This window comes from Paramacrobiotus metropolitanus, unplaced genomic scaffold (genome assembly GCF_019649055.1).
Source record: "Paramacrobiotus metropolitanus isolate TYO unplaced genomic scaffold, Prichtersi_v1.0 Parri_scaffold0000009, whole genome shotgun sequence".
Taxonomy (NCBI): Eukaryota; Metazoa; Tardigrada; class Eutardigrada; order Parachela; family Macrobiotidae; genus Paramacrobiotus; species Paramacrobiotus metropolitanus.
Genome location: NW_026570229.1, coordinates 1,284,394 through 1,354,351, shown reverse-complemented (window position 1 = coordinate 1,354,351; position 69,958 = coordinate 1,284,394). Strand labels below are relative to the sequence as shown.

Sequence of the window (69,958 nt, the reverse complement as noted above, 5' to 3'; positions counted from 1 at the left end):
TTGACGGTGAAATCACACTGCGGATGCGCCAGTATAGAGCTTATCATGGCGACGCGCTGTGCTTCATCGCCGCATCCGTTATTATACGCCGCCAGCATCAAGGCGGTGGTGCTTTTGAATCCCGTTGCGGACATGTTGATGTCGATGTCTGGGACGTTGACCAGCAGCTGGACAATTTCAAGGTGGCGTCCGTGCACGGCCAACATCATCGGCGTTAAACCAGCAACTTTTTCGTTAGCTGACGAAGGTTCCTGCTGGAGAAGCTGCTGCACTTCTGCGGCGTCCTCCATTAAAATGGCGCGGTGCAGCGGCGTTAACTCCTTTCGGATTTCTCCCAGTCTGCTGTCATCGTCGTCCTCCTTTTCAGCATCGTCATCACCGTCATCTAAGCAGTTTCAAGCTTTCAAGTAAATACCTTTAAGACCTTAAAAAGCGAAAGCATAAAACACTTAAGCAATCAAAACACAATTATGCAATCATCCAAACTAAGTTATATAAGCATCTGACATCATCGGAATGATGTCATAACATAGCGTGATAAACTGCGTTTGCAGCATGCAAGCATGGAGCAATACTCGTACGCAACTGACCTGCTAAAAGTTTAATCAAATTTTGGATGTTCCTCGCGAATCCGCTAGCCGGTTCGCTGTTCCTGCTTGGACGGCGCCCAGTTTCCGCCCCCTCAGCCAAAGCTCTAGCCAGCAACTGTAATTCCCGCGGGATATTATCCGTCAGCGCGGCAACCAGCTCGTCATTCCCACTGTTGTACGCGGTGACCAACGCATGAACCAGATCGGCCGGTTGATACTGCTTAATCCGTCCGCCGCGCAGCAAGTATCCAATGACGGACGTGGTCTCCTGTTTAACCGCGATCTCCAGGGCCGTCAGTTTTTTATTATTTTCCAAACCCAACTGACACCGCGAGTCCGACGCCAGCATCTCGATTTTTCGCAGAACGACGGTTTTGGCGGTGGGCAGCTCGGCGATACGTACGGCCAGCATTAGGGGCGTATTCTTCGACCCATTGGCTTTGTTGATATCCAGTCGCGGGCACTGGAGCAGTTCGCCGAAGATGGCCAGATCGACCTGCCCATCCAGTGCCAGCATCAAGGGGGTGCGACCATCGAAGGTCGCCGATTCGCGATTGACGTCCGTACTGGTGTCCCGACATAAGCGCTTGACATCGTCGAGTTTACCTTCGGTGACTGCCACATGTAAAGCTCCTGTAAATTCTTCCAGTTAGTGACATACAACAGGATTTTATTTCTAGGGGAATATCCACTTACGGCTTGCGTTCCCTCCCATGATTTGTAGCGTCCTTAAACCGTATTACAACCGTATATGATAGATCTTTAATGTTATCACAACCAAACCTGCAATTTGATTTGGCAGTGTGCATACTGATCTGGTACAGCATACAAGTGAATATCGGACTAACATTAGGCACTCATATCAACTGCTTCTATCTTATCAGTTAGTGGAAATGGGACGGATTCAGCGGGACCAAGGAATCCGGGTATTACGACACACGATACGCCCCTTTTGGTTGTGTTCTGTCTCCAGCTGTGTTTGGTTGTGTTCGGTCTGTCTTGGTTAGATCTTCATGTGAAGGGTATAAATTAGAGAATGTTACAACGCTAACTCGTGTCACTTGTCGCAGTAAAAAATTTCCGTCCATATTACTGATCGTTAAACATTTTTCGTTCCTTTTACGTTAAATTATCTGTCATGTCTGTGACTCTCGAACAAGCTCGCACGTTCAGTCTGAAGCAACTGGGCCGCTTGAACCTTCCAGAGATCAAGCAGCTCATTGTCGAAGTTGAAGGCGAGCAAGTTTTTGACGAGCTGAAACCAGCTCTTGTTCAGCGGCTTTATGATTTACTCCACCCAGATGAACCTTTGGAATCGGAAACCGAAGCTGCAGCAGGTAAAGGTGACTCACCCTCAGACCTGGCTACAGCTATCGGAATTTCCGCGGCGTCGGTTTCACAGCTTTTCGACAACGGATACAACTCCACCGACGATGTTATTTTGCTGGGGAAAGTCAAGAAATTCCCCGAGAACCTGACCTTTATCACCAGCATCCGCGACCGCAACCAGCTCGAGATCTTTGTACTGGAGCACGTGGTCAACTCTTCTCCTGTTACCGCCTCCACTGTTAATGGTCCTCTCCGTCGGAGCCGTTTACCAACGCGCACCGACAAAGCCCGCCAGTCAGCCTCGGATGACGAAAGTTCAGGCAGCCCGTCGAGCACGCACCGCAGTTCCACCAACGGCACCCGCACGTCCCTTTTAGCCCGTAACCTTCCCCGACCGCATACGCTGCCTTTCGTGAAGGCAGCTCACAAGGCTGCTAAAGACGTTAAGCCGCATGAAATTTCGTGCGATGAACTATTTGCCGGCAACATTATGGCCGCCTTAGACCTCGCACGGAAGACCAACGCCTTACCAGTACTCATCGAGTTCCTGGAATACCAGGTTTACTTGTCTCGCAAACGCTATATGTATGACGACGAAGCTGTTGTTGCGTTTGATTGTGAATTCCGTGAAGAAGCCGAGATTGAGAAGTTTGACCTTTCTGACACCTCGCGTCGCGACTGCACGGCTGATGGGTATTTTTCGGCGGATTCCCGCCGTACCTCGGGTTCTCAAGTTTTGCAGCCTAAGGTAAATTTGGTTCGGGCCAAGCATTTAAGCACCCGGGAACCTCCCTTTCCGAACTACTGCTGCTTTAATTTCAACGAACACAGACCTTGCCGGGACGTCCCTTGTCGGTATCCACACATCTGCGTTCTGCCGGAAAGACCATCGCGCCACCGCCTGCACCGAACAACCGGCTTCCAGCGCAAAGTGAGCTCGATTCCGTATGACCTCTGTATTCTACGTAGTTCCTGGATGGGTTATTCTGTCTACTTTTTGCCGCATACTGCCTTTGAGTTTTCCTTTGACCCGGATTCATCGCGTCCGTTCAATTGTTTTAGGCAAAGGTTCATCATTTGTCCGTCAACGCGCACACCATCATGACCGACTTGCATGCATTACTTTTTCCCGGATCTGCTGCCTGAGTGTGTCTCCTTTCCTTATTGTGCACGTCTTCTACATGCATCGTGTATACTCCATTGCCGACTGCCGTTACCGTCTTGTGTATCCGCTTATGTGCCTTTAGCCTTCCGTACATGGTACGGAATTTGAGTTGCGTTGATTTGGCCAATCTGCGGAATTCCCAGATTGTCCACAAAAGTTCCTTGCCATTAGTTGCCTTGCATTGTCCCGCGGGATGGGTCAGGATTTTCTGGCAGCCCGCTTCACCTATACGACTGCGTCGTATACGCCTCCCTTTGCCGTACTGTTCGGCGTGAATTCCGCCGAAACAGTTTCCATTGTCGTGTTTAACTAGTTTACCAAATTTTCAAAGAATTTATCCTCCCGCACATTACGTCAAACGCAGCATTAACGATGGCCCTCCACCACGCTGCACTGGTTCATCACGTCCTTCTTTTTGTGTTTTGTCTTGGGTTTGGGCTTGGGGCCGTTTCCGGCCATGTTCGGCATATTTGCCCAAAGGAAGTAAAATTCCGAGCCCACTATCGTCGTTGTCGCGTGGCGTGTAGGAGTAATTGACGTCATTTGACGTTCAGGTGGGAGAAATTGTCGGCAGTGTTAACTGATCATGCGATAACTGCTGCAGTTTATACATAGGTTTAGACGGTAAGATGCACGTTATTATCAGGATATCGTGGTAATATTTTTCTTTAGCAGGATGTCGTTATTTTTATTCTGACATAATCGCGTTATCTGCCAATTGTCCAAAGGAGCTTCACCTTCCGCCATGACTAATGATGCCGAAGGTCGCCTTTATTATTGCTTGACAAGCGTTAGCATCATGCATGCTACCACAGTGTGTAATAATCTGCCAGTGTGTAGTTATAAGTTGCCACTGTGTAACAATTTTATAGTTTAGCGAATTCTTTTTAGAGAGACTCATGCTTTCAACACGTTAGGAATGGCAACAACCAATACGTGGAACTGTGAAAACCAAACCTGTCAAATGTGACAAGGCGTTGACAAGTTGACACAGGAAAAAAACTCATGTGTTCGTTGTACAGGTCCGGCGTAACGTCGTTATTTATGACAGAGTGCGCCAAGCAATTTCTCTGTACCACTTTTCTATCTAACTATAAGCAGATCATTTTCTAGCAGCGTTTATTTGTTGAATGTGCTTAATGTGTGCGACGATCGAGTGTAATCTGAACAAGATCGAAGGCTACTTGCAACAGAAAAGGCATTCGAAGTAGCGAAAGCCGAACGCAAAGATGAAGCCGCAGACATCAGCAATAGTTCAGAATGATTAAGGAACGGGACACATTTCGCAAAGGGCGGGTTTTTGATTTGAATCGGAAGCGATTAAATAAATTTAAAAAATTTTACGGTACGTCATTTAACGGCGTACCGTAAAATCTGCCAACCGGCCACCGGAAGCATTCTGGGAGCCGAGTCACTACCGTCGTGTAGGTGAAATTCATTAATCAGCGTGCTGTGTTTTGCCGCAATCGTAATTGCTTCGGCTGCTTATATATAGCGTTGACCGTGACGATGGTGCGCTTAATTCCTCTATGCCCAATACAACACCGGAAACGCGCCGATAACCAGCAGCGCCGGTACATACGAAACACGGTCAACAACCTGGATATTACGTTGCATAGAAAGAATCCGCCGCGTAGTGAGAAAATGGTGTGTTGTTCCGCATGCGTTTAACGTACAACATTAAAACGCCAAGGTTTAGGAAAAAGGCCAGTATGTATTGTTGTGATAGTGTTAGCGAGAACCAGCCGGTCTGAGTCGGTCCCGGCCGCGGTGGTGTTACTTGATAAATTCGTGACAGTGTACGAATTTAGCAACCATCGGTGCCGGGAGAACTCCGAACCGTATAGTGTAAACGACTTTATTTCAACCAATAATCTCCCAAATCAAGTGGTGCGTTTATAAATATACTCGTAGAACCAAAAATAAGGAATTCGGTCAGTTGGTTCGCTGCCAGAAGGTTGGTAATCAAATCAGCAAACAGCGTGTGAATCACACCCTCGCACACAGAGAAGTGCTAGTTTGCGTACTTTGCGTTATCGCGGCGTCACCTTTCTATGGTCCCACATTGTACATTTAAAGAAGCTGTTAGGGACGCGGAATCGCAGGAGCTTTAGCTAATCTAAGTGCGAGATTCAGTTACTGGCGGCACAATTGTGCCCTACTGTACATTCGGTACCGGAAAAGCTGTGCTCGGTTCAAAACTTCAATGTGCTCTGTTATTGCTCATTTTACAGCAGCTCCCGGATAACACTAGTTGCATTTCTGGTAAAACATATGTCCTTATAGGTTTCTGCAGAACTGTACATACCGGTTCGGTCCGTAACGGGTAACCTAAGGAGTCACACACCTATGTACAGGACTTTAATTAACAGATTTTTTAGCAATTCACTGTGCAACTTGCGCACTGAGAACCAACGGCAATCAGTGGTTGACCTTTGTCCTTACTTAGTCTTGCCATCATACAAACAATGCGTCATACTGCCCGCTGACCTTTTCCATTTTCATACAAAAACGTTTATTGCTACAAAATGCATGCCGAGTGAGCATACTGTTTGATAAAAAAGTTGGCCAATTGAGCAAGATATACTGGACCTAATTTTGTCGAATGTATGAGTTGAATGTAGGTAATTAAGTAATTAAGTAGTTAAATTAGGTAGTGTCTGTAATTAAGTAGTTAAATGAAAATTAAAACTAAGGCGTACTATGGTACCAACTACCAACGTTTGCCAATGCGGACTGCGCCGGTGAAGGAAGCACTATGTGGCCGAATTCGGCTTCCGGTGCGACTACACGAAAAAATTCGTGGTGTTACAGTGGACGTCAGTTCAAGGTTAACACCCACAGCCGATACCGACCTGCATAAATGTGGTGTTCTCGTGAATCTACGTTTACGTATTATTCCTGTTGTACTTAGCAACTCCGTTACTGCGTGTTTGTCACTTGTCGTACTTCATATTTAGTTATCGTGCGAGCTCGTTGCTGTCAACCTGTATTATTAAAGTCATACTTATTTACGTACTTCTTTACATACATGCATACATCACAATAAAGTTCGGGATTGCGTCAACTCCAGATTGACCGTTGCCAAAAGTCACAGACGACCACCAAAACCTTTGGCCAACACCGTGTAGTGCATCGAAGTGCTATACAGAAACCGCTAATACCAAAACTGTCCAGCTTTTGTAAACCAACCGGTCCTTTTTCTATTTTCTTAATTTTTTAGAGTTTTCTTGTGTATTAGCGAGTATTTCGATGTTTTTCGCTATCCAAACATTTTCACAAATTATGCATTCCCCTCCCGGACACCACAAATTAATATGGTATTCTCCGCGTTGTTCTCCATGACAAAAACTTTTTGAGAATTAATTGGTGATAATTTTGTTTGTATTATTGTTTGTTTAACTGATTAGGAGATAATATTTTATTAATTCACATGTCAGTAATATTACTGTCACAATAACTTCGGAAGCGATCACATTAAGCATCAATCGACAGAGGCGGCCTAATCCCGAAGAAAATCTGATCTAAATTTGCCCCTATCGGTGATGTCCCCAAAATCGATGCTGCATTTCCTCGTTGGATTTCGATGCTAATCCGCTGGCGAAGAAATTCCGTGGCTCGTTTTTCGCCGGTTTCCTGTCGTATCATCTGTCCAAATTCCGTTATCGTGCGGGCAGCATCCGGTCCGGGCGGTTTGAGCGTCTCAAAGCCAAGAGGACGAATTACGTAGTCCTGGCCGATATCATGATATTTCTCGACCTTGTTCTTTGTTCTGCTCGGTCTGTGCTGCTGCTGCTCCCACTCTTGCGGATGTCGCTATGATGTGTGATATGGCCATTGTGTTGACGCATGTAGCGTCCCAAGCCAGCATCCGTCCTCTCTCCCATGGTGTCAAGGTAACGCCGTCCGGGCGCTTGCTGTCTGTTGGGTGATAATTATTGTTTGTATATTCTGTACGAGCTTGTATACAAGAATAAATAAAAAAATATTAAGTTTTCGAGTGCGGAACAACGCGGAGAATATCGTGTCTCGCTGGCGTCCGGTACGCCCATCCACACTGGGAAAGTGTCCGGAATGTCATAAACGTCGAAGTAGTCCCGTTCCACGCAAATCCACTCCGGGCATAATTCTGTGGATTGGCAGCTTCATGTCATATTCCGTAAAGTATTACGCCATGCACCGCCATTATCGATACAGCCGGCAAACACAGCCTGTGGACACTTGCGCCGATTATGGGACGGAAGTGGCTCGTGAATGGCGGTAGCGTGCTACCTGCCGGCCATACGTGGCCTAGGCCGCTTACATGGCCAAACGTAATTCATAGCCAGTTGAAAATGGTGTTGCCAATTCTGCCAGATACAATGCCATTATGGCTACAACACTGATACATACACACATCTATCACGATGCGATCGTGTGCGGTTAATTCCTCGGTCTGCCGCAATGCCGCTTTGATCAGTACAGCTGTCAGACCGGACAAAATTTACTGCGCGTTATTATGCGCAGTAAAAATACAAAAACACCTCGGACATTGGCACCGTCTAATGCCATAAGCCGATACCGGTAAATTGGTAACTGCTGAAAAGCAGCTGGCGTCCGCTGACCAGTGAGCAATTCAACATGGCCAGAGCACAGTATCGGATAATGCCTTCGAATTAATACCGGTCAAATACAACGTTGAATAGAGCAATTGCAAGCGATATCTATTAAATCGTGATAATTATATGCGAATACTGCGAACGTTATCAAAAGTCCGCCAGCTGCGTAGTTTCCACAAAATGATGTTCCCCTGACAGCACGCGAACATTTTCTGAAATTCCTTGCAGTAGGTTAAAATAAGCAAAAACTCACCTACGTTTCGTGTGTTTCCTTAATTAAGCAACTGTTTCTTTAATTTATTGCATAAAACCATTTTGCAGTTTTTTATACTTCTACATTATTTGCTATCTCTGCTAACGTTTTAACCTGCTGGTTAAGTGTACTTACTCTCTATAATATTTGTTGATTATTTAATAATGGACCATAGTGTCCATAATTGATCAAAAGTTATTATAAGAGAATGCTCGAATAAGCAGCCGGCTTAAAGCGATAATAGCGCTTTATGTTGCTCGGAGTTTTATTATACGAGTAATACAAACTGCAGCGTGTGTCTGTTGATCCGCAAAATATGGGAGCAGCTGCCACTGCGGCCCATTAGTACCAATGCTTCCTTCATTAATACCGGATAACTGTGGTCACCAATCCGCGCATGTTCGTTGTCGCGTGCATTTGGGACGCTCCTTAAAATTTTAAAGCAATTAATCTTCCTGTGTGAGCACTGTCAACGCAATATTATTACCTGATCCCCGCGTTCGATGCCTGTTATAAAACTACGGATTGAGAAATTAAAAATATCAGTGCTGAGAATAATTATGTAATTAAAAAAAAAATATTTACCAATGTAATAAAGAACTAATCTTTGAAAATATCAGTGCTTTGAATAATTACGTAGTTAAAAACATTTATTTAATAATGAAATAAAGTACTAATCTTGATTGCACCAATGTCGCGTAATGGAGCAGTAGAGTACCGATGTTGTGGATAGTGTTTTGCTTTCGTGTTGATGTGATTGGATTTTCTCAATGAACACGTTTCCGGCAAATGGCCATTATGAATAACAAACCAGTACTTCCTTACCGGCGTCTCGCTTACACATTACATAACCATCTTCGGCGAATTATTTGCCGGCTGGCTGTCCGCTTACCGATTCCTTACGCTTAATTGTCAGTATTTTTTACAATGTTTGTAATTAATCATGGAAAATAATCCGCTTAAAACGATGACTGGATACATAACAAACAGACTGCCAAACATCACTGTGCCACGTAAATGCTTTCCTAACAGAAAAACTTTACCAGAAAAACACCGCAGCGTCCATCCAATCGGCACCAACTTGACCCGGGGCCGCAAACGAGTTCAGCCGTTTATAAAGCAGAGCGACCGCGGCAGACCGCATTCTCACTTGAACTCTGCACCGTTCTCTCGCTCTCTCATAAAATATTTTCAATAAAAAGTTTTTATATATCGCCGAGTTAAGATGTCACGCAACTGTCTGATTCTGATGGGCCTGTTGTTGGCCGTGGCGGTGTACTGCGCCCAGGCCAAACCGGCGCCCTCGAAAGCCGGTGCGGCAGCCGCCAAGAACGACACCGCCGCGGCGGGAGCGAAGAAGGACGATAAGGGAGCGGCCGCCAAGAAGGACGACAAGAAGCCGGCCGCTGCTGCGGCAAAGAAGGACGATAAGGCCGCCGATAAGAAGGACGATAAGGCGGCCGCCGCGGGAGGCGACGATGCGGCTGCGGCAGGAGGCAATGCGGCTGCCGCGGGAGGTGATGATGCGGCGGCCGGTGGAGCGGATAAGAAGGACGACAAGGCAGACAAGAAGGACGATAAGGCGGGTGCGAAGAAAGACGATAAGGCAGCTGCCAAGAAGGACGATAAGAAGCCGGCTGCTGCTACTAAGAAGGACGACAAGAAGCCAGCCGCTGATGCTAAGAAGGATGCTAAGCCCGCTGCCGATAAGAAAGACGACAAGGCGGCCGCCGCGGGAGGCGACGATGCCGCGGCTGCGGGTGGCGATATGGCGGCTGCCGCCGGAGGTGACGCGGCCGCTGGAGGTGATAAGAAGGATGACAAGGCGGCCGCCGGAGCGAAGAAGGATGACAAGGCTGCGGCTGGAGCTAAGAAGGATGACAAGAAGCCGGCCGCTGCTGCCAAGAAGGACGACAAGAAGCCTGCTGCCGCCGCGAAGAAGGACGACAAGGCGGCCGGTGCCAAGAAGGACGATAAGGCCGCTGCGGCCGATAAGAAGGACGATAAGGCGGCCGCCGCGAGTGGCGATGATGCTGCTGCGGCTGGCGGAGACCAGGCTGCTGCGGGTGGCGACAAGGCTGCCGCCGGTGGAGATGACACGGCCGCTGCCGGTGCCGATGCCGCGAAAAAGGACGACAAGGCGGCTGCCGCGGCCCCGAAGAAGGACGAGAAGAAGCCGGCCGCTGCTGCCAAGAAGGATGATAAGAAACCGGCTGCCGCCGCGAAGAAAGATGATAAGGCGAAGGCCGGCGCGAAGAAGGACGATAAAGCCGCTGCGGCATAAGCTGACAGGGATGTGGCAATACGCGTCAGATTGGCGCAGTGTTCTTCTGTGGTTGAATGCGAAGTTTGACATGCTCACCCGGCATTGCGGTGATAGTATTGTGTTTAACGCCGTTCTGCTCTTGTCTGCGATGTTTTGTATGCGCTCGTGCTCTCTGTCCTTTCCCGTTGATGGAAAAGTGCTGCTCGACCGGAAACCGGTATTGCTAACAAACTGATCAATAAAAGGTCAGATCTTTTATGTACAGTATATCAAGCTTTGCAAACAATAATCATGAGGATGTATACAAATAATTTACAAGAGTAGCAAGCTTAAAACTGCTCGGTTTATACGTATAATGGCAAACACATTAATATTAATTGTGTGATATGGAAAACGTAATTCTGTTAATTAACTGTCCAGTGCATTTAAATTCAGTTTCGGGTATCTAAATTAAAATACATGTACGTTGCCCAAACCTTTACATGTTGTGTAATATGTATGCTACTGTGCTTTCGGGAAAAAGAATATTTGTACGTACGAGGTACTACAAGTCAAGCATCTAGAATACTTAACGCTGTAAACTGTGCCCGTGCACGAAACACAGCAGTAATGCCGAATTATCGCTGTTTTACTTTCTCGCTACTCATACGGTAGTATTGGCAGTATGTAGTGATCGTAAGTAGGTACATTGAAAGTATACCTGGATGGTCCGTAATATCGGTGGTAGATAGTAAAATATGTACAAGCATGTAATAGCATGTTTCGTCTTCGGTTCCATTTGAAGCAATAGACATTGCACCTTACCGGGAAAAACTAGATATTATAAAGGTAGATTTTGAGTAGGGTGACTTAAGTCCTATACATGATGACTATGGCATCTGATGATTATGAGTAACAAGGGTTAGCACACTTGCAGGCGGATGTTTCTGTCATTCTGCCAGTGTTTTTCTTTCAACTCACGCTGATTTGTTGTGCACAACGCGCAATATGTATAGATAGTGACCAGATACCAGTATTTCTGGCTTGTACTATCCAAAGGTCAATCATCGATCTTTTCCCCTTTCCCATGGCGGCCTTGCTTCTAGCCGTGGTAAGTTGGCAGTGAGCGGTTGTCTGATAGGTTGCTTGGTGCAACCGATTGCATGATGCCCTGTTACAACTTATTTCCGGCAGAACCCGTTATAATATGAACCTGCATTTATCTGGTATTTGCTTGTTAGTCTTATCTGAGCATTACTGAAGTCGCAGAGACACAAAATTGCTAGTACCGTTTGCCGCTTGTGCGCCTTATGTGGACGTATCACTGGTAGCAAAACCGCGGGAAAACACCTCTGGCCGCTGGCGACTGCTGGGTCATATGTCATTGTTGGACATCACCGAGCAATCTCCGGCAGCCAGGGATTTTGCTTTGATGAATTCGTTGAGTCTGTCCACCCGAGAAACGTATCCTCCATATGCTGCGGTTCTTTTCAAGCACAGCAGCTGAATTCCTCTGGCATGTTCCGGGACTTATTCTCCGTGTAAGGTCACAGCCAGTGTGAGGACTGTAAAGTTTACCCGGTGAAGGACAAACTTGACGGTCGTGATGTTGGCTCGGCATTACTCATAACACTCGAGACTGACCAATCCCACATGTCGCGGGAACGCACAGACTTGTCCCGTAATTTCTGTCGCATCAACACAGCGACAAACACAAATTCACGCGTTACGCTGAACTCCAGAGTAGGACGCGCCACGCCACACTAGCTACGCTCTACATGCATCTGACAAGGCTGATGTATACAAACATCGATCTAAAATATAAACTATCGATGTAAATATAACATTCTAGTTTTTTCCTCTTTTAATTACCTGAAATCTTGAGAGGGATGAATTTGTCATTGTGGTAGACGTAGTGTAGTGGCAAGCGTTCATGGTGCAGCTTTCGCACTAAATACCTGTACGACACAAATTTCGCTGTACCTTTACGATTGAAATTTCAGGACAGGCTTGCACAATGCACAATCGCAAACCGGCACATCCCCACGGTTCTATTCATTCATAATTCCGTCTGCTGAACCACAGCCTGGTTATTACACAATAACTGGCAGGCTGCTTTACAGTAACAATCCACATACTCTGTACTGCCAGCCCGGTCGTTGCCTCCACCCTGCCGGGCATCCTTCACTTTATACTGAGCTCGATCAGGGTGTGTATGTTTCCCGTAATGCAGAACATCCGAGCACCGACAATCTCCCAGCGTTTGTGTGCGCTGAAAAACTATGAATGGCAAAAACTGGTAACCATGTTCTGTGCCGCAATAGCACACGGCCGTGACCTTTCGTTGGCTGGACAACGAAAGCTGAGGAGGTTGGGAGACAGGGGTCACCGAGGCTGGGTTAGCGTCTGTCCAAAGGCGATACTGTTATGATCCCTTTTCCGAACCCCATGGAAAAGCCGTTATGTTGGACCGGCAGCTACACAGGAAATCGGGCAAGCGCGAGAAAGTCTGGTAGCATAATTGGCCGCAAGCAGCCGAAAGTAGCAAACCTCGAACTTATGCAGGGTGAATGGGTGGCTACTTCAATGCACGAAATCGTGTCGTATAGCGCTACTAGTGGGTAGTTTTAGAACAGTCGCTATGAAGAGGATCTGCCCTGTTGGCAAAAAAATGAACGAGGTACTCTACTGCTACCAAACTATGAACGATATACATCATCATATACTACCGGGAAACGACTCTATAACTGCTCCAATCTCCACACCTTTTTGTTAGGCAAAGTTTAAGGGAAGTGACCCGGTACATGGCGCCGAATGCGGGTACATAAACGACTTTCGCTTACGCGCACACCCATACGCTTTTTTGCATCGTTGGATTGCATTGTGCAATGTGCAACCAAATGATCTGTATACGTTGACGTGAAAGCCGTTTGTGCGCGCAATGTCCGGTTGGGAAGCTATATGTGAAAATTGAAATAACATTCCGAAAAGTTTAAATGCAAGAATTGGTGCATCAAATGTTTCATTACGGACCGATAGACCTTTCAAATTTTGCCAAAAAAGGCACATAAGCATAAGAATCGTTCTGGCACGGAACCAGAATTCGGGCATTTTTCCCCATTTTAAAATAAATATTACAGTTGTTGAAATTTATTTTAAAATTGGGAAAGCATGATGGAAACCTGGTTTCCAGTCAAAACAATCTCTGTGCTTTTTGTCTGTGCAAAATTTGAAGGTGATCGGTTCATAATGAGACTCTTGGTACACGTGAATGGATTAGCACGTTCTCATACTCATAATAGCCGACTTACTGCAATAGTGCAATTACTGCAATAGCCGACTCTTATTGCAGCAAAGACGATTACATAAAAAAGATGATAAAATCGTATACATACAGGTATTATCCCATGCAATTTTTGTCTATAGACAATTAGGCCGAAAACTGGCCTGGATTTTTATTATTCTCTGTATTTCACATATTTCGAACTACCTACTCGTATATTAGGTTTCGGGGAAGTATCGCCGGTTACAGAATCTTCTGCTCCCTTGAGCTACGGTTTTGTGTAAGATTCCGTTCACAATGGAAAGCCCCCATAAAGACTGCCCGGTCACTCTCTCAGTCTCCAGGCCGACAATACACGCACAGACTGCACAGCAAAACACACTGCACTAATGCCGGTTAAATCGCCTTCAGCGGAACATCAGATACCGTGCAGTTAGTTTCTTTGGCCGACTCCATCATATAGAACTGGTATTTAAAAGCTCTCAACTTCAGAACATTTTTCGACGAGTTTTGATTACTATACACTTGGATATACGGTTAAAACGTTTTACTGCCGACACCGAACATGGTGTCTACAACCAGCAAATTTGTTATAATTGGTTTTTTGGCGGTGGCGATTATTGCTGTCACACAAGGTAAGCCTCTCCCCAAGGATGACGGTAAGGATAAGCCGGCAGCCGGTGTGAAACCACCGCCACCGAAGAAAGACGAACCACCTCCACCGCCCCCGGATGACCAGATGGACCCCAACGCACCACCGCCACCGCCGGATATGGACGATCCCGGCAATGACGATGATACCCCGCCCCCACCGCCCCCTCCCAAAAAGCCGCTGCCGAAGAAGGACGTTAAAGCTGCAGGCCGGGATGACGCCAACCCTCCGCCGCCGAAAGACGGCGAGGCCCCGCCACCGAAAAAGGACGCAAAGGGGGGAGCAAAGAAGGACGATAAGCCGCCCCCGCCACCTCCTGGGGATGATGTGCCACCACCACCACCTCCCAAGGACGGTGAACCGGACGCGCCCCCTCCTCCTCCTCCAAAGAAGGGTGACAAGCCCCCTCCGCCGCCCAAAAAAGGCGATAAGCCACCTCCGCCACCCAAAAAGGGAGATAAACCACCTCCGCCACCTCCTGGTGACGACCATCCTCCCCCGCCGCCCCCCGATGGCGATGCTCCTCCACCGCCACCGCCCAAAGATGGGGAAGCACCGCCTCCGCCACCTCCAGGGAGGAAACATCCGCCGCCGCCGCCGAAAAAGGGCGACAAACCACCTCCGCCTCCTAAAAAGGGAGATAAACCACCTCCGCCACCACCTGGAGATGATGACCACCCACCACCACCACCCCCAGACGGTGACGCTCCTCCGCCACCTCCCCCAAAAGACGGAGAAGCACCACCTCCGCCTCCTCCCGGAAAGAAACCGCCTCCACCACCTCCAGGAAAGAAGCATCCGCCGCCACCACCCAAGAAGGGCGATAAACCACCTCCACCACCACCTGGAGATGATGACCACCCACCACCACCACCTCCAGACGGTGACGCCCCTCCGCCACCTCCCCCGAAAGACGGAGAAGCACCCCCTCCGCCCCCTCCCGGAAAGAAGCCGCCTCCACCACCTCCCGGACATAAACCACCTCCACCTCCCAAAAAGGACGATAAGGCTGGCGGTAAAAGGACGATAAGCCACCTCCCCCACCGCCGAAAAAAGACGACGATGCCGGGGATGCACCGCCGCCACCTGGGGATGACAATCCCCCGCCCCCTCCGCCAGCCGACAAGAAACCGCCGCCCCCGGGAAAGAAGCAACCGCCACCAAAACCCGGCGCAAAAACGACTCCCGCAGCGCCGGTTATGCACCAGGAAGCGCCTAAGCCCATTAAGGAGAAAGACTCCAAGGGCACCATGGTGGGGGGTTCGGATATGCTGGATTAGCTTGTAATGGTATCGACTATGATCTCGAATACGTATCGCTACAATATTGGCAGTCAGCTCGTTTTCAGCAGGCTGCCAGACACAAAATTAGAAATGTCGGTCTTATTATTATGAATTCATGACAGCGCATATTGTTGTTGTTGATAAACTTGGTGCCTGGAACAGTAACCAATTGTTTTCCGCTGGAGGCTGTACGGTTTTGCCGACCGGAAATTGTTAGGCCGCGTAATACGCAGCCGTCATTCTACTGCACAAAGTACTTTTGCCTCATAATGAATGTCAGTAAATGGATGTTTGCGAATAGAAGTATTTGTTGGATAACAGCAACTGTCAAATTTACCACGTATTGGGATTCGGATGCGAATTGTATCTAGGTCAAAACGTTGATATTGGTAATTCGTTCTGTCAAATCACAAGTGGGATTACTTCACCAATTTAATTACCGCACTTCACGTGATTTTTAAATTTTTAGTATCTAGTTCTAGATCTTTATTACCACGAACAAAAAAAAAATTGCATGCACCAATGCCGGTATCCCAGACAGAATCAACAAAAACCAAAGCTATCGCCGGAAAGCCCATGTTCTAGAACGCGGCCAGACAGTGTTAGTTTTTTTGAAATGCATTACAGCGACCAGACAAATCATTTCCTGTAGCCGGGTCTTCCATGTCAATTTAAAGTACATCCACACTTAAGAACAGCACATCTATATTTAGGAAATTACTGTTCCTACGTAAAAGATATGAAAATTGAAAATAAAAAAATAATGACCATTAAGAAGTCAGATATTCAGTTAATCCCATTATCCCGTAAAGTCTTAGCCTAGAAAATTGGAAACTGGACCGTTCCCGGTTTCGAACATAAGAAAAACAAAATTAAATGTCATTTCTTGCAAGCAGTATATTTATATACAGGTAAAATGTAAAATTTTTCTATGTACTTAGGTAAAATTTAAGATTTTCCTTTGTTTCTGGGTCGCCTTGAAACTAATTTGGATCGTTTGCGGCATCGTGTCGGCACGATTCTGATCGAACGTACTGTAATAATTTAATACGTACTAATTTATCGTTAATACAACGACTACAGATACTGTAGATACTGTACCGTGATGATAATATAAAGTACGTACTTCACAAGATAGCAGTTATTATGGGATGTGCATTATAATGTACAGAGAATAAAATTAATGTGCACTTGCGTACAGCTGTACCTAACGCACGTAAGCATTTATTTCATACAGATACACGGTCACACAGCACTTCTCTCATGTTCAAGTGCAACAAAGCATTTAACTGCAAAAACGCGCAGGATTACCGTCAAATTAACAAAGTTTGTGCAGTAACAGTAGTGCCAAATCAGACCACTGTTATCCAAAAATAATAACAAAAAAGACAAGAATTTCACGTCAGTAATACGAACTTCCCAAATTATCATTTGTTGCCGCATGCAGTCCTTAACGTTGCTATCTACATTACATATTTTTGATTGAACGAATCCTTTGGAATTGGCTTATCGGTATAGCGAAAGCTATGCCACTCATTATCCTTAGCCGACTCGCGCGGGTTAGTCGAATAGTTGCCGATAGATTCTAATTCAGTGTAGCTTCTTCCCGTTTTATACTGAAATATGTAGCCCTCTGGAACCCGTGGGGCTTCAGCATAGCTGTTGGCGTAAAAAGCCTTCTTCCCGTTAACAGAGTACACCGGCGGCGGAAGGGCTACTGCGGCACCATAACCTACCTGTAGAAAAGCGTTGATCAGTGTAAGTAAGGTACAGCAAATTTGTTTAAATGACACAGCTTATAATTATTAAATAATACATGTACCACCACCATTAGTTCAGTTTTAATCTGTTTCCATTTTTCCATTATCCATATACGATACGATGGATGTGGCAGCGAAGCGAATGTAGTATTCTTTGACCTTTCTCAATCAATTGCAAATACGGATTTTTTATTATTCACTATATTTGTAATATATATGTATATATATATATATTTTATATATATATATATATATATATATATATATATATATATATATATATATATGTTAATCGTAGATTTAAATTTTCGATTGATTTACCCGGCAACATTGTATCCATTCCACATGATATTCTTGTTCGAATGGCGTTAGTTTTTTCGATATTCCGGTCATGACGTATCCAGTTCTAAAACGTAATTCATATATTTCAAGGTAATTTATTTTGTAGATATACATATACGCTTCTTTATTTACTGTATGCTTTCTTACACCGGTTGCGAACTCACTGCAATTTTTATTAAGAAATCGAGAGGTGTCGGAAACAAAAGGTCGGATTAATTCCGTAACAGCGAGATGGTACCATAATTTATAGTGCAGCTACGCATAACTGACCATGGTGAAGTTGATGTTGTGAAATACTTGTGAAGACCATTGCCTGTTACAGTAATGCATTGTATGGGTTCACTTACGGGCATAGCATGATGAAATTCGACAGACTATCGTAGAATTCCCGGTATGGATCATGGCTGTCAATATAGTCTGCAAAAGTAACTAATATGTATTACTCGCAACATACCATGGTGAAGTAGATAGAAAATAATTTACGGCACGATAAATAGTCGATATAGTAGCCTTTCGGAGTTTTACAGCACTTGTATGGCTGCAAATCGTCCCCGGTTGTTAAACCAAATCCACCTGGACGATGAACATAGAAATTGAATTCATTATCCCAGAGTGCTGGAAACAAAAAAAAGTACTTAAAACATTAAAGAAGTACGGTTTCTTCATGGGCTTAATTTTGATTATCTACCTGTCACAAATGTGTTGATTGACCTCGATGCATCATTGGTATGGAAGCAAAAGTATTCGTTGGTGAAATTTCGTACAACGCAGCTACAAAACAAACTTATATGCGGATCTCTGGAATACTATTCAAAAATCTGTCTAGCAGACTTTGTCTAGCATGTCTCACTTTTTTGAACTAACAAATATATCGCGAATCTTCATGTATAGCTATAGGATGAGCAGCTGAATGGCTCTGTTAAGCATAAACATTTTTGGACTGTACTTGGGATAGTATGGATACACTCCGTGAGACGGTGGTTTGTAGGGAAACATGAATTTGCACCATGCTGCGGTCAGTCGCTACCAAGAACAACGGCCATTTAGAGTATGGATATGATCAGTTTTTAATAAGTGTTCGAATAATATATGGGCGCTTGCGATGCCGTAATCTCACATTTTTAATTTATTTACGCACGCATTCCATATCAGATTCGCTCAGTAAGTTATATGGTCTCTTCAAATACGAAAGATGCATGACCTTTCCCCTTTGTCGTTCAAAGCGTTACAGAAATAGGACTGCAAACTAACATAAGAGATCGTAAGTTGGCTATGATGATACGAATGTATTGGCTAACCTCAAAATCGTCGGTGAAGTCCCTGTAAAACAAAGAAATAAACATTAGTTCTTTAGTTCCAAATTTAACAAAAACAGAAGCGATTTAACTTACTGCACACCAGTCATTGCCTCTCCTGTAAAAAGCAAAAACGGTTGCACACTTGTATGTGTTTGTACTGTGCATACTGAATATAGAATACGGTATTCTTCTACAACATCAGGTACTAATTTACCGTCAAGACATTCCATATTCCACTTTCGATGGGGCACCCGTGGACCTCCATGGTTATGCCACAAAGAAAGGATCGTATCACCCTGTAAATTCCATTAGGCATTATTGCGCTGCTTAAATCGTGGAAGAAAATTAACGGTGATTTGCTTTGCATTCATATAATTTCAGCATTAAATAAGTGATTGCAGAAGCATTAGTTCTAGTATTTTACAAAATTAATAGCGATACTTCCTGTTAGTAACATCGGCCTAATCTTCTCTATTGCAGTCTGGAGTTATTCGTTTGCTTTTACCATTCAGCTACTTTTTAGGTAGCTACAATTTTTACTTTTTTTTAATTTTTTACTTTCTTATTTCAGTACTTTTACATAGCTACATGTTTGCAGGTTGTTTTGTTAAGGCTAGTCAACTTCAAAATTTAACCAACTGGACTAGTTAGTATTTGTAATAAATACAGTAGTATTTTTTTTAAATCAAGATAGTTTTTACGCAGTATATACCGTAGCGTACGCGAGGTGTTCGTTATAATACCGATAGGTTGCGTCCGAAAATCGAAATACACAAAGGAAGAACAACCACCACAGCATCATCATCTTGCAGTAATTGGGGTAGTTTTTTTTCGGTTCTTGCTAATCCGTGATTATATATATGCAATGTTGTTACTTTTCCGGGGGGCCTGTTCAAATTTCTGAAATAAATAAAGAACTGTTTAACGTTGTACGGTACGGTTATGCTGTGATGCGTATATCTATAGAAGTACTTATAATTATGTGAACATTAGCGATTATGCATCCACGACGTTACTTTGCACATGGAGCGGCCTGACCGCTTTACAGTGCATCACCAGTTACAAAGACATCAACGTACAAGCCTGGCAAAGGTTATCCGTAATCCAAAATTTAACAGGGTGAAATGTGAAGTATTTGGGTGAGGTTTTAACTGGAATACTTCAACCTACATAAATTTAAGGCATCACGAAGTTTTGCCACAAAACATATTGACGCTCCATAAAGGCCTACCATCTTCCAACAGAAATTATAAAATTATATTCCGGGATTTCATTCATCTTTGATGATGTGCCACAATAACGATTAATTTCAATCTGATAGATGAGCATCCGTGAGAAAAGTCACATAAGTCATAACCTGTCCGGCAAAACACCAAAGGCGGTAGCCGTACGCTGATGTTAACTCTTTTATTAATGGACAATTAAATTTTCATGGTAAGCGTGGTAAATCCGATGATGAATACCAAACCGTCACTTCTTCATTTTTACCATAATTATTTTTATTCTGTCTGCACCGGCAGCATATTGCACCACAATGCCCGTAGAACGTAAGTACATATTGGAGATACAGCATTTGATGTGCGTGTACTTTGCCTTCCAGCTAGCTGAACGAAAATATTAATTTTTGTTAACTGATACTCATGCATTACTTTGTGCAACACGCATTGATCACCATTAAGGAGACTGACAGAAAAACATATTGTGCGTATTACACTTAGGTACAAGCTGAACGATTGCTGACAAGGTCATCGACATGTTTTTCGTGGGCAGCACAGCAAAACAAATAGATAACAATGGGCCCTATCTATCATTTTCTGTTTAATTACAAATTCGGTGAAATACGTCAATCAAGGAAGCAATTTGTAATTAGAAGAAGAACTTGTCTTCGCAAATGTTTCAATATGAGTGCAGTATGGTTTATACTTAATTTTATCATTAACGATTTGCATGTTGTTTATCTTACTGTGTTGTTTATATCAAAATAAATTCAGCAGCTCGATAGAACGGTGTCTAAAGTACTAGCTTAGTATTTCATTTGTATCAGAGAAGTTATTCTTATGTTTTTGCATTGTCGTATACGTTAGAACTGCACTAAACCCGGGGCGAACGACTACCACAATTACGCAGGTGAATTAACAGCAAATACTTTTTTCAGCATATCAAGGAACAAGATCCACATTACAACAACCACGTAACTTCTGGATCCGTCAAAAACTCGAGAAAATAGAAAAATATGAAAACGCCATTCGATTCAGTACGGCCGGCTAGAAACCGTGTCACATGCATTTTGAGTTAAAAAAGATCAGCTCCCAAGTCCCAACCGCTCCCACACATGCCGGTAATTACCGGCAGATTTACCGTTCTACCGGCACCTTTATAAAGGTGCCGGTAGAACGATAAATCTTAAGGTGACCTTGAAAAAATTTTCGAATTGTGGTTGCCTAGAGCGGAAAATCAATAATTTAGTACGTGTACTATGTTCTAACTAGAAACTATTAACCTGGATAAAAAATGGACGATGATTATGACCAAATTTTGATCTTAATCATCCTCCAAACGGCTGACCGTTCATTACAGTCCTTTTAAAGTCGCCAGCAAGTGCAAAGTGTGAACCTGATCGCACTCTCATGTAAAATTCTCATTAAGAAACAAGTTTTCTGTAAATCACCGCGACTAGTCCAGGGCGAATATGAACGTACGGTGCATGTCCATCCGAAACTATGTACGTACATAAACTCATATTTCGTAAGGCGAATTTCCACTCACTATAGAACTGTTTACGAGTCCACTATAGAACTGTTTACGAGTCCGCAGTGGTGTTTTTTTCTCGCAAGAGGGGTGCAAACGAGTAGAAACTCAGCTTAAAACAGATAAAACTTCGACACGTACGAATGAAATACAGAAAGGACTGCTCGCAGTAAATGATGGAAAAATCGTTCGCGATTAAAAGCACTCGTAAAGGTACACTGCAGCGATCAGTGAGCTCGAGTGACCAAGCTACCACCACCGTCCTGCACACAGAGCGCTCAGAATAAACGAGTGACCGAGCTACCACTAGTACTTTTCGGCAGTGCACAGAGCCCGTAGGCGAACGAGTGACCGAGCTGCCACGACAGTCCAGTGGCAGCTCGGTCACTCGCTAGAGTAGATGGGCCCGCTAGGTCTGCAAGTAATCCAGCTACCACTACTGACCGGACACACACCACCGCTCTCCGTACTGAAAAGAACTTGTGAAGTGACTGAGTCATCGAACTAGAAATAGTGTCCACTGCTATCGCACTGTGATTTTAAATTGACATAATACAATATAGACAAGTAAACTTCGAGTTTGCTTTCGGATAGGATGATAAAATAAAATTTATCTGTACAGCCAAAGTGAATGCTTTCGAGGCTGAGAGAACCATGAATTGATTTTTATATAACGATTTTTTCATAACGATTAAATATGTGTCATACCGCTGTTGTGTTTCGACGAAATATGGATATACCTAGCTATAGAAATAGAAGTACTAACCCGGTTTTAAAAACCCTCGTTTTTAAGATCGGATTTCTAGCTCAACAGCACCTGTTTCTTTCTACCTTGATCTGTGCGTGGTGCTGGCGCAGGCCGCACAAAGCGTTTCTGCCGGCGTAAGAACCCCATCAGAAATTGGAACACTATTTTTTTGTCAACCACAGCATAGGAAAGTACTGCCCAAGACCGGTGCATGCCGTACATAAATATCAGCGAGGTATGATAGAACTATTCTTCGGATGCTAGGTCAGTGCAAAGCAGCGGCTGTTGAGGTGGTGGTTGGGAGCTAGTGCAGTAAAGACTGCGTGCGAACTAACTATACTTTCGCTGTTGTTTAACGCGAACGTCAATGCAAATCCAGTCACAGTTTACCAGTTTTGTTAATAAATACACCGCTGTAACAAACGCTTAGAAAAATATTGCCAACACCAGTAAATTAAAACACAGCTATTATCACATCGCTGGAGAAAAACAAAAAACAACATCGACCGCACAATTAATAATAGATCAAACGCGTCGATCTTTAGTTCTACCAAAAACGATTTCGTTTTACCCGAGATCTGTCCTAAAATATTGTCTTTCTTGGCGTAGGATTTCACGTGTTAATCCTTCCAGCCGTTGAAGGCAGCTGTCATCAGGCCAGCCAAAACTCTCCGTTCGCGAGCTGCTCAAATACACTGAAAAAACCCGACTCTGTTAAAATTGTGTCAGCATAGATTTAAAGTTTCATAATATAATCGGCTTTTATTAATTTATTTATGTAAACCTAATACATTGAGAAATTGAATATGAAACGAAATGACTAAGTAACCAAAATACGAACCACCAAAAACAATAAAAGAATTTAACGATAAAAGTAAATGAACAGAAAATCATGCATTCCAAATACGGCGAGCTGCGAAAAAATACTGTGCAGTATGTTTGCCAGTATCAAGCAAGTACAGGGATTTTAGCTGAACCACCTTTAACACATACCTTGCGCAATGCGGTCTCGCTCATTCCTGCTGTCCGCCATACGTCGCGAAGTTCAGGATACAATAACGACTGGTGGCAAGTCAAATAAATGAAATCATCTTTAGTAACTGCAAAGATGATAAAACAACTTATGGGCAAGACTTTTGACCCCATGTGCTTCAGCTGAGGACACCAAAACGCCAAACGGTAACTTGCAGTCTATCACTCGAACTGTGGTGACTTACTGTGGCGAATGCGACTCCGCTTTCCGTTGACATGGCTCGTTCTGCATGCCACTGCTTCTCCTCTATGGCTTTTCAGCTATCCCTAGGTTGTAGCGGGGTTTTTGGAGGACAAATCAGGAAAGGAAACGCGAGAACGGGCATAAACGTCATCAGCCCAGAAGCCAGGAGAACAAGCGAAGTCGCTCAAGTTTGCAAGTTGTCCGCAGTTCAGAGCGACTTTGCCCATGGTGCCGAACCGTATTATTAAATTTACCGCAAAAGTGAAAACTGCTTTAATATTAATAAGTTCTGCAGGGTCAGAAGCGAAATCGCTGAAACTACAGAAACTTTAAAATTTTACGAAAACGCCAAAAATGTTTACTCACTTTACTGACTGCAAAGCCTGAAAACCCGCGTGCACAGCAACCTCTGCGTCGACAGTACGCATTCAAGCACGTGGATTGTGCGGTGTGCCAACCGCAGCAGTCAGAAAGCCACATTATTTTCGGCACGGCCGCCGACCGCCCAGAGCGCTGCTTAAAGTTCCCTACGGCGGTCAGAGGCCAGCGGCTAGTTTTGAAAATGTTGGCTCTAGTGGCCTGCGATTAACATCACAGCTAACGCATGCGTAGCCGCTCGAGCACCAGTTTAGCTGCTTATATGTTGGCAGCGCCCAATTGTTTTGTTAATGGCACCGGAAATACAAATTTTCAAATCTGTTGTGGAAACCGGGTAATAAAATTAATATTCATTCGAAATTACAATATAAACAAGACCACAACAAAGCTGCCAAGAAAAACAACATCGGGTACAAATCATTCCCGATCAGCCAATCTAAAAGCTAAAAAAACATCTTCGCGGTCTCTCATGTCACTAAATGTTCCGAGGACAGACACTGCACTTCCACGTTGTATCTCAGTACTGATTCTCTGACACAAAAACTCTCCCGACCGAGGATTACCACTACATTCGCAAATCTTTCTGGACAATTCCTTAAAAAATTTCTCTGTGCGCGGTCCGAAAGTTCCCGTAGTTTCAAATGCCAAGGGTTGCACTATGTATCGATCCGCCAGTCCATCATTCGAAATGAAATAAAGCGGTATACCACAACAAACGTGTACCACAAGAAACGCGGAGGCGTTGCCGAGGTTGTTTCTTGTACCAACATAATACAGCGGAGGACAGTAATGCCATAAATATATCGTAGACATAAGCAATTGCTAGTGACCGGCTGCAAGCGATTTACAGCCATTTTTAAACTGTCGAGTCGTAGTTACTGCTGACGTATGACATTTATACGGTTGCTCAAGTGCGAAAAGACTGCTGACATGAATAAAATTTAAAATAAATATAAATCAGTAAATAATTTTAATAAAAGTTACTGTACTCGTACCGCAGCCCAATAAAAGTACCTTTTTGATAAACCGGAAACAACCGGAATTTTTATGGCACTAAAGAAGCACTTGTCCTATTGTGACAGGTGTGATAATCACCCGCGGGCGGGTACAGAAGCTATAGCATATCGCTCACTTTGCTTGCCTTCTGGATGATTGGCAAAAACCACTGCAATGTTTTCGTGCAGTCGATCAGCTGCGTTTGCTTCTGTTCCATATTTTACCACCTTGTTGTCCATTTGATACTCGTAGCTGTAAAATGACACTGGAAGCCATCCGTTACACCTTCAAATCCCCGCGTCCCGCTGCTGCAATAACCGATGGGGATGTGGAGATGCACCGCGGCGCGCAGCGTCAGCTCTCCATCCTCAATCAGCTGCTTCTACCTTCTGTCACCGAGTACCTACCTATTCGCTCGGTGCAGAATGCCTTCGAGGCCATCCGTTCCATGCAGGTACAGATCATTTCCTACTCTGATGCAGACATCTTCGCATAAGATACAGTACTTACCAGTTACCGCTTACGAGGTACCCCACTGATTTCGCGTTTAATTATTTTGAACGCGTTCGAGCGTGTTTTCGTGGAGATCTTGCTGTTCGAGTGCTCGTGTGTAAACTGCAGTACTTATGTATCAGATCTGTAACATGTTCAAACATGTTAATATGTGTTCTTACGGCTGTTAGAACGCTTAGAGACATGTTGGAGTGCGTTTTCGTGTAGACTGCCCAGTTTACGTTGAATTTGTTATTTGTTGAAACATAAACATGGTCGAACATGCCAACTAAATTATGGATTAGACCCGAAACATGTTCCTGCGCGTTTTTGTATGCTGATTTTACTCTGCCATATGTTGATCGCAGGTGCGCGGCGCCCCGGCCATCGCCATCGTGGGCTGTCTGAGTCTGGCGGTGGAGCTGGACGGGAATGACTTCCCCACCATGGGCCGTCTGCTGGAGCACGTGGTGCGCAGTCTGCAGCATCTGGTGGAGTCCCGGCCCACCGCCGTCAACATGCGGACGGCCGCCGACCACGTGGGAGGGATGGCGCAGGGATTGTTTGATGCCTTCGCCAAGGAAAACGAGCAGCGGAATTACGGTGAAGAGGAGGTGGCGCGGCGCGTACATGAAGCTAAGGAACGGTACGCAACAAGTGGAACGTCATTTTCGGAAAATTTTTTCTTTGTGAAAATAGCTTGAATTCTGGTTTTTAATTTTTGCACCAGTTAAGAGATAGTTATCAGGACTGAGTATGTAATTCTGTTTTATAATTTTTAGTATGCAGTTTTAGTATAGTGCCGTAACTCCAGTTTGAATGTTTTAATAAATTTTACTACACAATTGTATGAAGTTTTTATACGATAATAAATTATTTAGAAAAACGACTTGTGTTGCTGTAATAAAAATAAATTAAAATATCAGAAAAACAGCTGTATGTTTACTGCTTTTTTGTGGCACGGAAACCGGGAAACGGGATTAAAATTATAATAGAAGTATTTAAAAATGCTTTATTACGTTTAAAAAAGTTTTTCTTACGCTTTTTTTGTACGTTTGGCTCGCATTCAAGATTTACTTCGACGTATTTACATTTTGCAGTGGTTTTTGTGTGATTCGTTAAAGATTGATTTTAATTAGGTTGATCGCGGAAATGGAAGGGATGCTGGCGAAGGATATCGCGGATAACGTGGCCATGGGCGATTGGGGCGCTCGCGATATGCTGGCCCGGTGTCCGGGGAAGCAGCGGCTGAATATCCTCACGCACTGCAACACCGGCTCCCTGGCCACGGCCGGCTACGGGACGGCGCTGGGTAAACTAACCATTATTTAACATCGATTAAATTAAATAAATATTGGCATTGATGTTAATTAAATTAATTGTTATTATTATTCTGTATTATATAGTAATTTAGTATTAATTCATAATAAATTTATATTGATTAAATTCTCATGAGAAATTCTGCTGCTATCAGGCTGGTCTTTTTAGAACGATATTTTATCGAAAATTTCCATTGTAAATTTATTTATGAATATAATATAATATTCGAAAGGTAGTTTTCCTGTTTCCGTTTGAGCTGAATTATCCTGAATTATGAGAGCAGATTTGCATGTGCTGTTTAGATACATGATTACTCTCGAAATTAGTGCTTTCTTTATTACTTTAATTTTAATTTTTGTCTTATATTTTCTTTCACTTTTTTTGTAGAATTTTTCTAATATTTTTTTATATTGCATGTAAACCATTTTGATACCATAGACTGTCAAATCGTTTTTAACAGTTTTACTGCATTGTATGAACGTGATCAGCTGATCGTACTGGTATGATGTGTCATAAACTATTATGGTTTTCACCGGCTTGACAGTCTAACAGTATTCGTCACATACCTTTCAAAAACTACAGAGATTCTCTTATTTTTTGTACCAACCGTGAAATTGTGTCTGCAGGCGTTGTCCGGTCCCTGCAGAAGATGAACAAGCTCGAGCATGTGTTTTTCAACGAAACCCGACCGTATTGCCAAGGTGAGTGATAGTCATAAGTGGTTTTAATGGCAGTTACGCCATTCTTATTTGATCGTGAAGAATAGCAGCGGAAATGAAAATTTTTTTCCTTGGGCATGAATCCGCATGATTAATAAAATTTCGATATCCAAAATTTTTTATGAACGAAGGAGTATTATAAATAGAAATAAAGCTAACTTGGTGGTATTAAGACTTCCGAATGATAGAAAAACGGTAGCACATCCGTAAGTGCGATCGCTAGTCGGTACGTTAATTGCGCGAAATTTCTGGAAAGTTTATTCGGATAAATACAGAGAGATTAAGAAGAAACCAGACATCTCCAGCTTGCTATGGTAGAATTGCTGGTATGTTTACGGGAGATTCGTAGTGAAGTGGATCAGAAAATTTGCTCGATTCCGGATAACGTGATACGTCAGATCTCAGAATGTCTGTGCAGCAGTTTAAAGAATTTTGATTTGTAAAGCGCACAAATTTGAGAAATACTCGTAGCATGTAGATTTTTGAGTAAAGTTTTTCCAGTTCGTACTGCATATTTCCGTCGTCTAGCACGCCCAGTTAAATTTTTAGTAAATTTCTAAGATCTAAATAGCTATTTAATAGTGGTAAATTTATATTTAAATTTAAATAATTTATGTTTAAAATTAAACGATACGAAATTAATTTGAAAAATTTAAATTAAGCTTTAAATTTACCAGTAGTAAATTAATATTGATTGTACTAGTATTGAATTTTTAATAGACTGCGCTTTAGAATTATGATGAAAAGAAAATAGGTATATTGCTTATATATTCTTTGATATATTATATCCTTAGATCCTTATATCCTTTGATAATTTGTTAACAAAATGCTGGCATCGGCAGGTTCGCGTTTGACGGCCTACGAGTTGGTGACGGAGCGCATCCCCAGCACCCTCATCTGTGATTCAGCATCTGGCTGGCTGATGGCCACCGGCAAGGTGGACTGCGTCGTCACCGGCGCCGACCGGGTCGCTGCTAACGGTAAACAACCACGTCCGTTTCTGCTTTGAATTAATATCAGTTTGTTGGTTATTATTTGGTTTAATTTTTGCAGGCGATACTGCCAATAAAATTGGTGAGTTACGCGTTGGCATGGTTTTCAAATAGAAAACAGCGGTCAATTTTAACGAACTCATAGGTTATTACGTACTGTAATCGATTCATGCGAGTAATTACTACATACTTCGTAATGGAGTTATTTTTATTGCTGTAGTTATTTTTGTATGTTAATTATTCACTGAGATGAATCAAGACAGTTTGTAAAAAAATAATAAAACCACTTACTTCATTTTACTTTTTCCTCAATAACCTTTTTATTTGTTTATTTTTTTACAATTTATTCTTATGGCTAGTTGGTAATTTTGTTATTTATTTAGAAATTTTATGGATTTATTTCTTACTGGTTTTTTATATTTAATTATTCCATATTTATTGCTCCTGTGTAGTTAATTTTTTATTTATTCCTTCTGTTTTTCGTTTCTTATTGGCATGTTTCACAGGTACGTACATGTTAGCGGTGCTGGCGGCCCACCACCGCCTGCCCTTCTACATCGCCGCCCCCATCACCACCTGCGACCTGACCATCCCCTCGGGACGGGAGATCGTCATAGAAGAGCGGGACGCCGCGGAGATCACCAGTATCCGCGGCCAGCCCATCAGCCCGGCCGGCGTCACCTGCTGGAACCCGGCCTTCGACGTCACCCCGGCCGCCCTCATCACCGGCGGCATCATCACCGAGAAGGGCGTCTTCCGCCCCGAAGAACTACGCGCGGCGATTAGTCAGTCCGGCGACGAGCCGAGCACGTTTAAGTAGAGCGCGCAGCGGAGATGTGGTGATGGTGGAGGATGTGATGCCGAATTATTTTGATTTCTTGTGGCTATGTGCCAAGTACTTTATCGGTTTTATGGCGGTTGCTTTAGTGGAACAGTAAAAAAGGATTTAATTTTAGTTTTTCTGTTGTTCGGAAGCTGTTGGAATTGTTTATGATTGAATTATGACGCTATTATTGATTAAAAAATATTGAATATTAGTTTAGTTTACACAGTAGTGTAAAAAAACAAGTTATAGTAAAGTACACGCTGAGAAAAAGCAGTCCGTTGAGGATATTTGAAGTTAAAATAAAGTCCGGTACTTAATCTCCAACAGAACCACTGCCAAAAATTTCACAGCCGGCAATTTTCCCACACGCAATAATATATGGAACAACGTTTTGATACTCGTACTTACTGAATTCGTGTAAATGCGCGAAAATTTCACCTTCCGATATTAAATCCCAGACACTTTTTTTGCTTCGTTTTATGACATTTAGAATTCTGTAGCCAGATGACTTTTATACATACATTGGTTTGAAAACTGTTTGTGCGCGCAACATCCGGTTCGGGGATATGGCTGTAAGTTACTTATTATATTATGTAGTTATGCAGAATGGAGTCATATTAATTTTGTATTCCAAAAGTTTAAATGCATTCAAATGTACCAAAAGTCTGATTATGGACCAATCTTCTCTAAATTCTCCTCATAAATAAATACCTGTTAGTATGTAGATCGAATAAGAGGTTTTGAACTGAATATATTCTTAGGCTTATACACCATTTTGTTACAATAAAAAATTCACATTGTAAGAGTGATAAAAAATGCCATGGCACCGTGATTCGGTCTAAAAACAATCCTCATGCATGTGCGTTTACTTACAAAATCTGTCCATAAAGATACTTCCGATACAACTTAATGCGCTAAAACTTTTTGGATCTTCCTTATAACCCATAACTCCCGAACCGGATGCTGCGCGCACAAACGGTTTTTTAACCAATGTACTGCATATACAAATTACAACCCATCATGTTGAACAGAATCATAAGGCGAAATGTCAGCTGGCTACAGAATGTCATAAAACAAAGAAGGAACGTTGTTAAGAGTTAAGTGATAGTTTTTGGTACGAATTGTGTACCCGAATTCGTACTGTGTACGGGTGTATGTACACGAATTTTGTACTATGCGTACGAGTGCTATTTAATCGTTTCGCCGAGACTTCTCCCTGCAATAATTTTTCATGCATATTGTTGGCCAATAATTTGAAAATCAGTTACCAGTTAATCGGCAAATTATTGCGAAACCATATCATGCCGGTTGAGCTGAAACGTTATCCAAATTCATCGGCTTCCGAAATACGTACCGCGTCGGCACCAATCAACCGTTTCAACGGGGACAAACCACATACCGGCATTTCAGCCAGTGTTATTCTTGATCGGTTCCCTGCCTCTCTCACATACCACCATAGCCTGGGAACGTCCGCGCCGCCCAGCACAGTACCCACACTGTCTCCGATTTGACGCTGTTCCCATTTCTCAGAATACACACACTGCAGTGTTATTCTTCGGGATCAGATTACCCGCGCCCAATCACAATCGATTTAACCGCGGCTGCAGAATTAATTGTCCTGACTGCTTAATTATCAAAACCGGGGCGCCCTGGCTTTAAAGTGCTCTTCTTTTAGAAACGACTGCAGTAACTTTATGGCGTCTTTAAAAAGGAACAGCAACGTACTGTACAAAAGCCCGGCTTTTATCTTGCGCTGCAAGAGTTAAAGCCACGAAAGGCAAAAGTCAACATTTGCACTGGAAGCGCTGTGTGAATAGTTAGGGGTGCACTTCATTTTCACTTTGGGTACGGAAGTCAGCGGCAGTAGCGTTGGTTTAGGCACGCTTCAATGAGAGCCAGACGCGAATATATACAGAGTAAAGATGGCTTTTCTTGTCACGGCATACAAGGGTGCTCTTATATGTGCACCCAGCTTTTCAATTGCGGCAGCGAAATATTTTCTTTGGCTAAAAGACGTCGTCCAACAATAACAAAGCTATTTCGAAAGCAAACTATTCCGGCGCGCTTTTCTGCGGTAATGGCTCGACTGAATTGCAGTGAGACACTTTGAAAACGTTCTCAATTCTGAAATACTGGTCCGAAAAATTTAACAAATTAGAACGATTGTTATAATAAGATATTTAATAGCTTTTTAAAAACCAAATTTTTCATTTACGCAGTGCAAAGGTTTCTGCAGTTTCCTTAAAAAGTGTTACTAACGCTTAATGTAATGCTTACAGTGTGCGCAAAAATTGGTATCTTAAAACTTTTTTGGGCGTTGATAGTTTCGTTGCTATGTTTATATTAACAATTATTTTTGTGATTCGAAAAAACGAAAAAGTCAACCGGCGCCGATTGCTTTTATTTATTTATGCACCGTGAAAATTTCTGCTAATTTTAAAAACACGTGATTGCAGCCAGTAAAAAAATTATGGCCGAATAATAAATAGTGAATTCGCAACTCTTTCGCTCGTCTGGAGAATTTGTGAAATCTTTTTTCTGGAACGACCGCGTTGCCAGCATGACGCAAGCGCGATAAACCGCTGGGAAACGACGTTTTAAAAATCACTGTGACAAATCAGCCGTAATTATTGCTGAGCGATGCCTCATAGTTTGTCTTTAACACGGAGCACTTAATCTTTCATTATGTACAAATTCTCCCCGGTACATCGGATGCTTTCCATCCATCCATCAGCGGATGATTGGCACGCCACGCTTTTTCTGCGCGCAGCCAGTACACACTCTCTCTCGATTGGTCTGACACGCTTAATCCCCGCTTTTTCACGCCCTGCACTCGCGTACGAGTCAAACGACGGAGACAGAGAACAGACAGAGTCGCTGTATGTACGCGCTATGTGTATCTGTCAGGCGAAATGCTAATCCGCGCCCCCGATTGAGTGCCCATTTAGCCGCTTTTTAATTTGTACACACTACCACTCGTCAAAATGTGTTATTCATAGTCAATCCGTTGTGCCGTTGCTGAACTGAATTCTGCCGTGTGGATTATCCATCCGTCGATTATTAATCGACAACTATCCTGCGTTGTGACGGTTTAACAACGTACGTAATTATTAAATTAAATACATTGTCATAATTTTCTTAAATTCTGATTATTTTTTTCACCCGAATTTTCTACATATAAATAAACTTTTCTCTTGTAGATTCGATCGGTTTTATTTTTCGCCATTTCCTTGTTTGAGATCCCGGCGTTTTCCCGGCGTTGATAAAGGTGAGTGCAAAACGAATGAATGCGCAACGATGAAAGTTTGTCATAGCCGAAATGAGCAAAATGTTTTGCGAGTGACAGTGAAGTAACGAGCGATCGGCGCGTTGCGCAGTGAAGCCCGTAATAACCGGTTGTTTACAAACTGTTGCCGGGATGATGGGGCTAATTGTCAGCGGGCGCATGCAAATAATTAGCTTGTTGCTCCCTTTTGACCACGGCCTGACATGCACGTCATAATTGCGTGCCGCTAATTATGGGCTGCCAATGTGCCGGCAGCCGCCGCAAACACTACGCTGAATGCCGATTCAGCCGAGCGGCAAAATGTCGCGCGGACATTTAGCAATTTTACAACGGCTCTTTTACGATCTGCGGCTCGTCTTTCCAAACAGCTTTTTACCAGGCAATCCGTTAATTATTAAAATAGTGATCGTGCTTCGAATTTTTCTTTGCACAGTAATGCAGAAAAAATGAATACCCTGTTTATTTATTTTAACGATGAAGATGGCCATCTCTGTATTTTAAATAACTAGCTTCTGCTAATAACAGTAAATACCAATTAATAATAATACATAAAAATTAAGACTGTGTCTTCTTTAAGTAACCAAAGTGCGGTAATTATCACACGCGGATGCTCCATCGAATTAATCTCTATTTTGCCCAATAATGCGAAAAATCAATAACCGCATATTTATGGAAAAATAACGCAGTACATTTATCGGATTCTGATCGATTTATTTTTAATAATTTATTGTGAGTGAAGTCAGCAGTATAATTTTTGAATAGTCAATCAAATCAACGTTAAAATTTTTTATTATGTAAACAAGTGTTGCCAAAAACCCATTGCGCTGACGTGCGCAATAAACGGGCAATAGCGATATTGTTAAAAATGTCCTCCATGAAAAGAGCGTGTGTTTTCCGCCGCGTTGGCAGGCATCATTATTCAGGCAGCGCGGCATTACGGAATTCGGCGCTGGCATTCCCGGCTTGTCACATGCCTGTTTAGAGCCGTGTAGCCTGATGTACAGATGGCATACTTGTCCGTCAATCTGTTTTCCTTGAACATTATTAATGGGCTGCCTTGTATCCGGCTGCAGCATCGGGAAGCCTGTCACAATTATATTGAGACTATTTGAGAGAGAGTGTAGTTGACGGGTCTCCCACGTTCGTCGTGACGCGCGGGGACACTGGAGAGAAAAAAACCCCGCGATCGGAGCGTGCTCCGTGCGGGGTTAGGGCAAATGGGCGACACTCGAACGGCGCGTTGTATCCGTGTCAACCGTTTCAAGGATCCTTGTCGAGTGTATGCCGCGGCCGGTTGTTTTTGCTCTGTGTCGAAAAACAGACCAACAGTGCAGGGAAAAAAGCGGTAAAAAATAAAATATAAATACCGACTAAAAAAGTGCAATTTTTAAATAGAATCTTAAAGAAAATAAGCGTTACTTAACTTCTAAAAAATATAGCGCTTTTAAACGGATAGAATGCACCATCTTTAATTCGCACTTTCTCTATAAAATTACTAGCTTGCCGTATCCTTCGTAGTCTTTAAATATTGTCATATTGGTTGGTAAGATCGTCGATAGTTTAGTTTCACGAAAACGTTCAAAGCAAATTTTTACGTAATTGACAATACGTTTATGACTTTAAATAAGTCTTACGTATTCGTCTTACAACCGCGTGCTTTGTTGCCGGTTTCGAATTACATGAAGAATAAAATTCCTTTACAAAATCAAACGATCGGCTGTGGCTTTTTCCTAATATCCCCGTTTAACCGTCAACATTCTTTTGTGTTTTTTCCCAACAGGAAGATATATCGCCGCTTGAAAATAAATCATTGTGCCGGTTATCCGATTTTCCCGTTTATACGTTTAAGAACCCGATCGCCCTGTTTATGATGGCGATCACATTACAATTTAATTCTACCAAAAGCCGCGGTTGGGTTTTTCATAGTACACCGTTTGATAGTCATGGTTGTCCCGTGAAAAGCGTATAGAAGAGCTTCCAGAGAAGGGGATACCGTGTAATGATAAACCCCGATGAATACCGGCGCACAACAGCCGCTGGCCAATTTAATTATAGAAAATGCGTGGGGACGCGGATATACACAACGTTTCCGTTGCGTTCCCAAAGCGGCCGCGCAGTGTGGCATTTTTACATACTGTATATGCGGCAATGGAAGAAGGATTACTACCTGCTGCGAAAATGTAGCGAGGAAGAAAGCCCGGTGTCCCGCGGCGATAAACACACGCACAGCCGATAAATCGCGTCTTTTTAAAATGTGAGAGATTTATTATATCCCGTATGCCGGTCGCTTCCCTGTATGGCACGGTGAGCGCGGTAAATACGGCGTTAATTGCAGGTTGTTGAACTTTACTTAGCGCTTTTCTTTAAGAAAGTGGTGAAGTGCAGATGCACGGTTTTCACGCCGTAGACTGTCCGTTCGTCTGTTCGAGGCAAATTCGTTTTTAAAATATTTATTTGGCAGTTTCACATAGGGGTTGCTTTATCTGGTTTAAATCGGAATTTCTCGAGCGTTTGCTGAAAATATAAATAACGGAAAAACGAAGGTTTGTTGACGATAATTATTATAATAATAATTGGCAGGGTTATGATTAAGTTGCTAATTGATTATTGTAGAGCAACGTGAGTAGAGTAATGAGAAACGTGATGGTTAAAAGGTAAATCTGCGGTTTTCACGTAGATTGTTATTGGCGTGATCGGGGTGTGATCGGGTTTCTTGAAGAATTGCTCGTATTACAGGCTGATAATCTAATGTGATAAACAGTCGCCGTGCGGCTCAATTACACCTAACATGCTGCATCAGCACATTCTCAATTTTATCTCCAATTATATTCGTACATTTTTCCCGTTGCGCACGCGTGCATATTTGCCAAATTGTTAGCCAATTGTTGCACTTGATCGCTGTGCATAAAGGTCATCGCTCTGCCGTTGCACCAAAACAGAAATTCATGCATTTATTCAACGAAAATTTGTTCTCGCTTTTATAATTTTTTTGCGAGTAGACTATGCATTTTGCAAGTGGCAGCCATAACGCAATATTTTTAAAAGTGTTTTATTAGTATTCTTCCTATAATAATCACACTAAGAAAATCCTTGCTCTTCGTAATGATAAACTGTTTGTTATGCTGATCAAAAATCATTTTTATTAATTTTCCCTACATCGGCTACGCATTTGTACAAAACTGACTAAATACCGTGAACGTGCGAGCGTTATACAGAATCCGTTTATAAAGGTCACCGGCTGCAGCCGTGAGTGAGTCAGCCAATGAACGTTCGCGCCGTTTATGAGCGCGTTATGATCGAAGCACAGTCATAACTGTTTGTGTGCGTTGAGCGCAGTACAAACTCCAAAGTAGGAAGCTCGCATTCCATTCCGGAGATGCATGGTAGAAGTGGAAAAGTACAGGTTTTCGTGGTGGAGAATATCCTTGAGTCTGAAGCGGAACAACCAGCTGACCCTCTCGAGATGCCTCGAGAGCCCCACCGACTCTTTTCTCACCTACACCGTGTACTTTCCATTTTGTGTGTAAAGTTGTCAACCAGAAAATTATGCAGTAATTTACAGTATCAGAAAATTTATTCAGAAAGCAGGTAGATTGCTGAATCAAGGACGAATCAATGGATACAGCAGTTTTATTTCCGATTGAATATTTTAACCGATCAGCGTTATTTCCGGGTCATGGCGATGACAGCGACGCTGCAAAATTTCATTCCATTCTCAAAATATTTTTAAAAAAACATTATATAAAAACTGAATATTATTTGTAGCAATATGTTACGCAAAAATATGATAAGTAATTCTTATTATTTATGATTTTAGCATAGAAGTATCTAATTTATTTGGCAACAGCTAGTGCAATTTCCATAAAATTAAAATGTCTGCGCAAAAACTATAGCTAAATTCTAAACCTTTTTTTATATATTTTTTGAACGACTGTAAAGAAATGTTTCCCCGGATTAATCGGAATAACGAGCACCGATAATCACTTTAATTAGAAACCGCCGTTAGGGTAATGCAATTAAGGGAGCGCGGATACCAGTTAATGGGGCACAAAGGTCACACCGGCATTCCTGCATCGCGCCATTAATCAGACGAAATCCCGGCACTGCCACATCTTGACTTGTACATTCGCGGAAGCACGTGAAGCAATCAATTTGTCCTGATGCACCATTAAGAGAACGCCATCATTCTCCTCTGTTTATTTTTATCCCGGGCACTGCTGCTGCTTCTTGTGCTTCTTCTTCTTCTGCCTAACCAGTCAGAGCGCAGGGCTCTCGTTTAATTGAAGCCCCGACCAGCCCGAGTGGGAAGCGTGCAATCTGATCTTTTAATCAGGCGCTATACAGCGGATAACAAGCATCAAGTTGGCAATTAATTTGCCCTGATAGACGGTCGATAGAGAAAGGGATGCTGGCGCAGTGGCGCACTGCACCGTGTTCTGGCTGCAGTCAATTGTGGTGATTAAGAGCAGAGCACCGCACGCCGCCGCAATGCCAATCATTTCCCCCCTTAATGACCTTTGCTCGTCGTGTCTAATTAATGCGTTGTTTGCAAACGGCGTGCAAGCGAGGATGGAGAGAGAGAAGAGCGGCGCTGCTCATCAGCAGCCGGATGTGTTCTCACCAGTAATCACGTCGCACCGGGGCCGGGCGCAGCCGGTCTTTGTCTTTCGTCTGTCTTTTTACAACATTTTGGCAGAAAAACTGCAAGTGCAGATACGAGGTGTGTCTGGAGAATTTTGCTTAATTTAGAAACAAATTCGCAATAACTTTCTTTATTTAAAAATACGGCGGATGATGCCGCTGATCATCAGCCGGGCTTTAAACGTATTTTAACAGAATTTTTAATTTTTTATAATGACATGTGTACTCTCGGAGAAACGGTGAAATCGTAAAATAATCACAAAAATAATTTTAAAAAATTAAAATAGTGTCACCGGTACTTGTGAGGTAGAAATATTAATAACAAAACGAGAAACAACGGTAAAACGGTGAAAGATTCCTAAAACTAATAAATATGAAAAAAATAAAATTACGGAAACAATAAGAATTGTACCAAATGTACAGCCAATTTTTTGGAAATAATATTATTATCAAAAAGTTGACAGACGACAACCGGGTGAAATCGATCGGCAGTTTTTTGCGCAACTTGTTGACCTTTACATGGTGAATATCTCGGCCGTTTCCCAGGGAGGTCAACACGGCAATATTACCGTGAAAAATTGAAAAAATATGAAGTGGCAACTCGGTATATCGGTTACACTGGTTGTTCTTGATGGATAACAACCGCACATAAAAATGTAAAATCATGTGACATCAACATATTGAAATATCAGCGGGATGAACAACCGGCCGACCTTAATCACGGCGGCGGCTACATGTACACGAGCAATGAATATCGCGCATTATGAATGAGCAGGGAAGAAAACACGGCGCCGGTGTAAAATGGGAAAACCGATATCGGGGCATAAGATTATGTGTAAGAGGCAACAGCAGACACTGAGTATACCGTTTATACATGCTGATCCAACGCCGGTAGAGGGGCTCACGTTACCCACGGTGTGAAATGCAATGTGATAATTATCACTCTCCATTTAAATCGAGAATATCATGCATGCGATAATTATCCCGGCTATATACACATAGTTTATTCAATTATCTGTCAAAATCAGTTAACAAGTGCGGGTCATTAAGCAACTTCGATTGTTCACACAAAATTTAACATTAATTTATTTTTTTTAATTTTGCACAAAATACTATACAAACTGCAGTCATTTTGATATTTTGTTTTATTTCATTTTTTTTTGATTTTTTTTTATTCATTTTATTCAGTTTTTTTGAATTATTTTTATTTATTTTAATTAATTCTTTATTTTATATGTTTAAGTTTTTATTAATTTTTAATTTATTAATTTTTATTATTTTCTAGTTGTTTAGAAAAATACGGCAAGCATTCATGGAAAAGATTACTAGTTGCATTCTAGTGGCGCTTTCACCCGCTTTGTGATTTTCTTTGTTGGTGGAAACGTGACTGCAGTCTGCATTCTACACGCTAAAATCGCACTGTCGCTCGTTGCAGTTAGTGCAGGGGCGATAAATAATGCTGGGATAAGAGGGCCGTGTTTGTTTAGTGCACCCATCGATTCATTGGGGCCGGTGTGTTCCGTACGGCCTAGCACAGCGCAGTGAAGTGGACCAGCTTAAGCGTCTGCGGAATTCCACTCACAACAATCCCGTGACCTAACTCGTAACGGCCGTGCTGGCCTACTGCTGTGTGTGGCCGGGCAAACAGGCAGCGTTTGTTTAACAATTTCCCCTTCCGAGCTGTGCCAATCTACTTTCCACTGTCCCGAGCTTTTTCCTGACAAACACACGACAAGAGTAATCCCCGTACAATGGCTTCATTGTGAAATGCAGCGAAGATAGTGACGTTCCTGTACAACATACACTGTAAAATACAGATGATACAGGGATGTGACAGTACGACAAATGCACACCGATCAAAGATTTAAACTCGACCAGCGCGACGATTCCCTGTACAATGATACGAGAAAAATAAAGCATGACGCACAGGGAGACGACAAGGTCGGCACAAATTACTCGGTTCAGTGGTACTTAACTAAAAGTTAGAGTTGCCCATGCCCAAAACTAGATTTGTACAGCGCAAAGCAGATTCTAAATCGGCTAAACTTGGCATCGGCTTCCTCTGTGCGCCCGCTTATCTCTAAATTATGCCCTTTTCTACCACCGACCGACACAACTTCCGCAACTTTGGCTTGGAAGTTGCTTACCGGCTTGAATGATGTGCCAGCTGAACCCCTCCACGGCATCCAGAAAGCCTGGGACACTCCTGCGTCCTTGCGTGCACTTTCTGACCTTTCAGCACTCCGTGTCTCTGCCACAGAAGTCGCACACTTGAAGGCGGTGTCAACACCAGAATCGGGTTACTGGATTCACGCATTGCCGGCTGCTTGCCTAGGTAATCTGCTGGAAAATATCGATTTTCAGACCAGCGTCGCTCTACGTTTAGGTGCTCCTATTGTAACTCCCCATGAATGTAAATGCGGCGAATGGGTAGACGAGTTCGGGAGACATGGACTGCGGTGCAAACGATCAGCCGGACGACTACCCAGACATGATGGCATCAGCAAGGAGTTCGCTCGCGCGTTAACGACGGGTGGTTTCCCTGCCAGAGTGGAGCCGAAAGGATTGGCCTTAGTAGGTAACAAAAGACCGGATGTAGTTACGCTTGTCCCCTGGGAACGTGGTAAACCACTCGCAATAGACGTAACCTGTGTGGACACTCTGGCAACTTCATATCTCGACCGTACAGCCGTCAATGTCGGTGCCGCAGCGGAACTAGCCGAAGCAAAAAAGCTCGCAAAACATGCGTGGCTTCAGCCAAGGTACAATTTTGTTGCCGCTGCCTTTGAAACATACGGACCTTTGGGCGACGGAGCTAAGATGCTGGTCGATAAAACCGGACAGCTCATCGCGACCACTACCGGGCAACCACGCGCGAAAGAATTTTTCCGGCAGCGGATCTCCATACAGATTCAAAGAGGAAACGCTATGTGCGTTATGGGCACAATACCGGATCAGGAGAAGTTAGAGGAAATTTTCTTGTTATAGCATGTGAAAACTGCATTTCTTTTTTGTCTGTGTTTGTATTATTTGATTTTTGCTTGAACGATGTTAATACACATCAAATTCGTTGTGCTATTTATGCGAATGCAACATGTTGCTGTTATTCTGTTGTGCAATTGGAGTTTTGTTACCGCATATGATACATGTAATTTAAGCTATGTTAATACACAAGATTCTAAATTATTTTCAAAAATTTGTAAGGCTGTTTGGACTCGTTGGAGTTTTTAAAGTCGGTTAGTGCAGTTCTTCCCTGTACGGAAAATTAGGAAACTTGTATCACATACAGGGAGACGATCGGGTAGCACCCACTACACTGTCTGGTGATAATTACTGTGGAAGTTAGTATATTCCTGTACAACCTATACTAATCCCGGCTTACGGTACAGGGAATTAGATGAATCTACAGGGCGTGAAATTTATTTTGAGAATTTGACGCAGTTTCTGTGTGTTTGGAGCTTCTGTTCGAGTCATGTTTGCAGTTTGAGTGTGTGTCCACTGTCCAACTTTTCTTTGTGCTGGATGAATCGGGAGATTAGTCTACGGCACATGTGCGTCTGCTTATGTTAATGCAGCTCTCTCTCCGTGCGCGGTCGAGTGTGCGCGGCTGACTGTAAAGTTGACTCTAACCATCCCGTTAATTTGCACGGCTACTGCGGCGCTGAGCAAACACACCGATGCGCCGCTTCCGTTGGCATGGGGGGTGCTGGTGTTTGTCGGGAAATAATGCTTTTCAGGCCGCTGCGGTTGCTGTTGATTAGAGCAGCGTGGAAAAACGCTTTTTGCGAATGCATTGGTGTCCTGGTTAACGGACGCTGGTGTGTGTTTGAGAGGCGCACATATCCGCTTGCGGCGCGATCATCACAGTGTCAGATCGGGCCCAAACGGAGACGCATGCCAATTGTTGCCTGATAAACAGACGAACAATCGCCACCAGTTGAGACGGCCATTGTTCCTATTATCCATCGGTAATTTCCATATTTTTTTATTATCTTTTTTTTACAAACAAACCGCGCCTGTTCGCCAGTCAGCAAAAAAATCAGAATTTATTCAGACTGAAAAATCTATTTGATTGTTACAAAAACCACCAGAAAATATAATTAATAAAATATAACTAGTAATTTAGTACATTGTACAAATACAATAATTTAATTAAAATTTATTTATGTTTGATTAATAAAATAGTGTAGTTAAAGTTGTAATGTAATATTTTAGATATTTAAATCAGAACTAAAAAATTCACTGATTTTTCAAAAACCACTGGAAAAAGAAATCTGTATCATTTATATAGAACGTGTTTGGACTAAGAAATTTCACAATTTATTAGAAAATATAGATACATATATATAATTTATATATATTATTTGGACCGAGAGTTTAATATAAGGGATTTTTCCGAAAATCAAATGCAAAATGAAGAGCTTACTTAAAGTCTTAAACCAAAGATAAATTAATTTTTTACATATATATTCTTTACCTATAAAATAATTTGTAACGAATGCCGGGTAAATTACATATTTCTATACAAACAAATCCGCAATGAAAATATTTCCCCCGAATGGGAAAGCTAGTAATTGACTTCCATTATCCGTGCATCGGTTTTTGTGGATAAACAAGCACAGAGCAGTATGCAAATACCGGGGCACATTCACTGCGGATTGATTGGATGCGGAGTAGAGCTAGGCGCGCGTATCTAACCCGAAACTGGAACGCGTCGTATACGTACACGGCGGAGAAAAGTCAACAGGCACCGCCGCATCACAGAGAACACATACAGCAGCATATGCAGGCAGCGCACAAAGGCAAATACACATTTTCTCTAACAAGGTAATCACTCCGTGTTTGCCCTGGCGATGGAGGCCCGGAAAGGTCACGGGTGTCTGTATAGTTGAGGCGGTGACGGTAATAATGACAGATCGGACAGTTGCGCATCTGCACAGTGTTATAACATTGCCGGGATGTTTATACAATAATTTGATTTGTGGATGATCATGTGCTGGATTCTAATCTGATTAAAATAATCCTTGTGATTAATGCGAATGTGATAGAGTAGATGTTAATGTTTTTAATGTGATGCTGACGCTTCAGGCCGTTGCGCGATCAGGTATGATTTCTCCGGATTTTAATCGTCTTAATAATTTTTCTCAATAATATTCGCACCTCTATAAATATGTTTTCGCTGTTTCCTTTAATAAATCAGACGAAAAATTCTCGAGGAAATTAAGACAAAGTTCGAAAAGAACTAAAAGCATGATAATAATACAAGTACAGCTATAACGAAATAAAAATTTCTCGGCTGCAATTTTTCTGTAATTTGTTTTCGCCATTTTCTTTACAAAACTAGATAAAAAAATTACGAAGAAATAAAAAAATAAGAAAGGACAACTAAAAATAATAGAAAGATAGAGGTAAAATTACGAAGAAATAGAAAATGCTCTGCTGCAATTCTTTTTAACGAGAGATTTTGGAGATTTTAATTTTTATATAAGCTTTTCAGTTTTCTGTGACGTGTTGATCAATCGAGCGGGAGAAGCGGCGAGCGGGTGTTGGATGTCAATTGTTTTGCACAGCCGCCGCTTTGCCGTCGCGGTATACAGCAGCGATACGTTATATTCAATCTTGACAGTTGCTTGGTGTATTTTGCATTTATTGTCCATCCGATCCGGGCGGATCAGGTTCGGCTGCACTTGTGGCATAACTTTATACTACCCAGCTATCCCTCTGCATGATCAAGGTTCCCCCACTTTGTCATCCATTCCGTCGGCCAAGCTGCCGGTGTAATTTTCCAAAGCGGCACAATTTATTTATATGTGTATTGGCTCATTTCGCCGCTATTACCGACAGCTTGATCAACAGTTACACCGTGTTAACGGTAGTTGTCTGCGGCTGTGTAAATTATTTTGCGGTTGTTTATTCAGCGGGCATCGTCTGGTAATCGTACAGCGTCACCATTGCGGTTTTTCTATTACAAAAAATTAATTTACTGTAATACACTGTTAAATAAATTTTGTAGATTTGTTTTGGAATTTTCTCCGGACAGAAAACGCCGATACTCGTTAAAATTTGCGAGGAACGATTCTCTATTTTGCAGTCCATAATATTATGGGCTTTATAAAGGCTTCCTACAAGTACATATATATCTTTTAAAGGTCATCGATTAACAAAAAATTTATATAAACCGATATTCTTTTGCAACAATTTTTTTTAAGTGTATATATTTCCGAAAGGTCATCGATTAACATGAAATTTATATATACCAATATTCTTTGGCAACAATTTTTTAAATTTTATTGGTATAAGTTTTCCCGAAAGGTCAGTATTTTGTCGATAATTATAAATTAATTGCGTAGGAAAGTTATAGCAAATAAATGTGGAGAAAGAACGGCTTTAGCGTCTTCTTTGTTGAATAATCCGCGTTGTATGTTTGTGTTGCCGGATGAAAATGCGGCCGCAGCTGGACTGGCCTGCATTAGCCTTAGTTCCTGAGTCTAGAGTAGATGAGTCTACTCTATTCCTACTTAAAAGTTAGTAGTTCATTAATTCGCTGAAGAGTCGACATGTATAAACTAATGTTGACTTTTCTGCCTTGGACCGTTTGTTGTCATTCGCTGCTCTGCTTCCCATCGTGCTGGATTCAGGCCCGGCCGTCTGTGGCTGCTGCGAGCGTCCATTCAAATAAAGTAGTAGTGTGTACACATCGGCTGGTCCGAGTACGAGCTGCACTCCACCAGCGGAAGCCGAACAGCGGCGCTAGAATATGCTGATGTTGTCCGTCAATTATGATCGCTTGTAATTGCTGCGCTACTCGGACCCATAGTCCCTGCTGACCAGCACAAGAGGATTCATATTATTCCCTGGTTGTCAATTTTTCTTAATATTTAATAATAACTATGAATGCTGATGACGTGAAATTCCGGGCCGATCGAATTGTTATTGTAAAAAAAAATTTTATTCCCTTTTCTTGCTTTAATCAGCATGCGACAAAAGATTTAGTTTTCTTCCTGCCGCATAATAAATTTTTACTGCCGGTTCTGCATTGATTTATAAAAAATGAACAACCGCCACTGAGAAAATTATGGCGGTATCATTTAAGTAACCGATTATAGGTTGATATAAAAATATCCGATGAGACGTGAAATTTAATGCTGGTGTTAGTCATATATGTGTTTCGTATCTCTATAAAAATGAAAACAGGCGACTGAAAAAACACTATGCCGGGCTTGTTTCTGTAAATGAATGTTTAAATGAATGTTCTCTTTTGGCTTTTTATAGAAACAAGAAAATAAAAACAATCTTATATTTTATAGAAAAAACAAAATAAAAAAGGAAACAAGCTGTTTTTACCGGCAGTATCTCGACATCTGTACGACTTTCTGCAAAAACATTTATACTCGTATGTATATATACGAGTATACATAGTATCTACGGTAGTTTATATCGTGCGTGTTTTTGTAAAAACAACAATGCAACTAAAAAATTTATCGTTGGTCTTTAATTAGTACATGTCCCGCTGAAGTGTTTCGTACGTAATTCGCTTGTGCCCATGAAATGTCTCCTCAAACGCATACACTGTTCTACGTTCTCACGGTCTAGATCTACCTTTTATTTCCAAAAACACGATAACAATATCAAGAATCAGTTCCGGTTGAAGAAATCAACAATTTCAACCGTACCAGTAACAGGTAAAGTCTCACGGTTAATTTACTGGTATTACAGACATCCACGTCGCGGCTGCCCTGGGAGCGGACAGCCTGCTGAACACATCCCCGGTGTGCCGCAGTCACAGCAGCAACAGTGCCGTTGCCGCGCACTCGCCATCCGATCCCGGCTGTGTGGGCGGGGTCGACGGGAGCGCTGGTTGTGCGGATTCGGAAGCGGATACGGGACACGCACTCATCACTCGGCCGCCGTCGCCGCCGCCGGGCCAGGATCCTTCTTCATCCCGGAAAAGGAAGGCGGAGAGTCAGCCGGACAACAGCCGGCTTTTAATTAGCACGAGTACAGGGAACGTTGGTGCAGCGACGCCTACACGGCCCCCGTTTCCTCTTACGTAAGCATTGGTATAGTGTACTCTGTATACTGCATATACGTACACCGCGAATACCGGCAGTTCTTGAGCGCGGTAAATGTCTGCAGGCAAAAATATGAAAGAAATGAAAATGAGCGTATGTATTTAATGTAATTGAATTCGAGAAAAAATTACTGTTTTCGGTATATGCAATTTATTAATTTAAAACTAATAAAGCAAAAAGCCCCGGAAGGGAAAAGAAAATAAATTACAAATAACGTGAACGCTGAAAACATGTGTAACATAATACGTAAAAATAAGCAAAATAAGTCACCCGATTTTATTTAAGAAAAAATAATCTTGTATAAATTAGTGAGTAAAAATGTGTAAACAAATTATACGAATTTAAATATAAATTAATTCAGCGGAAAATAACAATTAACAAGTAAAAATTCGTAAACATAAATCACATGAAATTAAATACAAAAATAATTAAAGCAAAATAATATCTAAAATGCGCAGAATAATATTTTCTGAAGTAAATCTTAAAGTGTCTGAAGTGTTTGTAAACTTGTTTGAAAGTGCTTCCCATGATAAATAAAAAATCAAATACATTTCAATAAGGGAAATAATTTAAATATATTTTACCTTTTTTTCTTTATTAATCGTTGATTAGAGTAGCGAATTATCGGATTTTATCGGTTGTGTTGGCACTTGGCAGTGAGAAAATGCAGGCCTACCCCTCGGTAGGCAGCGGTCACGCCGTGGCAGCGCACGCCCACAACTCCTCCTACTCGCATTTGCCGGCCGCGGCCGCCGCCGCTTCCGGCTTCTACAATGCTCAAAGCACGCCGGGCTACTCCACCATCCTGCAGCAGCCCTACGGTCAGTCATTACTCTCACTTCCGGTGGTTTCAAATGTGAACCGTGCTATATCTGATAATTTTCTACAGGAAGAAATCTGAAGCAAAACGGACAAACCTCGGTAGCCGGGCTCAGTTCGGCGGCCGCCGCTGCCGGCGGTTACATGCCCACGGCCTTCCCGGGGACGTTCGCCTCAGTGCCGACCGGAAATAATCCCTACGCTGCTTACGGTAACAATTCGTAATATTATCCACTGAAAAAATTATTATTGGATTTTTTCGCCTTTAATTTCAGGGTTTTTTTGAACTTACTTTCAATTATTATTATTATTATTATTCATCGTGGAGCAGGTAGCCCATTTCCGGCTAGGGTGACTTTCTAGCTGGGATTTTAAACCTGGCCAAATAGCAAAATCGAAAAGTACGAGTGCAGATAGACAGAAAAGACGTCTTAAACAAAATTGACACGGTTCAAAGCTTGCTTAAAGGCACCAACTGTACGAATATCGAACAGATCAGAAAAATTAGAATCAACAAAAAATGTCCACAATTTATTAAGTTTCCAAGCAAAGGTCGTCTCGCCAACTTTCTTCTTCGCTTCCGCCTTGATCCGGATGCGGTTTCTATTCCGAAGGTTGTACGGCTTTATATGGTCATCAAATTCCACCATCTCAGAGATGTACTGCGGCACATGGAATTTTTCCGGATGTTTGATCTTGTATAACCATATCGCTTCCTTTTGTTTCCATCTCGTGAAGAGCGGTAAGATCCCATGTTGGTTCATGAACGATTCCGTGGGTATCTTTGCGTAGTTTGCAGCCGCTCGGACACCGTTACGATGCATCGCGGCCAATTTATCACGCAAGCGCACAGATGCCCCGCTCCACACTGTAGAGCAGTAGTCCAGATGCGACTGAACAAAGGCATAGAAAAGCGCAATGCGTTGGGATGTTGGCAGGCCGACTTTAACACGATTTAACAGTGATATACCGTACCGAACATTCTTTTGGACCTTTTTAACATGGTCAGCCCAACTGAGATGTTCATCCAGTACCACTCCAAGATGTTTCACTGACTTTTCTGGAAGTAATTTATGACCGTTCAGCATTACGCTTACGTTGGTTTCGCGATTATGCGCTGAACTTATTAGTAACAAATTCGATTTTTTCTCGTTGACGAACAACCGGTTGGAATTAAGCCACTCACAGACTGCCGGTGGTGCTTCAGTTAGATCTTTTGCTGCGTCCGCTTTCGTGTTAGCAACAGCATAGCAGCATAGCAATCAGTTATTAATTTCCGTTCCGCAACAGCATAGCAATCAGTTATTAATTTCCGTTTATTGCAACCATTTCATACCGTTCAATTAAATTTCTTCTGTTTATGTACCAAGCTACCTTATTAAACTTACGTATAATTTTGCTTGTGGTTTTTTTTAAAATTACAGTATTTCTCTCGGTTTACTGCATATAATAATTTATTATGGTTCTTTTGCTGTAAATGTAGTTTATGTTAAATATACAGTAATTAATAATATTCTCAATTTTATATTATCGTAATGCGTTAAATTATTAACAACACGATTTAATTTAATTTTGCAATTAATGTTTTGAATATTTCGTAGAAATTTGATAATAAAGAAATAATAATATTTAGGTGCCGCAGCGTACAATGCCGGCGCGTTCTCGGCCAATCCGTCGTGCAGTTCGCCGGGCTTCAGTCAGCAGCAGGCGCTGGACTACACGTACGGCTCCTACGGCCAGAACCCGGCCTACGCGGCCTACTACTCCCCGGCCAACTACCCGGCCTACATGCACGCCGCCGCCGCCCAGGCGGTACAGGCCGTCCAGGCCTCCAACACCGCCGCCGCCGCCCACAATCTCACCGCGCCGGCCGCCCACTCCGCGGCCAACGCGGGCTACCAGCTGGCCGGGCTCAACACTAATTCCACGGCCGGTCAGTGCTCTACTTAATGTATTACGGTAAAGGTCATGGTGTAAAGGTCACTTTTTGTTGTAGCAGATTCGCACTACTCCACGTCCAATAGTAACACCACGGCCACGCCCTCGCCGCCTCTCAAAGAGAACGCTTCCGTGGCGTCACTCAGCAAGAAAGGTCATTCTTAGAAATAAAAAAAAATGTTTGTTAAATAAAAATCTGTACATGCTATTCAGCAATTTGAAAATGAGAATTATAATGAAAAGAAAAACAACTATAATAATGCGAAGAACAAGAAGCGTTGATACCAATTATCAGAAACAGAAAATTTTATATAACAATAATAATAATAATATTGTAATAGTAAATTAATTTTCCGTACAACACGTTTTATTATAATACTGGATATTAAAATTGTTTTTTCACATTTTTTAACATTATGTTAATCTAGAGGTGATTTTGTTTTAATAATATGACTTTGTTATTTTTTTTATCAAAAGAGCCGCAAAAATTAAAAAAAAATATACATAATTGAATTATAGCGCGTTCATCTAAGAACCGTGGGCGTCGGCAGAACAACCCGACACCGCCGCCCGAGGGCGACATGGAGCGGGTGTTCATCTGGAATCTAGACGAGACCATCATCGTGCTGATCAGCGGCGTCCTGCAGGACCCGCTGCCGCATCCGGACCTGCAGAACAGGGTCAGCGACCACTTCCGGTTCTGAACGGCAACAAAATAAATTACATACGAAATTTCTTATTTACAGGCGCTGGACTGTGAATTCTTCCGCAGCATCTGTCTGCGCATGGAGACGCTGATTATGCAGATATCGGAGAAGTGTCTGTTCATGGAGGATCTGTACGAGTGCGATCAGGTGCACATTGACGATGTGGCTAGCGACGATAACGGACAGGATTTAAGGTACTTACATTATAGTATTATTATTTTAATTACAAACAAACTAACTTACTAACTTCAAATAAATTTAAATAAATAATAAAAGTGAATATTTTGATAAATACATATTTTTTGAACAAATTAACTGAAAAAATTATAAAAAATTTATCAAATGTATTAAAAATAACATATATTTAATGTAGTAATAAACAGAAGCACAATCTGTTATTTACAGTAAATGCATAATTAAGTGTCTGTTTGTTTGCGGGCAGATTTATTTGCCATATTTACTTTTCGCGTGTAGTTCGTATAATTTCGCGGCGGATGGCTTCCGCGCAATCTCCCCGAACGGCAACCTGTGCATGGCGTCGGGAGTGCGCGGCGGCGTCGATTGGATGCGGAAACTGGCCTTCCGCTACCGGCGCATCAAGGACATCTACAACCAGTACCGCACCCAGCCCGATGGTTAGTTGTTTGAACACTAGTAACCAAATAAGCAGACAGCAAATTTTGCCGGTCAAATTACATACTATAGTAAAATGGTCGTTCGATCTAGTCAAAATTAAGCCAAGAATGTTTTCGAAATTCGACTTGACAAGCTGCATTTACTTGGTGGCAAAAAGGCGTCTCATAACTATACATAAGTATAGAAAGTGTAAAATTAAAACTAATTAAAATAAAATTGTTGCAGCTATTAAACTTTATATTTTAAATAACTTGATTTTAAGAGGACGGTGTTTAATATTAATAAGTTATTGATCAATTAAATATTAAAAACTTAATACGTTTATTGTTACTAAATTAAAATATGTACATATTGAGATGAAGTTTTTTTGCGGCAGTGTTGTGCGGGCATTGCGGCGTGAGTCGGCAGGAGTGGGTGACGATGCGGGAGCAGATCGACAGTCAGACCTTCAACTGGTCGCGGCTGGCGCACGAGTGCCTGAAGAAGATCGCCACCCGCGACGGCTGCACCAACGTCCTGGTCACGCAGAACGCCCTGGTGGCCGCCATCACCAAGCTTCTCCTTTTCGGCTTCGCCGATGTGTTCCCCATCGAGAACGTCTACAGCTCCGCCAAAGTCGGTGAGTCAACAGCCACCCGGCGCTTCCGGTTCATCAACACTCAAATCTCAACTAAACACAATTAGAAAATTAATAATTCATTGACGGTGGTTGACCCGTTAAAAAACTGAACGAAGAAACGTTTATTTGACGCCCTATTTTTATTGCAGAAAGGAACTGCAAAACTGAATTAATAAATTTCGAAATGAGATTCGTTAAAATCTGGCTGATACAATTTTTTAGTTGGCATATATATAAACAGTTTTATATATAAAAAAATTTTCCGTGTATTTTCATTGGAGAAATAAATTGCGAAATTCGATTAACAAATTTCAAACCAAATTACTTAAAATCTGGTTGGTGTACTTTTTTTATATATAAGCATGAAGATTTTGTTGGCAGGTAAGGAGACATGCTTCGAGCGCATCCTCAACCGTTTCGGCCGCAAGTGCACCTACGTCGTGGTGGGCAGCGGACATGAGGAGGAGACCGCGGCCAAACAAGTACGTTATTAAATTCTTAAAATAAATGTTTCCCAAAAGCCGATATCGTAGGTTCGTTTAACACATGCCTGCGTTGTAGATGAACTTCCCGTTCTGGCGCGTGGAATGCTTCAACCACTTGGTGGCCCTGCGCCACGCCATCAACGAGCAACACCTGTAAAGGTCACCAGGAGGACGGGGTCCAGCGCTGGCCGTGCATATATACGCACACCTGTGGTACGTACTGGTAAATAGTGTAAAAAATTTTATGAAACCAAAAACGTAGCATCTGTACTCGTATGAATAAACATTAATAGAAGCTCGGGGTTTTGCATAGTTCATTTAATCAGCGTGCATCAGCGCAGTTAACCACTACGGTTAACAAGAAAAAACGTAGCATTATAAAATAACTACTGGAAGTGTGCTTTTAAAAGTTTGCACTGGTTCGTTTGTTGTCCGGTAAAACAAAATTAAAATTAAAACAAAGGATCAAGAAAAAAAATAGTTTGCTTTATATTAAAATTATTAGGGCAAAGCATGTTATAAAACATATAAAAATTATAATTAAAAAGAAGGAAAAAATAATTTGTTGTGTATTACAATTATGAATACTCTCACAGCGCGTTGTGAAACGCGACCACAGAATCGACAAGAATCGTAGTGCAACGGCATACCAATATCAAAGGTGATCTCGATGATATCAGCACGCATGCTTACCATAAAATGCTTTAAGCGCTTAAACATTTTTTTAGTTTTTTCCGGGTTATCTCATTAACTGCGCATAACGGTGGTTTATTTACACTCGTATGTTTTTCTCGCAACAGATACACAATTATCCACAACGATGAACAAGGCAACCACGCAAGTCCCACACCGGCAACTGGATGGTGTCGTGGAGATAACTGTGGATGTTAACAATTTTACAATACTCGCGAACTGGGTTGCTTCCTGCTAATAATGTCACTTAACAAATTTCAACCGCTATTCGTTCCTATACATGTTTATAACGTCGATGATCATCCAGTCTACAAATGGACGTTGGTTTTCGCTTCTCCTCGGCAGACCCGGTTAAATTTATTACTCATTATGTACTCTGAATTACAGCGGTCACTCTTGTGTACAAAATTAACTTACAGTCAAATAAAACCGTTCAACCGGAAGTACCACAAACTGCGAAGCATAACATCTCCATAATAAAAATACGCTTTAGTCTACAAATGAGATCATACGTATATTGTAGCATATTACGATGTATGTACAGAATACCGGCATTTTCACACATTTTTAGCAAGAAAACATGAAATGCCCCGCGGACACCGGCACGCCGGAATCGACAGCACGGCAAAGAGCCGACAAATATTAACGAGCACCTAACCAAAAAAACACTGTGATGCAGTCATTCCGTAGACAAACAGTTCGCGCAATTACGTCCATGACTCAAATAAGAAAATTCCGTGTTTGGTAACTTTACGCATTTTACGCTTTTCGTTTACAGTTCCGGTTGATAATTTACTCAAGAGAAGAAAAGACGAATTTGTGTAGCTTTTTTTTACTTCTTTTTTTTTAATAATGTCGAAGGAGAAAAACAATGATCCGGTCGCCCAGTCGGGAATCGCCACGGCCGGGAAATACGCACACGCCGACGGCCGCGCGGAGAAAACTGCGGCGCTGGATATTACCCGGCAAGGCATGGAAGTGGCTCCCACCGACGCTGGTTTAACCGCCCGCGCCAAATCCCATCACCATCCGGAACACGTTATCCCGCCGGAGACCATGGCTGATTTGGCGGACCTGGACAAATCCACAGGAGCCGCTAACGACGCGGATTTTTTAAAATGGCTGGACGCCAACCAGGACATGCCAACGGACGCACTCAACGCCGAGATGAACCGACGCTCCGGACACGACGCGCAGAATCTCTCCGACATCTTCACGGTGTCGGCGCTGCGCATGTTCTTCGCCCCGGTGAAACCCGACGAACCGCCCATCGATTCGGAGATGGTGCGCCGGGAATCGGATGTCTCCTCGGATGTTTCTAGCCATAGTGATGTGGAGGAGCACCCGACGCTGGCGCACCGGCTGCATTTAGATGTGCGGGCGCGCCGGGAAGAGCGGAGGCACAAGGAGCTCCAGGAAGCGGTGGACGCGGAGAAGGCGGATATGGAGGAGTGGGAGCGGAAGATCCGGGAGCGGCACGAGCGGCGGATGAAGCGCCGGGCGGAACGGGAGGCCAGACGGAAGAAGGAAGCGGAGATGGGGAAATTGGCGGATTTGATGGGGAAAGTTTCCTTGGATTCGGGAGCGCCGCGTCCCGACTGTGGCGCGAGGTCCCGGGAAGAAAACCGAGATGTAAAGATTAAGGAAAAGATTATTACGAGTGTGAATGGAAAAAATCATAAGAGTACTGTCAGTTACGAGGCGGTGGAGAAGGATGGGGAAGATGGGAAAGATGTGGACCCGGAAGTGGTGAAGCGCATCAACACGTTGTACCCGGAAGCGTTCACCACGTTCCGTTCGCCGGCCCGAGACCGGCTACGCCAGAGACTGAAGGGTGCGCCGGCTCCGTGATTTATATTATTTTACGCTAGTGTATGCTATGTCGTTGTAATCATGTTTCTTATTGCTGCGCGTTCTACGAAAATTTTTACTGTATGGCAGGAAGTGTGATTTCTGTCGGTCATATCATCGTCGCTTTTTGGTGCTTTTGCGGTTACACATTACTGTACGCTAGTCGGTGAGTGCGACAGCGGATGAATCTTGTCTAAGCGGTTCACAGTGTTGTGGCTATCGGTTCTGGCCGATTTACCGCAAGCGTAGGATGACGGCACACATCTATCGAAAGCTGCCTATTCTGTTTCTAAGCCTGATTTGAGTTTTCGTTTTTCTAATAATAATTACTACTTTATTGTCCGTTACTGAGAGACGTCGCTTCCTTTTCAGCTAAGACAGCAAATCAGGAAGAAAAGCAAAAAGCCTATTAACCAGAGTATTTAAATCGAGCGATATCCAGCACCACTCCAAAGGGAAATTTTGGAATAGCAGACGCGGAACCGTTACGTGACGCTCTTCGAGGCAACCGACAAAAGTTTTATGCTTTACGAAGACTCGGTGCAATTTACCAATCGAAAATGCATTGCCGATTAAGACAGTGTTTTAATCACAAACTCTGACTAAAATGAAGAAGACGGTAGGTGACCAAAGAAGGCGCATCCTGCATGGGGGTATTGCGTGTGGTTTGGGACGAGCTTAAATGTACTGCTGTTTCTTCTGTTTCGTCGTATTATGCGTCATTTTCGTCTGGCGAGCAGATGGCATCAGCTGATGCAGTTGCTCTATCTCGGTGCAGTCAACAATCCACCTTAATCAATGTGTTAATCAGGGTGTGGCTGATCGCTACCGGAAGAACGGTAGGTACTGTATGGTGACCGCTTTCTCGGTGTGCATCTTGAATTGTTTAATCTGATAACGGTGTTTCGTCGGACGCCGGACAAACTCTTGATCTGCACGCGCATATTGTGATCACCAAACGCTGACAACACCATCCACGCCGTAGACAAAAACGAATTAAAATACGGTAAAGCAGTACACGTACACAAGCTGATCAAACTGCTCCATCCGATAAACACCCCGTTACCAAATGGCAAATGTTAATGCTGCAGGGATACCTTTTGGCTTTGGTGATTGAAATGCTGGAAGTTTTTTGCCCGGTTTCAGGTGAATTGGTAAACTTGCCGTTAAGCTAGCGATTAAACTGCAGAATCGCGTTTTACTACTGCTTTCTTAAGCAGCGTTTTAGCCCAGATGTTGGTGCCGTGTTCAGCCGGTGCGATCGACGGTTTAGTGGCTACTTTATTACATAGCGCACGATACATGCAAGGGTTCTTTTTATTGGGTTACACAAATGAACATTGGTTAAACGCTAAATCAGGCAGTACATTATTGCAACTATTTCAACACATAATATACTTCATCCAGCCTCCTCCCGATGCAGAAGGTTTCCTGAACGCATGCAGCATTACCTCGCATTAAAGCAATACTGATTCTCTGCTTCAGAAACTGAGTGGACCGCTTCTCCTGAGTCCGCTCAGAAAGCCTTTTACCGAGTGTAGACATTTTACATTTCGATTCTTTACCCCACACACCCATTGTTTCAAAAACCAAAGCAGAGAAATTAAAATTATCCCGTAAATATTCGTGCTTCTGGTTTTTCTTTGTCTCTGCCATGGTGGCGGCCGCGCCGGCCTCCTGGGACGTCTTGGCGATGTAGGAGGTGGCCATGGTGTCCGGGCAGGTGACATCCCAAACCCAGGATTTCCCATGACTGAAAGGGACTGAAGTCATGCCGTCCGGTCGTTTCAAAGTGTCGCGGTAGAGGCCCGGAGGTTCCAGAACTGAAGGGATGCTGGCCGTACCACACGCACGATGGATAACATCTCTAACTTCGTTGTGCCGGGAAATCTTCGCTTTAAGACGTTTGCATCCCAACCCGTGATATCCCCACACGTCAACGGTGCTGCCGCATTTGCACCGATGTTCGATACATACTGGGGAGCCGATGCGTTGCGCAACGGATATTCGTACTTCGGTATTTGACAGCAAAGTGCCGAGGCTTGCCACTGGTACAGCATTAAGCCACAGTCCGGATTCGGGCTGGGACACAGCTAGCAGCCGGGCTTTTTGATTAACGGACTTGGTCTGGCGTAACACAGTTTCTTTCTGAATGAGAACGACGGGTATGTCCCATGCGCGCTGTGAAGCGCGCAGATTCTCTGCAGGGAGTTCCGCAGGCCCCATTGACTTCCATGCTTGTTCCGCGCGTGTCACATATGCTTCACTGTACAGGTCGGTCATGTGTGGCACCAGCGAGCGTACCGAGTTGACCGAGGCAAGGAATGCCGAAGGTGCTAGTCGTTCGGTGCGTCTGATGCCTAAACCACCCACCCGTACAGGTAAGGTTACCTGTTCCCAGATTTCATCAGTAATGGTCACGTTGGTGATTTCCTCAAGACTACTGCTTACAGAAGACTCGAATTTATTGAGGATCTCCGGAAAATGGAACGCTTCGCTCGTTCTTAAAAGGTACATCAGTTTTGGGACGGAGAGACAATTTTTCAGCAAGAAAAGTGCTTGATGGGACGGCAAAGGTGACAGACGAGAAATCATTCTGTTCACCATGCCGATCTTTTCATCCAACAATGGGCCGACCGATTCGCTTGTGATTCCCGCAACATGCAAGTGGTACAAGAAAGCAGCGGCCATTGCACCCGGTGATCGAAGGTCCTTTTCTTCCACCAATTCCACACCGTACTGTACCACTATTCAGCTGCGCCCGACGGAAATGACGCAATGCCGTATGCAAACCCTGGACGATGTTATTCCGCAAACGAAGGCGGTTGAGAAAGGCGCAGCACTGACTCATGTAGCGTTTCTTTATATGCACGGCTTGTTTGTTCTACAGTGATAGACGTTCCTGCCCGCTATTTCTATACAGTAGAGGACTTTTATTTTTATGTCCGTTGGCGCACGATGCCAGGTATTTGTGACCTTGTTTAGTGGCATTCTATTTATTGTTCTCAAGTTGTATGAATTGTATACTGTCACCTTGTGTGATGTATCTAGATTCGCGTGTTTCTTGACCTTCTTGTACTTTCTATATTTCTATTCTCTGTCCTTCGTCCTAGCAACTTTCTGTGCTTCTTCTGTTCTCTGGTTACGGTTCTTCTCATGACAGTCAGTCAGTTCTCTGCTCAGTTGCGATACACATTAAAGTGCTACGATACGAGTCCATAGCATACGCTACAGTACAAATACCTTCATATCTCACACCCTGGCGTGCTTGAGCGCTCGTTGACCATAGTTTGCCGTCGTAAAAGAATCTGTTGGCGACCTAGTGAAATCACCGATTGGACGCCAGTATAAACATGTACCTTTACAGCCCAGCGTTATCATGATTACTGACTATCTGTGCGAATATTTACTGAAGGACACCACGGCGAAACCATGTCGAGGCGTTTTGTTTCCACTATTGCAGCAAGCGATATATCGTTTTACAATTTAGTATCGACCATAAACTATTTAATGTGCATCCTTTAGAAAATCAACTAGCAACGACGTGAACCGTTTTTAGAGACAGACACCGTGCTGGCCGACGACGGGAACGTAGCAGATGCGGTTGCAGCAGTGCTCGTCGGCGTAGCAGTAGTTGTTGATGTGCCGGCACTCCGCGCGCTTTCCCCGTCCGCGACCAGCGCCGTTGATGTTGACGCTGCCGCCCTTTCCTCCGTAAGCGGTACCGCCATGCGCAACGTTTCGATTGGATCCACCGCCTGATGATCCTCTAGAAGGCGTCATATTGTTCTTGATGTTCGTCTGTCCGGAACCGATGTTGACCCGTCTAGCAGAATCCCTTCTGGCACTGCTGTTAGTCGGAAACAAGGCAATAAGACATAACGCCGACAAGGCCACAACAAGGGAAAAGGAGACGGCCATCGTACTATAAGGATATAGCCGCTGTCTCGTAGAACCTAATCGAAACACTGTGTCTTGTTTTTAAAAGCTCACAAAACTATGTAGGTGATGATATAACGAACTGCAGCATTGGTTGCACGTTTTAAATACCACTGCAACGGTGATAATCGCGATCGTACGCCGGTGATGTGTATCGGCTCTTTCGTCAGTTCCCGTATAACGCGCAGTAATCAGGGTCGGTGCACTGGTGATCAAGATTACCTCTGGCATTGCTGACGCAAATATATAACGGTTGCTGATCGGTGCTTCTGGGATATGCGCTGTAAATGCACGCAACTCCTACGTCATTGCGTTAGCCGATAACGACAATTTCTAGCGTAAAGTCTATACCGATAGGCGATAGCATGTAAGTATTTAGCGCGAAGTTTGCTCTGTGAACGATTGCCATTACACCATGCCTACAATTGTGACAGATTCACAGCTCACAATATTCTGAACTCATTATGAATGTGACGCAATTTCCGCTATGCTGCATCCTCCAAAAACTTGACCATTGTGCGCCTTTCCTCAAACACTCCCCGAAATGGAGCAAGCATGGGTTTGCTCCAGATAAAACATTGTATTAACGCCCAAGTCTTTCTGGGCAGGGCAAAACTATTTCGCAACATTTAAGCCAGTATTAACGGCTACCACCACGGGTTGCAGTGTTTTGCATCTCCGTATAATATTCTCCACTTCCGCAATGCAGTCCGCGAATCACCACGATGTGGATGGCGGGCGCCATGTCCGTTGTGTGTATGCTAGTCTGCGGGCAGTTTTGTGCAACGGCATCTGCTACGTCACGGTGGTTGGCCAAAATGGCGTCTTGCCTTTAAAGCGTAGCGTTCCATATTATGTACTATCTACTAGGGTAGGTAACATTCTCTGTTCTCAGTGTTCTGACTCACATTAAATTGTATGCCAAGACCGCTGCATGACTGTTTCACCGGACGCATTTGTGTTCAGAATAGCTTCGGGGTTGGTTCTTCTTTCGGATATCAAGCGAAGTGCCAAAGTTTATATGCTGGCGGAAGTGCACAGCGACCGAAAAATGCCAACGAATCAGAAAAACTTTATGTAGTGTTGCTTGCTTTATATCATCCAGATAAAAACAACAGCCTTCATGTGAAACTACACTTTATCTAATATTTGCAAATACGTAATCAAACGAGCTACAATCACAAATGAGCAGTAGTTTTAAATTATGAAGCAACAGTTTTTAAGAACTGTTTCTAAAGACAGACACCGTGTTAGCCGACGACCTGGACGCGACAGATGCCGTTGCAGCAGTGCTCGTCGGCGTAGCATTAGTTGCTGATGTGCCGGCATTCCGCACGCTTCCAGCGTCTCGCGCCGTTGCTGCGCTGCTCGAAGCCGTCCACCCCAGGATGTCGGCTCATGTCGATGTAGAGGCTGCCTCCGTGTCCTCCGAATCCTGTACCGCCTTCTGCCGTGTTCCTGTTGGACACTCCTGGGTTCTAGAGGCCACCGCCCTGGTTGACACAGAAGAGGCCTAATACCGATCGTATTTAAGTAACTCGTTAACTGTTATGTAGTTTGGGTTGTGGATTAACAACCACTCCCGAAGCAGCTTTTTTATTCAAAACAATTTCCTTCAGGAAGTTCGATTGGACAGTGGACCGGATGCCAAAGCGCAGGAAATGATGAAAACTGATCGGTTTCCTTGATAGTTTAAAGCATATGAGTAATACGCTACTCAGAAACTGTACGCAGAGCATTGACAGAGAGTCCGAGATCACATTAGCCATCCGTACAAGTGCAGTAACATGCTGATCTGTCGATAATCGCGCTGAGTACGCGTGGTGGGTCCACGTCAAACCTTATGGCGTTAGTGATAAAGTACCAGCTGAACACTCGGGCACAAGATGCAGCAAAATGCACGTGGATGCAGCAAAATGCCGGATGCCCGAGTTGTGAATATGATCGTAGTATATAGTTTGACACAGTACGGTATTTCTCCATTCAGATTTACTATTCGCGACGGTTGGGAGCGATTCTTGCTGAAGTAAAGTTCTTTCTGTGGCTACCGTAAAAGCTGGTTGATCGCTTCTTAACTGGACTCGAGCTGAACTGCAGCCCGGTCACTATGCTCACCGTACACATCTTTTTAACGTACTTGTGCAGTACACTGGTGTACGCTGACCCAGCCGGGTCGACAGCGGCCGCTAGTCACGCAGGTGGCACTGCGGGCATTGCCGGGACTTTCACTTCCCCTGATGGATCCGTGTACAACTTTGCACAGGGTGGCATCGGATATGGAGGACCCGGCCAGAGCGTGTACATGGATGGGAGCGGACAGGTCCAGACGTGGACAGCCGCGTCGGTGGAACCGTTCACCGAGTGCCGGCGCCTGGGGAACCGCTGTCTCCTCGACGAGCATTGCTGTAGTGGAGAATGCTTTGTAGCGGTTTTCGGTTATCCCGGTTTCTGTCGATGAGCATGCTGCATGTCAGATATGCTAGACCGACTCAATGCCACAGCGGACAGTGTAGAAACGGAACCTTGTAGCACGAACGGAAAAAGATTTTAATTTGACTGTTTATTGGTTTCTAATGAACCATGCTGTCAGTGTCGATCAATGTGCAATTATGCAATAAAAGATGCTTGATATACAGTATCACAAGCTTTCGGGCATGCTCATATTGATACGAAAGTATCCATCCAAACATCCATGTAAATGATGTAATTGTGGCGCGTTACCGGAGAAAAAGAACGATAATTTACCTTGTCTCCAAATACACTTGAGTAACTAATCGGCCTGACACTTTAGTGGCAAAACCTGAAGTAGCATCTATATAAAAATTGCTAACCAATTTTTGAATCTTTATGCTTTACGGCATAGTAGCGATGCCGATGCCCCTAGTTTGCGCTTCTGCCAAGGATTTAAAGAGCAGTTGCTGGGTCTTGCTTGAGTGCGTGAATCGATCTCGTTTGCTTATTCATCATATACAAACAACTTTGGCAATCAATTACAATGAAGTAAATCATTTTGTTGATATTTTTTATTGAGTAAGATTCTGTCCACTCATAAAAAAGTATTTTTATTCCGCTTTGTTATGACGAGGCAGAGGGCAGAAGTAAATCACACTCGATAACGGTGACCGATGGCCATATCCGTGTACATTTACACAGCGCATGCAGCAAGTCACCAGCACATCCGATCATGGTTCGCTCGTTGTAAAATCTTCATAGAAAAGTTTATTGATAAAGATGATATTATATCAAATAATACGAAATATTGTAAATGCGCTTAAATACAGACGCCATGTTGACCGACAACCGCCACGTAGCAGATGCCGTTGCAGCAGTGCTCGTCGGCGTAGCAGTAGTTGTTGATGTGCCGGCATTCCGCGCGCTTCCGCCGTCCGTGACTGCGCCGCTCGAAGCCGCTGCTGCCGCCCGCGGCAGGACGGTTGCTCATGTCAATGGTGACGCTGCCTCCTTGTCCTCCGTAGCCGACACCACCGTGTGCCGTGTTGGTGTTGGATCCCGCTCCGCCTCCACCTCCGTTACCCTTAAAACCGTTTCCAATCGTCGTCAATCCGGAACCGATGCCCACCATTTTGGAAAAATCGAAGGCACTGCTCATTTGTAAGCAAACGCTCAAACACACTACTACAGTAGCAAGAGAAACAAACCGCGGGGAATCCATGCTTCCCGGAGAAAGACTCGTGTTAAGTGGAAAATTCAGTACCGCGGCACTAAACGCTGCCAGAGGACCAGTAAGTTGAGCAAATGAATAACGGTGGGAATGTTACTGTGCATCGGTAGGCTTGCTCAGATGTTTTTTATACCTTCTGGGTTCCTGTTCCTGTGTATTCAGTCACTCGAATACGCAAGAGATCGTTTTTGATAAGATGCAATCAGTGTAACGCTTAAGCGGCTTCCTGTTACACCGGGCTACGCCAGTGCGTACATGTGCAGCTGATCGCGGGAGGAAGTATAACGCATTTAATAATGTTGTACGTGTCTTATAGCGATTGCCTATGGTTACCTTTGACCTTTGCAAAGATGAGGTGGTTGGCATTTATGCGTGAGACGGACGCATTTCTTTGAAATCTCGGTGACGTCCAACAAGTTGTCTCATTTCCGGCGTTAGTACAATGACCTCAGTGATGACTTTATGTCTGGTTGTAGTGATGATATCGAAATCCGCCAGGATGAATAGGCTCGGACTTTGGGACGTGTAAAAGGCTTAAAAGCCTGTCGTGAGCGGTTGTTAAGTGCGTCTTCAAAGTGCTTCCCAGACGCACAAAATTAATCGAATAGCGTCTGTTTTCCCGGCAAGTAGAGACGATGTGACAAACGGTATCAGTATACAGTAGGTCTGCCGACCCGAGCCTACGCTTTGTCTATGGGAACGTCAATAGATCTGTCGAACCAACAAAACTGTACTGAAGTACATATTACAGTATTACCGTGAAACGAAACCTTATACACATAAGACAGCAAAAGCGGCAGAAATTCATGCCTAAAAACAGTATTATAAACATCTGAGAAAAGATATTTTATTTAACAGCGCAAACTACAGTAATTTTCAGGCGTACTCGTACAGTCGTACTAAAAGTGAAAGTATTGCACAACAACAACGGGAACGCGTTATTCGACAGAAATACAGGTAAATGCCTCTGCTACAACTCTTGGCTGCAAGTGCACCGGGAAAGACTAACCGGCACGATACTTGTTTTTACGGACGCTGCAGCCATCGGAAAATAAAAGCGTTACTTATACCACAGCCATCATTCCGTGCCAGTGGGAAGCGCGATTTGCGTAGATCCATAAGTCCAAAGAGTGCCAATATTATCCAACAGGTTCGGCGCTTCCGGGGTCCTCATCGACAGAATCCGGGATACCCGGAAATCGGAGCCAAACTCGAACCACTGCAGCAGTGACAGTTGATCAACTGCGATTTGAACACCGCCAGCGGCTTAGTTGAGGCCTCTGATCAAAGCCGCTGGCAGACCATCAGATGACCATTTGCTACAGCCAGAGCGGGCCGCCGGTGGCATCTCAGACGGAGGCCGTCAGCAGCCTTCTGGTGGCCAAAAAACATAGCCTTTAACTGGCAGTTTCTTGGCTGCCAGCGGCCTGTTTCAGGGCATCACGAAAACTGTTTTTCTTATAGTTTCGGTTTTATTGTGCCAATTTATCACATCCCGATTAAAGCTTGTAACGTCGCTTAAATATGGGTAATACAATATCTGTATTTAAATTATGTAATTTCATCAATTCCGAATTTTTATTTCCACCGGTAATGGTTTGACTAATAACCTCACAATTATGACTGGCTTGACACTGCAAATCCACACAATTCCAGGTTTCAAACAATTAACGTACATCCGAAACAGAACTGTAATAGAGAACATCATGCAAGACAACAGCAAATATTCCCAGACACATCTCCGCGAGAGTAACAACAGCGAAAAATAAATCTTTCTGATAGTGGAGAATTTTTGCACGGTCGTCGACGTTTCATTCTGCACTGTTGCGGTGGTGGAGCGGCGATGCCTGTGTATACAAAATCGGAATTAGCAATAATGTTATTAAATTTGGTACTCGGAGTGAATTATGTAACAAAATAATGCATTAAATTAGAAAAAATGACCGGCAAGGCACTGGTAGTACAGAGTACGAGTACTATTACAGCGTTACTCGATCCAGTACTTGTAATAAACTGTAAAACTTTTATAACGCGAAATTTATTCTGCGAGTACTTTTTAAGTCATGATTATCGATAGATTTTATACCACTTAATTCTTAAATTTAATCATTCAGTGGCTACGGTATAAACATTAGTGACACACACTAGTGACACAACAGAGCGCATGAAAATTTTCAACGTTCGTAAAATAAGTAATGTGAGAGAAATTACGTGGCGTAATTATTTATTGTACATACCTTATCCCTGCACGCGATCATTGAGTACCCCATCCAGCGCGTCTAGGCGAAGTCCTGGATGTGCTTAGATTTCCATCATTGTCATTAATGCATAGAAGGTGTCCAAAGGAGCGAGGCAACGGTTGGGACGAAATCGTTGCTCATAATATACTTGCAACTTGCAACGTTCGACGATTACAGCCAAGTGAGCCAACAGACATGGCGCGAAAATCGAAATCATGAAAGTAGAACATTGTTTTGAACTACATTACTTCTAAATTCTGCTAGCGAATCAGAGAGCGCCACAGACGTATTTTTAGTTTCAACAATTTCAAGTGGATAAAAACTGGAATAAAATATGAGAAACCGAAAATTTCAATTTAGACATCAAAAACGAAAACTGAAAAGATCCCACTGCAACTGCTATGGCATATTACGTACTCTGTACTTATTACGATGCAAGAGCGGAACACAAGTGCACTGCATGTGCTGCGTAGTGCGTCCACGCAGTACAGCAGCGAGCAACGGCAGACTCCGCCTCCAAACGCGGGAAGCACTGTTACCTCCGCGGCTGGCAGTCTCCAAATCCACAGTTTGTGTTAGCAGTTGCCAGTTAGGCACTTATTAGTCTCGTACAACGTTAATGAGTTTAACACTTAAAATTAATTATAGACAGTAAATTGATGATTTGTGGCATAAATTGTTTCTCATATTAATAATCAGTCTGGCGTAATTAATGCCTTTTAGGCTGGTCAATATTAATATAAGCAAGTACGCACTAGCTAGCTTAACTGTAATACGCCGCATAATGTAACGCATAATTAGCAATTTACCGTAACATGTAGCCGTTAAGACCTAAAAATAACTGCTTGTAGTTTGTAGTTTCGTCCTGGGTTCTGAATTATAAATAACTATATAAATTACATAAGTGATGCCATTGCCTCCATTAATAGTCAGTCATATCCATGAAGTCAATTAAATTTTTAACAGCTGTATGTATTTATGGATTACTTAAAAATTTGTAAACTGATAAATGTAGATGCTTTTCGGATGCGCGATAAATGGCACCTAACTTTGTCGTTGTCGAGGCCAAACCGCTTAATAAGAATTCATTGCAATCGATTAATTATACAGCGCGAACATTAGACGCGCGTCCCGCGATATCTGAGGCCTGTCATTGTCATGGTGGAGGTTATTCAGCGTCCAGCCAGCTGGACTGTAAATCCTCTTTGTCGGTCTGTGCATTAACCGGCATCGTCCAGCTAGCTGGCAGACAGCGGCCATCCTTGGGATGCCATCAAGAGGCCGCTGGCAGTACCTCCCGTTGGCATGCCAGCGGCCTGTTAACGAGACGGCCTCTGGCGGCTACACTGAGGCCGTGCATTTCGTCTTTTCGAAAAGACAGCGGCTCCCAACGCGCCGGCACTCAGTGCCGCTGGCGACCGTGCCGGGCGAAAGCGCATTGACCAGTCCGTTGCTCTCGACGCAGACGCTCGGACCCGGTGCTCCGTACCCACAGCTGCCCTGCAAAATGTTCAGCCCGCTCCCGTCAGCGGAAACGAACGTTCCGGCTTGACCAGCGGCCGCCGCAGCGCCACCTGTCCGTCCAGCGGCCACCGACGTCCAAGATTGAGAATACATAAGAACGCATAAGCACCCAAGAGCAAGAGTATGCTTTTGTACGTTGTACATGGCGGTTAACTTGAATCGACCAGGCATAAGTTAATATTCAGCAAATAACGGATTATCCAATACTCGAAATTCTACAGACAAATAAAATAGATTAATAACATTCCCGATAGAATATAGCGGTGCTTATATACCGTGCTGGGTCAACAGACTCAACACTGGTATCCGGTCATATTGATATACAAGAAATGACGTCGGCTTCGCCTCCGCATTTCTTGTGGTCCTCAGTGGATCTGTATAGGTATACCGTATACGTGGTAGCAGATAACAGCAGATAGCAGTGGTAGATAGCAGATAGTAGTGGTAGTTTGGTCACTCATTCACCTAACGGGAAGTGTGCACTAGGTAGCAGTGGTAGTTTGGTCACTCATTCACCCAACGGGAAGCGTGCACTAGGTAGCGGTGGTAGTTTGGTCACTCATTCAGTGTAATTACGAGTATCTTGTGTGTTTGGTCAGTGAAATGAGTACTAATTACCTCGTAGTGATTCGTACTATATTTTGCACAATTGCATTTCACGATTTGAATGCCTGTCTGGGTACATGATGCAGATTTTTGTCAGCGATTTTCTGATTGAAAGACTTCTGATCAGCGTAATATTTTCGACGTTTCCCCGAAATGGTTAACAGTAAGGTGGAAATGTTTTACGTTTTACGCATTTTCTTACGTTCGACAATTAGAAAGGGGTAATCAATATTCAATCCCATAAGACCCAATTAATCCCTTATGGGATTAACCGAATATTTGTCTTCTTTGAGGTCACTTATTTTCAAACCTAATATTTTTAACGTAGCAACAGTAATTTCGTAAGTATAAACACAGTATTCTTAAGTATGGATGAACTTTAACTTTACATGGCAGACCCGGCTTTTGGAGGTGATTTGTTTGGTCGCTTGAATGCATTTTCGAAAAAAACGAACACCCTCTGGCCGCGTTTTAGAACATGGGCTTTCCGATGATAGCAGTGGTTTTTGTTAATTCGGTCTGGGATTCTGGCATTGGTGTATGCAATTTTTTCTGTTCGTGGTAATAAAGATCTAGAACTAGATACTTGGAGATCATTGCTATCTGTGCAAGATCTCTCAATTTGCCATAGTCAAATGACCCATAACACTGATGTGTACCAACTAGTAAGGAAACGGATTGTATCGTCTTAGTCTTGATCTTGCACATATGCACGGCAATCCGGAGACGGAAGTGACGGTAGCGTCATCCTCTTACGCTGCTTCCGTTCGGGGTGGAAAAGCTCACGCAGTTGTTGTTTTCTTGATAGAACCTTCTGATTCATGCAGCATTCCAGAAAAGAATAACTCAGTTGGTTCGTCAAAATGGTGTAATCGCTGGGCACATTGGCGAGAGCTGCGCCGATTGTACCAGAAATGTTTTGTGGACCCACGTATGGTAGTTGACTAGTTGTGATCATCATCTTTAACAGATCAGCTTGCTAGTTGGGCAAAATCGGCGGAAATACAACTTTAACCACTACAATGGATATTTTTTAACGTATATGTTCCATAAAACAACCACAACTTGTTCTTTGCCACAACTTTGTCACGGCACTGCGCGGCTTGAGGAACACGAAGTCTGGCCACCCCAAACCAAGGACCTTCAATATTCCGGGAAATAAAGGTCGTGAAAGAGCCGATGTTTTTTTGCGAGCAGATAGGTTACCCGTAGAGACCTTCAAGTGGCCACCTATGTTAAGTGAATGGACGACATACCTTCAAGTGGCCAGGCTTGATTATTTTGCTGCAGAACCGATTTTCTTTTGCTTTTTTTGGTACAGCTTTCTATTTTTAAAGTACTTGAAAATTTTGAAATCGGTAGAACCGAAAATACTGCAGTGACAACCGCACATGTGCGGTTGCAACGAAAACATTATTCACAGGCCTTTGCTTGTTCCTCATACAGTTTTAATTACAGTACAGCTGAAACTCCCTCAAGTGTGCAAAAATGCGTGCGACAAAAACAGATTTGTGAATTTGTGAATCCATTGAACATATGCGGTCATCACTGCAGTAAATTTTCTGTAGTGTATTGGCTCGTGTGGCGTGGCTTCGTAGTTTCGTCACTGGTTTTTACAACATTAACAACAAAAAACGGTTCATTCGATTCCAAAATTTTCATGTACTCTGATAAGAGAAAGCTGTGTTTAACATGCTATACTAAACAACCGAAAGAAAATTGGCTCTGGAGCAAACTAATCAGGGCCTGGCCACTTGAACGTATGTCACCCATTCACATAACATAGGTGGCCACTTGACGGTCTCTACGAGTAGGTGAAGTAGAGTGCAGGAGAATATTTTTCGGGCATTGCGCGGGCCAGGTTTTCGCTCCCACGTTACCGTACGAAGCGGCCGGTGTACCGCTCCGGTCAATGGAACAAGTAGCTTTTCGATGATTTGATTCTTCAAATCAAGCGAATGCCTTCGTGTGTCGTTTTCGTTCGGGCCAGTACGCCGGTCGTTTTGCAGCACAAAACTCTATACCGGCGTTTTTACGCATTTTAAGAGAAAAAGCAGAACGCTTCCGGTATATCCGGGAGCGTTCACCACGTTCCGTTCTCCGGCAAGCGAACGGTTACAGCAGCTACTAAAGAGAGGGCCAGCTTTGTGATTTATATTTATATATGCAATTATTTTTCTGGATCTTTTGGATATTTTACGGAACTAGCAGCTTGGTCTTTTCAGCACAATAATTCACGCTTTACTTTGAAGTCGCTTTTACTTCAGATCTTATGTTGTGAATGCTTCTCAAAATATACGAGTACCATTACGTTTAATAATGTATGTTACCTATCAACCCGTGAGGGAGCAAAGATTTTACTGTCCAAATTTTAATTTCAAGCAGTGTATCAGCTTTTTCAGTCGCTGTTATTTGGGTGACTACCGCCAATAAATTGCGGTGTAGTGGCCACCTTTCTGAGCGCTCCTTGCGCTCTGCCTCTGCTTGAAATTAATTATAATCCCCGGTCTCGTCGAGATGTTATACGACACTGGATTGTATGTGGTACCGTCGTTAACAACTTAACACGGATCTGATCATTAGTAAGCACATTCGCTGCATCAAAGAAGCCGTCATCACGGAAGTCGATCCAGGCCTTGCCATTGTTTCTTCCAACTTTGGCGCTGCAGTATTTGCATCTGCTATCACTGCTTTAGGAGAACAAAGGCGCACTTTTATACTCTGTATTTACTTATCATTAAATTGTTTTACGACAGACATGTTGGAAAGGTCACCTTGAGTCAGGAAGCGGCGAGATAAACGACTGCGAGCTGCAAACAAGAAAGTTTAACAAAATGTACACAGTGTTCGTACGGCTACTTTATCTGCTCTGACTGCACATCACAGCACACGTTTGTGCGGCTCGCTTTAGTCGGCCACGCAGATTTTAAGTCAATTGCGGCAGCATTCTTCGATGTTTGTAATAAATTAAATGCCTGATAAGCATACAATAAATTTTAGTTCACAATAGGAACGTGTGATTAGTATTTCCGGTGAAGCGTTCAGCTGGTATTTTTACAAATCACAGAGTACGCTGCGCTTCGCTGCTTCATTTGCCGGCTGATTATAACTTTCATTAACAACTCGATTGGGTGTTAATCATGGCGGTCAGTACCACGGATCCTAATTTAAAAGCGACATTCGGTCATCTTCCCGAGGAAGATGCAAAAGAAATCGAGGAAGTGTACCGGTCAGGTGGAGCAGCCGGCTTCGCTAAGTTATTACAGGACCGCAATGATCGCTGGAAGACTGTTCCACTGAATATTGCCGTTATCGGCCAAAGTGGCGCGGGGAAGTCTAGCTACATTAACTGCAGCCGTAACATTACAGCGGAGGACGAAGGAGGCGCAGCCGTCGGGATCACGGAGACAACATCGGCTATCAAATCCTACGCACATCCAGACAATCACCTGCTGTTGTACTGGGAGCTGCCGGGCGTGGGCACCCCTAATTTTCCACGAGGGACCTATCTGGAAAAGATCAATTTCACCCGCTACGATTTCTATTTACTACTGTCCAGCACCCGCTTCTCAGATAATGACCTGTGGTTAGGCGAAGAAATCAAGAAACATGGCAAGAAATTTTTCTTCGTGCGGACCAAGAGCGGCATCGATGTAAAAAACCAGCGCAAATCGCATCCTAAAGGATCCAAGGACAGGTCGGACGATGATATTCTTCAGCAAGTCCGAAACGACATTATTGCCAAGTTAAATTTGGAGCCAGCACAGAGGGATTATGTCTTTTTAATTGACAGCTACAAGAAGGAGAAATTCGAGTTCTGGAAACTGCAGGATAGACTTCTGAGTGCTCTGCCGGAATTAAAACGAGAAGCGTTCTTATACTCTTTGAGTCCCATGGGTATGCTGAGCAAGAAAATCCTTCAAGAAAAGGTGGAAAGCCTTAAAAATCGCATATGGATGATCGCTCTAACTTCTGGTATAACTGGTTTAATCCCTATACCGGGTGAGTTTGCTGCAACACCTTTTATACTGTTTAACTGCAAAGCGTAACGTTGTTGAGGGTTTATGGTGGCGTAAATAACTAAAATAACTAAATGACAGAATTACGTGCTGCTTTTGGTACTAATTATAGGTCACACCCAGGTAGCCACAAAACTGTTGACCTTTATAATCTGTAATTCTCAAACCAAGAGGGCTAACCGTCCCTGGTCATAATCTAGTTAGTATAATCATAATAATTATTATACTAATTGGACTATACAGTATGTAGACCTTACAAACTCTGTTGCAGTCATCCTAACGGCAGCGGACTTTAAAATCGTGAAGAAAGTTTACATACTACTAGCTTATCAATGGGGTCTATCGGCAATGTAATAATATTATGTAGAACCGCCTACTTAAACAGTTCATCTTACAAGATTAAAGGCATGATTGACGTGTAATATGTGTCACAGGGAAATTGAAAGGAACTTCAGAGCTCAGACTGCGCATGTACTCCTGATCATCAGACACTTGACATAGGAAACATACTCGTATTTTTATAATTGTTACAGGAGCATCAGCTGCAATTGACTTAACCCTGGTTTTTACCGAGTGTTCATTCTACAAACACCAGCTGGGACTGGACCCAGCATCACTGGCCGCAACAGCCGCGTCTCATGGAGTAGATGTCCACCTGTTGGAGAAAGCAGTGGCTTCCTGCCTGCCGAGCCTGGTAACAAAAGATCTCATATTTTCTCTTTGTAAAGAACTGGCGTACCAAACATCTGGGCAAATTGTGGAAGAGGCACTGAAATTTATCCCGATTATCGGATCACTGATTGCTGCACCGATTTCGTATCTGTTGACGCGCCAAGCCTTGTATACCATTCTGGATAAAATGGACAATGCCGCTAACCAAGTTATTGACATTTGTGTTAGCACGGTCCACCGGAAGGCGCTCGAGGAGACGCGCAAAGATTGTGAAGAACTTAGAAATAAGAAGCCGG

General features: G+C 43.3%; 8 protein-coding genes and 1 long non-coding RNA gene across 12 annotated transcripts in view; 6 read left to right on the top strand and 3 right to left on the bottom strand.

Annotated features, from left to right (window-relative positions):
• Positions 1 to 1,380, bottom strand: part of LOC129582924 (ankyrin-3-like) — a 2,908-nt gene extending 1,528 nt beyond the window's left edge. Inside the window, exons 1-3 of the mRNA XM_055474555.1 lie at positions 1,287 to 1,380; positions 591 to 1,223; positions 1 to 385 (exon numbers count right to left, since the gene is read on the bottom strand). The exon at positions 1 to 385 is cut by the window's left edge and continues 239 nt beyond it. Of these exons, the coding sequence (XP_055330530.1) occupies positions 1 to 385; positions 591 to 1,223; positions 1,287 to 1,305 (1,037 nt within the window). The 5' untranslated portion in view covers positions 1,306 to 1,380. The remainder of the gene's footprint in view (positions 386 to 590; positions 1,224 to 1,286) is intronic.
• Positions 1,381 to 9,160: 7,780 nt separating this feature from the next.
• On the top strand, positions 9,161 to 10,219 carry LOC129582923 (cylicin-2-like). The gene has a single exon (XM_055474554.1). The coding sequence runs from the start codon at positions 9,161 to 9,163 to the stop codon at positions 10,217 to 10,219; it is 1,059 nt and encodes a 352-aa protein (XP_055330529.1).
• Positions 10,220 to 13,934: 3,715 nt separating this feature from the next.
• Positions 13,935 to 15,735, top strand: LOC129582987 (uncharacterized). The gene has a single exon (XM_055474630.1). The coding sequence runs from the start codon at positions 14,029 to 14,031 to the stop codon at positions 15,400 to 15,402; it is 1,374 nt and encodes a 457-aa protein (XP_055330605.1). The 5' UTR covers positions 13,935 to 14,028; the 3' UTR covers positions 15,403 to 15,735.
• An 865-nt stretch (positions 15,736 to 16,600) lies between these two features.
• LOC129582998 (uncharacterized) lies at positions 16,601 to 20,293 on the bottom strand. 4 transcript variants are annotated; one of them, XM_055474651.1, is made up of 12 exons: positions 20,030 to 20,293; positions 19,878 to 19,964; positions 19,511 to 19,698; positions 19,013 to 19,094; positions 18,892 to 18,913; positions 18,799 to 18,820; positions 18,447 to 18,523; positions 18,189 to 18,271; positions 17,984 to 18,115; positions 17,848 to 17,917; positions 17,480 to 17,564; positions 16,601 to 17,134 (listed from the first exon to the last, which is right to left on the bottom strand). In XM_055474651.1, exons 3-12 carry the CDS (start codon positions 19,601 to 19,603, stop codon positions 16,862 to 16,864), a joined length of 939 nt encoding a protein of 312 aa, XP_055330626.1. In that variant the 5' UTR covers positions 19,604 to 19,698; positions 19,878 to 19,964; positions 20,030 to 20,293; the 3' UTR covers positions 16,601 to 16,861. The 4 variants fall into 4 exon arrangements, with proteins under 4 accessions (XP_055330626.1, XP_055330627.1, XP_055330629.1 ...); XM_055474652.1 differs by lacking the exon at positions 19,878 to 19,964 and having other exon boundaries at positions 19,969 to 20,293; XM_055474654.1 differs by lacking the exons at positions 19,878 to 19,964; positions 20,030 to 20,293 and having other exon boundaries at positions 19,542 to 19,697.
• A 2,386-nt stretch (positions 20,294 to 22,679) lies between these two features.
• Positions 22,680 to 23,893, bottom strand: LOC129583098 (uncharacterized). Its single transcript, XR_008689722.1, has 3 exons — positions 23,512 to 23,893; positions 23,288 to 23,394; positions 22,680 to 22,989 (listed from the first exon to the last, which is right to left on the bottom strand). It is a non-coding gene; the product is annotated as an uncharacterized LOC129583098 (long non-coding RNA).
• Positions 23,894 to 25,025: 1,132 nt separating this feature from the next.
• LOC129582985 (methylthioribose-1-phosphate isomerase-like) lies at positions 25,026 to 29,457 on the top strand. The gene is made up of 7 exons (XM_055474627.1): positions 25,026 to 25,338; positions 25,745 to 26,022; positions 26,516 to 26,688; positions 27,323 to 27,397; positions 28,258 to 28,395; positions 28,469 to 28,489; positions 28,914 to 29,457. Exons 1-7 carry the CDS (start codon positions 25,144 to 25,146, stop codon positions 29,225 to 29,227), a joined length of 1,194 nt encoding a protein of 397 aa, XP_055330602.1. The 5' UTR covers positions 25,026 to 25,143; the 3' UTR covers positions 29,228 to 29,457.
• Positions 29,458 to 41,924: 12,467 nt separating this feature from the next.
• On the top strand, positions 41,925 to 51,564 carry LOC129582971 (eyes absent homolog 1-like). Its single transcript, XM_055474610.1, has 13 exons — positions 41,925 to 42,264; positions 44,877 to 45,210; positions 45,890 to 46,053; positions 46,122 to 46,262; positions 47,685 to 47,984; positions 48,048 to 48,143; positions 48,509 to 48,669; positions 48,736 to 48,890; positions 49,171 to 49,331; positions 49,709 to 49,951; positions 50,333 to 50,433; positions 50,513 to 50,649; positions 51,237 to 51,564. The coding sequence occupies exons 1-12, from the start codon at positions 42,234 to 42,236 to the stop codon at positions 50,591 to 50,593; spliced, it is 1,968 nt and encodes a 655-aa protein (XP_055330585.1). The 5' UTR covers positions 41,925 to 42,233; the 3' UTR covers positions 50,594 to 50,649; positions 51,237 to 51,564.
• Positions 51,565 to 51,834: 270 nt separating this feature from the next.
• LOC129583071 (uncharacterized) lies at positions 51,835 to 53,306 on the top strand. The gene has a single exon (XM_055474776.1). It carries the CDS (start codon positions 51,982 to 51,984, stop codon positions 52,978 to 52,980), a length of 999 nt encoding a protein of 332 aa, XP_055330751.1. The 5' UTR covers positions 51,835 to 51,981; the 3' UTR covers positions 52,981 to 53,306.
• A 14,602-nt stretch (positions 53,307 to 67,908) lies between these two features.
• LOC129583001 (interferon-inducible GTPase 5-like) overlaps positions 67,909 to 69,958 on the top strand; it is a 2,369-nt gene continuing 319 nt past the window's right edge. The window contains exons 1-2 of the mRNA XM_055474657.1: positions 67,909 to 68,973; positions 69,524 to 69,958. The exon at positions 69,524 to 69,958 is cut by the window's right edge and continues 319 nt beyond it. Of these exons, the coding sequence (XP_055330632.1) occupies positions 68,112 to 68,973; positions 69,524 to 69,958 (1,297 nt within the window). The 5' untranslated portion in view covers positions 67,909 to 68,111. The remainder of the gene's footprint in view (positions 68,974 to 69,523) is intronic.

What these genes read in the sequence shown, in the direction of transcription:
- LOC129582923 (XM_055474554.1), top strand. Translation starts at nt 9,161, where the DNA reads ATGTCACGCAACTGTCTGATTCTGATGGGCCTGTTGTTGGCCGTGGCG.
- LOC129582987 (XM_055474630.1), top strand. Translation starts at nt 14,029, where the DNA reads ATGGTGTCTACAACCAGCAAATTTGTTATAATTGGTTTTTTGGCGGTG.
- LOC129582998 (XM_055474652.1), bottom strand. Translation starts at nt 19,603, where the DNA reads ATGATGATGCTGTGGTGGTTGTTCTTCCTTTGTGTATTTCGATTTTCG. An exon ending in GTGTATCCATACTATCCCAA is followed by an intron (nt 18,272 to 18,446) that starts GTACAGTCCAAA and finishes TTTGTTTTGTAG; the next exon opens with CTGCGTTGTACGAAATTTCA. An exon ending in AATTTCATCATGCTATGCCC is followed by an intron (nt 17,565 to 17,847) that starts GTAAGTGAACCC and finishes ATTACGTTTTAG; the next exon opens with AACTGGATACGTCATGACCG.
- LOC129582985 (XM_055474627.1), top strand. Translation starts at nt 25,144, where the DNA reads ATGACACTGGAAGCCATCCGTTACACCTTCAAATCCCCGCGTCCCGCT. An exon ending in AGGCCATCCGTTCCATGCAG is followed by an intron (nt 25,339 to 25,744) that starts GTACAGATCATT and finishes TGTTGATCGCAG; the next exon opens with GTGCGCGGCGCCCCGGCCAT. An exon ending in AACCCGACCGTATTGCCAAG is followed by an intron (nt 27,398 to 28,257) that starts GTGAGTGATAGT and finishes TGGCATCGGCAG; the next exon opens with GTTCGCGTTTGACGGCCTAC.
- LOC129582971 (XM_055474610.1), top strand. Translation starts at nt 42,234, where the DNA reads ATGCTGACGCTTCAGGCCGTTGCGCGATCAG. An exon ending in CGGCCCCCGTTTCCTCTTAC is followed by an intron (nt 45,211 to 45,889) that starts GTAAGCATTGGT and finishes GGCACTTGGCAG; the next exon opens with TGAGAAAATGCAGGCCTACC. An exon ending in AGGAGACCGCGGCCAAACAA is followed by an intron (nt 50,434 to 50,512) that starts GTACGTTATTAA and finishes CCTGCGTTGTAG; the next exon opens with ATGAACTTCCCGTTCTGGCG.
- LOC129583071 (XM_055474776.1), top strand. Translation starts at nt 51,982, where the DNA reads ATGTCGAAGGAGAAAAACAATGATCCGGTCGCCCAGTCGGGAATCGCC.